The sequence below is a fragment of the Macrosteles quadrilineatus genome, unplaced genomic scaffold (genome assembly GCF_028750875.1).
Source record: "Macrosteles quadrilineatus isolate MER2022 unplaced genomic scaffold, UCM_ALF_1.0 Scaffold_3__2_contigs__length_128488019, whole genome shotgun sequence".
Lineage (NCBI taxonomy): Eukaryota > Metazoa > Arthropoda > Insecta > Hemiptera > Cicadellidae > Macrosteles > Macrosteles quadrilineatus.
In genome coordinates this window covers 81386822-81458910 of record NW_026542596.1, presented here as the reverse complement: position 1 = coordinate 81458910, position 72089 = coordinate 81386822, and the positions used below count along the sequence as shown (strand labels likewise).

The following is a 72089-nucleotide window of genomic DNA, read 5'->3' as shown; positions in this document are numbered from 1 at the left end:
GCTGCACTCGACAAACTTTCCACACTCGCCTACGGCTCGTGCGTAAACATTTCTCTCATGTGTAGGAGGATAATTAATCTTTATGCAAATTTATAGTTTTTTTATAAACATTCAAAACTAGGCCCCTACTTAAAATGCATTTGGATTACATCTCGAAACATGTTGTTTGGAAATGTCTTAATTAGGCTAGAGCTTGCATTTTTGCAAATTGGGAAATAACAAAGAATTAATGTTGAACACGTTCGATACCGAGCGACGCTCATATGCGTCGGTCCGGTCACTCATACAGACCAAAAGGAATGATCATGACGTTGCTTACAGACCAAGTGATATAGGAATAACATTGCCAACAGACCAAAAGAGAAATATCGTTTAAATGGACTAATTGACTTCATATTGACCTTAAGTGAATTAGTAAGCAATAAATATTGTTTTTATTTATCGTTTTGAGCAAATTTTAAAACGCCGCATATATGCGTCTCGATCAGTCTATTTAATAAAATCCAGATAAAAAGATTACCTACATTTTCGTTTCAATAGACCAGGCGACGCACGTTTAAGCGTCGTTGTAAATTTGGTTGTTTCAAGCTTTTACTCAAACAAATAAAGAAACTCCAAACACTCGCCAAAACTGCAAAGGTTATAACGTTTACATCTGTTCTGAGATGTCGCGGAATGCACAATGTAAACAACAATGTTGCCAACTGTTGTGTGACGTAACCAATCGTCATATCCACAGACCAAGCCACGCACATTCGCGGCAGATATCCCTCTAGACTGATACGATAAAATCAGGGCTTTAAAATAGACCGTTGCTAAGAAATACGCTGATTAATAACATTGAACACCGACGCAAGTGTGTGTCGTTAGTCTATTTCAATATGATCAGCTGACGCAAATATGCGTCGGTGGTCTATTGTGAGAAACGAGTCGACGCACAATTGCGTCGCTGGTCTATGCGAACGTAAATTTTATATAATTGTGGTAGCGAACGTGTTAAACCAATTTATTTTGTCTAAACCAAATTATTGTTACAAATTATAATATTTGTACTAACTTGACCCAGATTTGCTCAAACATTTTCCTATTAGCTGTACCTATTTGAATATCACAAATATAGAAAGGAGTGTACAGACTTGTATTATTTGTTGGACTCAAAGTATTTGTATAACACTATTTTTTGCAATATTTCTGTACAGAACTGAAGCCTACCAGTAAAATGGGGGCGTTGTAATTAATATCCTCCGACATTGGAGAATACAGGGGAGAGGTGTCAGAGGAAGAGGAGATGGAGGATGGGGCGAAGTAAAGACTAAGATTGAAGAGAACTAACTAATGGTAAGTTTTGCCATTTACTTAAATTTAATACTTATAAATCCAGGGCCGTGTCCCCAAGCCTATGTCGCATAACCCTCCTGAATTACTAGTATTTAACCAGCATTTTAACTGGAGATGTGCCCAAAAATTTGCTTTTGTTTTTTAGGAAATGTAGGCTATATTTTACGACTACCCACTGGTAGTCGTAAATTTCGATCACGCAATCTTTGCAGATGCTTTCGGCTATCATGAGAATACAAGACAAACTTGGATTATTGTACCCCCTAATTCTAACAGATTGTGGGAAAATTTTCCAAGAGAAAAAGCATTCTTTTGAGGCCCCAAGTGAGTCCCCTTCCCAGGCCGAAGCCCTTGGCAATCGCAGTGTCCACCGTTAGGGGAATACGGCCCTGATTTGGAGGCCTATGTTGGTGTGGGGCCTGGTGCAAACCCCCCCCCCCTCAGTAGGCCACTGAGTACATTAAATAATGATAGAAGTATGCATAAAAAGATTCTTGTTCTGTTCAGAATACTGTTTTTAATATTAATTTTTGTTCTGTTATATCCAGGCCTGATGACAGGGTGGATGGCGATGGAGGCATGGAGGTTGGGGGAGAGGAGGCTGAAGAAGTGGAGACAAATCAGTTTAGATCCATTATGTTGATTAGTTTAACATTTATTTTAAACATCAGTATTTAATTTTTTTTTCTCATTTAGATTATTAAATTAAGATAATTTTATTGTTTTTATGAAGATGTTTTCTTACATTTTTAATATTTGTTTGTACTTCTGCCTGGTAAAAAAATACTGTTTTCCTACAGTTACCTAACAATGTACATGTTCTCTCACTGATTTGAGAAAGCAAAGTGGCCAATTCGCTCATCAGTGTCATTTTAATTACTTTGTCTCACTCCAGATTTGCAACGTGAAGGCACAAAATAGTGAGCGCTTAACATGCAGACAAGGTCGTATGTGCGCGAAATACGTTGGCAGCACTGGCTGTAAATCAGCTGGTCAGCTGTTTTACTGTTGTATCATTAAATGTCATATTAAAAGTTCACTTCTGTGTAAAAATATGTTACGTTTCTTTACCAATTTATTTGTTTTATGGTAACTGTAGGAAAAATATAATGTGCAGCTCGAGTGCAAAGTGCAATTGCCTCACTCGAGAAAACATTCCTCACTCGCCTACAGCTCGTGAGTAAGTATTTCTCTCGAGTGAGTCAATTTATCACTTTGCTCACTAGTTGCACAAATAACTATTATTATCTTTGTTAAAATGATTACTTTCACTAACTGACCTTGTCTTGGGTAAAAAGAGATATCTTGATATTTAACTAGCAGGGTGCCTGTTCTATGGACGGGGATTGTATAAGTCAGTAGAAACCTTCTTATATTTCGATACTTGGTAAATTAATCATTTCCAACTTTATATAGTATAGATCGCTATTCCTGTATTGATGTACTGAAATGAATAAAATTATATGAAATGAAATGTTGTTTTTTTTATATATTTTGATGACACACTATTAAAAAGGCATAGCAATATTCTAAAGTTTATAACAGCTTATGTTTGTGTTTTTATTAATGATTTATTGTGACTTTTGAGTGATTGAAGGATTTGTGATTTGGTTTTAAGGAGATTGATGTACCTAATTTTGTATCTATACTTATTAAATATTAAGCAAGCAGGTTTTTGTGACAATTACTTCTCCGAAATTACTGAACCGATTGACATCTTTTTGGTGTCATTGGAAAGAGCATAACGTGAAGTTGTGCAAGAAACTTTCTTTTTAGGGAAATAATTAGAGAGTGAGGACCTGGGGCCCTTTAAAGTTTTGTATTTCTCCATAAGATTAACATGGGAAACAAATATTGTTATGAAACTCCAGCTGTTGTCAGAAATTTAAAGTGAGAAGAAAAACATATGTTAATTGTAAAATTGTGACAGAGAGGTTATGCAGAAAATCAGGTAGTTAATGGTTATTTGGTGCTATTAAAATAAAGACTGAAATTTGTAAACGTACTGGCGACAATGGGTGATACAAACTACATTATCATTGACAAAGACCAACATGGACAACCTATTGTGGCTATAAGTGGGAAACATTTCTACAACACACTAAAAGCCTATGGTGGAAGGAAAAAACATAGGTGTGCTATTCCCGTCATATTCTGAAGTCACTTGGATTGCAAACAAAAGATCACCTGATTGTAACTGTCAAATTAGTATGTAATTGTTTTGATTTGATTGTTAATGTTTTTTTATAAAAACAATAACAACCAAATCAAAACAAATACATATACTAATTTGACAGTTATAATCAGGTGATCTTTTGTTTGCAATCCAAGTGACATCAGAATATGACGGGAATAGCACACCTAGGTTTTTTTCCTTCCACCATGCTAAAGCCAGATCAGCTTTTGAAACATGATAAATTATTTACAAGAAATGTTGATTATGTTGAACTGGTAAGTTACATTGTGAGTATTATCATTAGTTACGTAATCTTTGAGTTGACTCTTTTAGACTCATCGGAATTTATAAATTATATTTGTTTTTAAACAAGTTATTTGTTTTTAAATAACTCCTTTATGTACTTCTTTGCGATTGCTCGATTTCAAGCAACATATACCTAGTTCAATTTATGGGTAAACTTTTTTTTATAAGAACCGGATTTCGTTATTCATGTAACTATTGGAACACTTTTTATTATAGTATCCATAATAGGAGTAAAAAAATTAAACATAACTAGAAAACACCAGGTAGGATTCGAATCAGCTGCTTGATATTGACATTTTGTGGACATTGTGTGACTATTTTTATATATATTTCAATCTACTGATGAGGGAATTAAATTAACAACAATTTATTTAGTATAAAAAGTATAGTTGACTTCCAATTGAAAGGTTTATTATAATAAAATAACTGGATTTGTAATAAAACAACTATTATTATAATAAAAAGCTAGTGACATCATTTTTTATGTTTATGAACCATACTGTTTCTGTTCTAATATCGGTGATAACAGTAATTCCTTTTACCTACGACCTTTTAAAGTAGCCGTTTCAGTTAAGTCCTTTAATAAGTCAACAGCTGATCTTGTGTCTTTGTTTTTGTGTCAAATACTGCGTCCATAAAGATTACATACAAATTTTTAGAGCCAGTGGGGGGGATTCCTTAGAGAGTTTTTTTAACGCCATATAGTTGTTAGCACTCACCGATATATGGTCTTTATCACCATGCAAAATTTGAAAATGATTACTTCAGCCGTCTAGGAGGAGATTGCATATTACGAAATGAAATGCATAAGAGTCGACGTATAAGAGCTTCGCTCAATGAGTTATAAGATTTTAGATTTTTTTAACATAGGGTAGGTAAGGTGTTTATATATTTCCAGCACAAAGAACCATTTTGAACAATATTTTTGAAGATTTTCAGTGTTTGTTCTTGTGTCTGATTAACATGGATATGGATGTCACTGAAATAGCCACCCTGGAAAATACATCACACAAACTGACCTTGTGAAAATAGGGTCAGGAAAGAAAAAAACCTGTCATTGTTAGTGTCAGCCCGGTTTTCTGGCTAGTCAAACTAGCCTATAACTGAATAAGTTACACACACTTACCATGGTTGGAATATGCAGGCAACCTTGTGTTTGCATTGAACAGTGTGACAGAACAAAAACCAATAACTTTGTGGTAATGCAAACATCTATACAGTAATGAGAATTGAATTGAGAATCAAAGATTCATAATTATAATTAATAATTCAGTAATAGAGTAAACAAACAAACAATAAATGTGCATAAATAAAATTAGAGTTTTGTCTGTAAATTGCTCAGAATTATATATTAAAACCTTTATATTAGCTCGCTTTCTTGTCTGGTACAAATTTTGCAATCAATTTTATACTAAGTTCCCAATGAGCTATAGAGACTTGAAACTTGAAACATAGCTCACAAATGGATGACAATGCAATATTATTTAATTTTCATATTTCCCTTGTGCTACGCCCCATGGGCATGGGCTTGTTTTTATTAGCTCGGTAGTCGCTTTCCTACAAATTTTGATATTAATTTTAAACAAAGTTCCCGATGAGCTAGAGACTTTAAATTTGAAACATAGCTCCCCAAATGGATGACAATGCAATATTATATCATTTAATTTCACATTTCCCTTGGGCTACGCCCCATGGCCTTCCAAATTTTCCATGTTTACATTTTGAAAGAATGTAAATATATCAATTAATTTATGTCATATGTATTTTTTTTTTTTATACTAAATAATATAATTCACAATTTTGATATGGAAAAATAATAAAACATTTGCTATTTAAATTAATAAATAACTGGTACTCCAGCCCCATCTTCAAACTCTCTAAGGGTCCTCCACTTCTTCCTTGTCCTCCTTAGACACATGCTGCTGGCCCTTAACGTGCACAAAAAGGTTTCTTCCATTTTTCTGTTAGGCGTTCTGCCATTGCTCTGAGCAAGGTCTGAAACTCTTTGCCCAGCATTACGTCCACAGACGTGACTAGTGGGGTAGAAGATGCATTTCTGGTTTCTGTTATTGTTAAATATTATTTGCTCTTCTCTCTTTCTGCATTCTTCAACACTTTTTTGTATGGGAGGTTCAAGTACGATGGAGCATCAGTGTCAACGACACGTACATCGAATAATGCTTCCGTCTGAACCTCCCATACACCCCTACAAGCCAAGTCTGCTTTTAGTGCTGCAGTATCAAATGACCCTTGCTCAGAGATCATTGGTTCTCGAACACAGTTTCCCCATGCTAGCTCCATCAAGCTTCCAAGGGTATCCCTTACCTCATTATGTCTTCTTATTATCAAACCACCTGTACAACATTTAAGGGGATGTTCCATATTGAAGTTTTTGCCACAGCCATCACATGAAGAGTGGATAGGTGTATAGGAGTTTTCCCATATCTTAATGCAAGAGCATCTCTGAACTCCAGTGGAGAAAGATCTAAGTTAAGTTTTTTCAGAGGAATGCATGACAGCCATCCACTGTGTTTCGCTTTAGTATTTGCTCATCGCAAGATAATTTTTTGTTGTTTTAGAGGAAAATTTTGAATAGTCGATTTCAAAATGTTTTCTTCTCCTAATCTTCTCTCCTCTTTCAAGTCCTTTTTTGTGATAATCAAATGTTCTTCATGTTCTTGCATTCTTATTTTCCTCTTAGTTTTTAGGGAGTCTATGATGAATTTACAACATCTCTGTGAAGCTCGGAACAATGCTTTTCCCTGAGCGGTAGGGTCCACTAAACCAATTCCTCCATTTTTTACTTGCAGATGTAATATTTTTTGTTCATCTTGGTTTAGGTGAGAGCCAAATAAAGCAGGAAATAGGTTTTGTTCTATTGAGTTTTTTACTGGATGAAAATTAATGTCTTCACTTTCAACAACTCTTTGAAAAAAAAATCCATTTAGCTTGTATTGATTTTGTGGCAACAGTGTGTTCAGATTGTGGGTATATTTTTCAGCTACATTCGCCAGACTTACCAAATGACTATTCCACTTTTCTACCTTCTTTTTAATAAAGACATCTTTTTCAGTTTTGTCACATCCAATAAATCCTCCTAAATAACTACTCCCAGTAACAATCTTTAATCCTGATATGTTGGATAGGTCTAATGTTGATGGTTCAGATCCAACAATCAAACAGGTTTTGTGAGCTTGTGGGTAGTAACCATATTTAGGCCCAATTTCTTGTAATTTCTCTCACCATTTCATCACATTATAAAGTTTTTCTTGACATGATGAGTCATCCGCATGCCATACTTGGTTTGCATCTGTGATGGTTTTTAATTCATTAATTAACGGCAAAGTGGCTAATCCATATAATATCATATGGATAATGGGTAATGGGATAATGGAAACTTTTGAGATTTTACCTATTAAATAGGCCTACCACTATCATCGCTTACCTATGATAAAGGTTGTTGACAAGCTAATGGGAGAAAGTATGTGTCAAATTGCTGATACCGTTTATTTTGCATTTATGAGAACAGCTCATTTGAACTAAGCAGCAAAAAAAACTGTGATAGTAATGAGAAATGTCAAAGTAGGATTGTGTTGTCTTTGCGTTTCTAATTTCATGAATAATTTGTGATATTTTGTGGATTTTTATAATTTTTTTTCTCTATTGTTTAGGTGAAGTGGTAGAACATAATGGCTATGTTTATGTAAACTGTAAATTTAAAGAAGCAAATTTTATCAAACTGTGTCCTCCCCATTGCATACGCAAAGCTTGAGTATAACTCTTGATTATAGTCTATACTCCTTTTATCTATGGTATAACTACAATAAGCATTTTATACTTATATGCCAACCCCATAAGAAGGACGGGTACTCTGCTAGTAGATTGGTATATTTATAGTTAGTAGGTAGGCCATATATTCAATCTAATACATAATTATATGAAAAGAAACTCAAATAAACCTTAGATTTCCCATCACATGCCTCTGTCTTAATCTGATATAGATGCTTAATAGATTTAACATCCAAACACATTAAAAACTAGAAAATAAATTATAAATATGTGGAGAGTATAAATACTTAAGATTTAAAACGAAAAACGTTGGGTGCATGCAATTGATAATAATACATTAGTTCAATAGGTGGAGGTAATTGAAAATTTGTGTATTTTTACATTTCATACATTAAAGAAGCCGAAACAAATCAAACAAGTCTTATCTCAATTGCTGTCTATCTCTCCAGCAGTATACAATGCCCGAGCGGAAATGCCGGAAATGCCATTGATATCATAAAGGCTCGTCCAACGATGTGAGCCTCCCAACGGCTACAGCTCCCAGCGGTCAACCTAGTACTGTACTTTTATGATTCAAATTGTCTAGGTATAGGTCAATGCGGAACTTTCGCACGTTATTAAAATAATACTTGTACTGTAATAATCATTTCAAATATGTATAAATAACAAATCAAAAATTATTTGATATTTTACTTTACTTCAAACAGAGACATATATTAATAACGTAATTAATTATTGATTTCCAACAGAAATATTAATTTAGGCCTAAACAACCTTAGGACGTTGACCCCCCCCCCTTTCGAGGGTGCGTTTTAACTGCGAGGCGCAGTTCGTATGAAAAGTGTTTCCCGATTTTTGTGAACAGAACTCCTCCCTCATTTTTGGACCGATTTGTATGATTAAAGTGTCAAAAGAATGGCCCTTATCTGTAGTTTTACAAAGTGTTTTTATTTTTTTGAAATCTTTATTAGTTCGGGCTGGATCTTCCATCAAAGTTGGGTTTTCTCCCATAAGATTAACATGGGGGAATCTAAATATTTAATTGGAAACTTTGTCTCCACTAATTTGAGAGAACGGCTGGGCGTAGAAACTAGGTACTAGGTAGAGGTGTCCTAAGAAAGGTCTTTGTCTGTAGATGAGTTATCAAAAGAAAAACGAAGTAAATTAGCTTAGGGCTCTGCCCCAGAAACCTTTTAAGATCCCTCCACAGATTTGTTTACATTTTGGCCATGTGAATAATACTTTTTCCTACAGTCACCCAACAAAGTTGGCTTCCTTGTACTGTTTATAGTACAGAAAGCTGCTAATTGCTGCATATTTATACTTTGCCGTACGGTTTATACTTTGCCGTACGGTTTATACTTTGCCGCACATCAGGATTCCAACGAAACAACACAAAACAGCGTGGTTCTATTATGCACGTAATCCGTGTACGCTTAGAAATAGGTTGGCAACACTTAAAGATAATAATACTATGAGCAGCTGATTGACTATTATAACTACGATTTAACCTGTCATTTCGTGTTTATAGTTTCGGTATTTCTGAACTTTCTGGACTTTTCTTTTAAACGTTTTTAAAACATTCCTACGATCTTAATAGACAAGAAAATACCCTTAAAGCTTTTTTTTAGGTGCGGAAACACACTTCAAATTACAAAAACATACGGAACTATATTCTCAAAACGCGGAGCACATTTCTTGCCGAGGAAAAATAGCGGAGTGATACGGACCGCGGGTACTACTTTCTCTAGGGCACCATTTGTGTTGCCAGCTGAACCTAAAAACGTGTTGTATAGTGTTTGGAAGACTAATTATTTATATGCTTTATAGTGACTGTAGGGAAAATATAATGTGTAACACGAGTGAAAAAGGCCTTTGCTGCACTCGAGATCATTCCGCACTCGCCTGCGGCTCGTGCGTAAACATTGCTCTCGTGTGCAGCAAAGTGCCCCTTTCACCACTAGTTACACAAATAACTATTTCATGAAACAGCTGTTAATTTTTAAATTGATTGTATTTTAAACAACACACGTTTATTTATTGGGAGTTACTGAACTGTCCAAAAGAAGTATTTGCAATATTATTTTCTGATTTTAAAATTGATTTTATTCTGTATCATGTCATGTTTTGCAATATAACGTTTCATTATGAAATCTGTTGAGAATCATTTTATCACTTTTGAGCCGTGTCCATATTTTGTTAAAATAATAGTAGTTTACAGCAACTGGATAAAACATTTTACAATATTTATGTAGAAACTAGTGGCTTGTAGAGACATAAGTCCCTAAAATGCTCAATAATATAAAACAAATTATTCTAATATTTAAACAAACAAAGAAATATATTATCTATGTGTCAGAATAGATATCCCTGTATATATGCCATATCTTTTGTGTAAAAAACAGTTTGTTGTTTGTCTTTGTTGATGTTATTTTCAATAAATCATTCGAATCACTACATAGATTTAACTCTGCTAAAGCAAGGCCACACTATAAAGGCAGCAAACATATAATTGGTTGTGAGTAAATACTTGTTTATTAAGGTAGCTCGTTAATTATTTATTCAATGTGGTTATTTCTTGTTAAACACAAGTTTGAAAAGTTTCACAGTAAAATAATATATTTCCATATTCTATATAACGTAACTAAAAAGTCTTAATTATTATAGGTAACGTTATCCCTGGTTTTATATAGTACATTGCTGAACTTACTGGCAAATAAGTATAATCCAAATGTTAACATTGCGTACTGGCTTGATGATAAATCACGATCAGCTGTATGAAGTAAACAAAAATTAGCAGAAAATGGCTTCTAATGCTATTCTTATGGAGAACATTTTACGTTATATCTCGTTTTCTGGTAACTTTATGGAAATTCTACTATTTTTCCCGAGTCCCTGGGTTCAAGACCTTTAATTTTAAACCCCTCCCACTTTTCTGCGACTTACCAGACGTCCAAAATTTTCTGGTAAAGATTTTGTCTTACAGAATTACACAGGGTGAATTTTAAATGAGTCCCCCCCCCCTACTTTTTTCTACATTTCTTAAGATATCAACTTCGGACCACGTCAGATCATTGTAGTGTAGTAAGTACTTCATTTTGACTGAATAAACATTTTTGGCCGCCATCTTGGATCCGCCATAATGGATACAATTTTTTTTTCAAATGTAAAGGTAGGGTTGTGACCCATTGTTTCAAACTAGAATTTTACGCTGATTACAATGCCGCAATTAGTTAAAAAAAATCTTGATCCGTTCTAAAGTTATGAGGACTTTTTATAACTTTATTTTTGACCCATTTTAACATTGTGCATTTACAAACTAAGACCATAATCTCAAAATAGTGCTAGATAAAGATAAGTATACACCACCATTCATTGTCGACCTATTATCACTTGGTTATGGCGGATTAATTTTTTTCGACCGCCATCTTGGATCTGCCATTTTGAAATGTGATAAATTAATTTAAATATGAAGGTGGTGTTGTGACCCATCATTTTGAACTACTTTTTTATGCAGAACTCAATGCCGCAATCCGTTTTTGTTTCTCAGGCTTTCTTGATGAAATATTAAAATTATCTTACTTAAATTTCCAATATTTCAAAAAACAAATATGAAAATGCAAATCGGATTGCGGCATTAAATTCAACATAAAAAAGTAGTCTGAAATGATGGGTCACAACACCACCTTCATATTTAAATTAATTTATCACATTTCAAAATGGCAGATCCAAGATGGCGGCCAAAAAAATACATCCGTCATAACTAAGTGATAATAGGTCGACAATGAATGGTGGTGTATACTTATCTTTATCTAGCACTATTTTGAGATTATGGTCTTAGTTTGTAAATGCACAATGTTAAAATGGGTCAAAAATAAAGTTATAAAAAGTCCTCATAACTTTAGAACGGATCAGGATTTTTTAAAACTAATTGTGGCAGTGTGATCAGCGTAAAATTCTAGTTTGAAACAATGGGTCACAACCCTACCTTTACATTTGAAAAAAAATTTTGTATCCAATATGGCGGATCCAAGATGGCGCCCAAAAATGTTTATCTAGTCAAAATGAAGTACTTACTACATTACAATGATCTGACGTGGTCCGAAGTTGATATCTTAAGAAATGTAAAAAAAAGTAGGGGGGAACTCATTTAAAATTCACCCTGTATATAAGGATATGTGCATGATTTAGAAAGTCATTAAGCTAAAACTGCAATATATTGCAGACTTTTCAGAGAGGTTACTTCGATGTATTCATTTACTAACGAAAAGGGTTATGCATGTTTACTAGCGCTACTCAGCAACAAAAACCATTTAATTTATCTCTAAAATATATTCTTAAGGTGCACTGAGCAGCAGCCTAAAAATTCGATGTAACTTACCCATATAATATAGTTACAAAATGCTGACATTGTGACATTTATAATTCGGCTTATAATTCTCCAATAGAAAATTCATCTGCAGAAGAATTGTATTGTACTCTTACCGTTTCTAATAACATCCAAACACAGAAACCTTGCCTAAAATGGCACCTGTCTTGACAAATTATTTTCAGTGGCCTATATTACGGACCGTGGCCCACTGGGTTGGTAACATTATTGAAAATAACACGTCGATTTTGGCTGTAAAATAGCCTATTGAGTAAATACTATTCAAGCAGCTATTGTCATGACAGAAAGGTCATATTCCTTTTAAACTAGATCACACCATCCTTTATAAGATACGTTGATTAACAATGCATGTAAACGTAAATATTTACGTAACAGCCAATTATCATTATTTTTGCTTTTTGGAAATGCCACATTACTGTGTCATTCGCATTATTTGTTGCCAATGAAGCTGCACGACCATATAAATGAGGAGGCTCCTAACAGTCCGTAGAGAGATTATATTGACAACTTTATGTAACTGATAAGGCTGAGACAACTAACTATGACATCCCCCATGTCAAGGAATTCCAGCTTTAACAGTAACCTCACAACCAATTTCTCAAAACTATGCTAGAGGGTTATTCATTGGCACAGAAGTACGATATGAACTGACGCGACGTGACAAAGGAAAAATCAAACTTAACACTGTAACGGATATACCTCCATTTTGGAGTTAGAAAGTGTCTTCCCAACAAACAGATATTTTTTCAAATAAAATCGTAGATTAATCTGCATTATACTGAAATCACGGAAGTGTTTGAAAAGAAAAGATTCACCAATACGATTTTAATACTATTTAAACGTTCTTCCAAAGGAAGAGATACCAGATAGCTTAATAACAACTCTGATGACGTAATGTATGGGAAATAATTTATTCATTAAATGATCGACCATATCTAACGCAATTAATATCATTATTGTTTTTACACTTACTAATCTTTAAACAATGCTAAATGCTCGAAATATGTATAATTTCACTCAATTTTTCGCAGTTAGATAAATAGCGTAAGCCTTGAAAGTAAGTAACCGTCGATTTCGACGGGTTTCACCTAGTTTATAATATTAGTAAGATATACTGTATTTAATGATAAATGTCCTTGCCGTACCAGTTTAATTCAGACTTAGAGGGGTTTCCTTTGCCAATCATCATAAAGTTAAGTCCATGTTTCCTACAAAATAGTAGCACTTCGTCTAACATTCTTGTTCATTGTTTGTGGAAATCTTCATATTGGTGCTGTAGGTGTTCCTCATTATATAGGTTGATAACGATAGTACTTTTTTATCTCTGTGTCTTCTACTTTGTGGCGTTCTATGATTTTGCTATGTTTCCATGGTTAACAAGTCGGTTCTTTCAATGATTTCTCAAGAAATGCAGTAGTATGTCATTTCATTTTTCTTATTTGGTAAAATAAATCAAATTGTCCAGGCTTTCTCGGTTTTTTACATTGTAATATGTACGAATGTAAATTTAAATAGTAAATACTTCCCCACCTGAAAAGCGAGTTTCCCTTCTTAAGTCCAAAAAAGAGCTAATTAAACTACCAAGTAACTCAACTGATGTATTCAAAAAAAGTGTCATAGATCACTATGCCCAGAGACCAGAGGAACTTAATGGCGTATGCCTTGCTGAATTTGCAGCTTTCTACACTATGTCAACTTGCAAAAAAACCATAGACATTTCAGAGGACAATGAATCAGACAACAATGTTCTTAGTGAAACAGAATCAGTGGAGAATGAGCCAACATCTGAAACAAAATCTTTCAGTAGACGAAAAAAACCAAAAATCTTAAGATATGTAAGATACAATGTTGAAAATGATGAGTGTAACTATTATCGAGAGCAGTTAATGCTATTTCTACCATGGAGAAATGAAGATGAAGAACTTATTAATGTAAACCACAAAAACAAATTTTCTAGTTTCAAGGACACTATTTTAAACAATAGATCTAAATTTATTTATGAAGACTCTGGAGATGATGTCCCAAATGATCCTATTGACACAGCAGTAATTGACCATGGTGCTGGTAATGAAAGTAGTGAAGATGAAAATGATATGAATGCCAATGGTGACAATGAATTTGCAGTTTTAGATGGTGGAAATAATGAAGGTGACATCTTCTTTGATACAGGTATTGATGCAAATAAAAAGAAAACTGCAGATGAAATTTCTTTTCCAGTTCCACATTTAGTTAATGATGAGGATTATGAACAAATGGTCCAATCATTGAATAAAGAGCAAAAGAAATATATGTTACACATTTTGAATTCTAATAAACTGCAAAAAGGCCCTGTATATGAATGCGTACTAGGAGGGGCAGGAGTTGGAAAGTCAAGACTGATAGAAACAATTCATCAAACACTTTTAAGACATTACAATAGTAAGGAGGGGACCGATCTAGAATCATTAAAAATTCTTATATGTGCTCCTACTGGTAAAGCAGCTTTTAATATCAAAGGTGTAACATTACACTCTGCATTTGTTCTACCTTTGAATCAATTTGGATCAGAAATGCCTCCCCTAAGTAGTAGTGTTAGTAATTCTATACTGTCTAAACTACATGATTTAAAACTCATCATCATTGACGAAATCAGTATGGTTGGTAGTAAAGTTCTTGGCCAAATAAACACCAGACTCCAACAAATTTATAGATCAAGTGAACCTTTTGCTGGCAAATCAATTATAATGTTTGGAGATTTTAATCAACTAGCACCAGTTGGTGATAAATATATTTTCAAACCAGACTCAAGCAATGCATACAGTGAACTTGTTGGAAATCCACTTTGGGATAAATTTTCCTTCTTCCAACTAACAGAAATAATGAGACAAAAGGAAGATGCAAAATTTGCAATAGCACTCAACAACTTGGCAGAAGGCACATTAACAGATGAAGAAGTTGCTATGTTTAATTCTAGAGTTAATGTCGCAGAACCTTCTGATGTGATAAGACTCTACAGAAGTAATGCTGAAGTAGATAGATTCAATGAGTCTGCATTTCAGAAGCAAACTGAAGTTGTGACTGTTAATGCAAGTGACAAAGTTATTGGAAAGGTTCATGAAAATGTGAAAAAAGGCCTTCTTAAAGCAATTAAAGAATTTAAAGTGTCTGCTACGTATGGTTTGCCAAAATATCTCAAGATCAGCATTGGGATACATTATATGCTGACTAATAATATAAAAACTGATGATGGATTAGTAAATGGAGCTGTTGGGGTATTGAAGTATATTGAAACCAATGAAGCAGGAAATGTGAAAAGACTGTGGTTATATTTCAGCGACCCAATTGTTGGTAAGAAAACTCGAACTGAACTCAAGCATGTTTCAATCGCTAAGAATATTGATTCGACTTTGACACCGATTGGAATGGTATCAAAAAATATTAAACCAAGACAAAATACATTAGCATTGGTAACGAGGAGACAGTTTCCTATGGTACCAGCAGAAGCCATAACTATATACAAAAGTCAAGGTGGAACATACGAATCTGCTGTAGTAAATTTAAAGCCTGGTATGAAACGAAATGAAATATATGTAGCCTTCAGTAGAGTAACTTCATTAAATGGCCTCTTTATTCGAGGAAATTTTGTGAAGCCTCAAAAAAGTAATGATGAAGTAAGCAGAGTAATCAAAAATGCTCTTAAAGAGAAACCAGTTAAAATGGAATTGGTGTTTTTGGATACAATCTCATCTGATTTTTCTGTTGTCTTTCATAATATCCAATCATTAAGAAAGCACCACAAAGATTTAATAACTGATCACTTCTTAACTTGCGCAAGTGTAATAGCACTGGTTGAAACCTGGACATTGCCAAGTGATTGCATTGATATCAATGGCTACAAAGAAGTTTACCGAGTAGATGTAAACAAATCTGTTCGTCATGCTTATGGTTTAGCAGTATATTGTAAAACTGAACTTGAGAATCATGCAGATGTACTATTTGAACATAATTGTGAAGAAAAAGGAAAAGCTTGCAACATGGTAACACTAGGAATTGGAGCATATAGTATTTGCATTACCTACAAACCACCTTCAACTACTTTTAAGACAATAAAATCAAAAGTTGAAGCAATGATTGATTCTGCCCTTGAAAACAGTGACAAAACAATAGTACTGGGAGATTTTAACATAAATTTAATGGATAAAAATGGAATGCACTTGGATAGATACCTAAATTTAAAATGTCTTCATAATAAAATTAATAAGCAGCCATCTACAAATGGAATGACTCAAATAGACATTTGCTATTCTAACATAGAGTCTCTTTCCGCATCATATTTTGAGTCATACTTTAGCTACCATAAACCAATAATTGGTTTCATCAGTAAGGAAAAAGATACCAATCCAACAGAAAGTGATGTTGTTATCGGTGGTTTAAATACTTGCAGTTCTGAAGATATTGGAACAGAAATTAATGAAACTGAAAATGCTATGATTGAACCAGTCGACAAAACAAATAAAGAAACTGTTAATGTTGTTGGTTTTAAGAATGTTGATGGTGTATCATGCTATGCAAATACTGTGTGTCAATGTATTCTTTTTATCCCAGTACTGCGAGAAGCAGTGGTAGCTCAACAAAATGATGTAATGATGGAATTATGTGAATCATATTTAAATCCCACTGGAAACCTCCTAAGTTCTTTGATGGTAAGACAATTAGTAGATACGATCAATGATATTGAACATTTTACCTTACCTGAACAACAAGATGTTCCTGAATTTATTGCTTACCTAATGAACTGTCTCCCAGAACTTGAAAAAATAGTAAAACATGAATTGACAATAGAATACAAATGTTTAAATTGCTCACATAATTACAAAGATGACAATGTTAATAAAAACTTGATTTTGCCAATTTATACATCACACAATACGAATTCTTTAAATAAATTATTTAAAAAATCTTATGGAAACTGGGAAAACATTACTAAAACATGTGGTATGTGTGGTTCCAACAACTCAATGACAAAAAGTACCGTTTCTCTAACTGAGCAATGCTCTGTTATTTTTGTACAACTAATGATTTTTGAAGTTAATGGAGGTAATTGGGTCAAAAATCTTAAAACCCTTACCAATCTACACAGTGAAATTGTTAAAATAGATGATGCTAATTTTAAAATATCTGGTATAATAGATCACCATGGAACAAATATTACTAGTGGCCACTACACATGTAAGCTTAGGTGTGGTAATACATGGTATCAAGCTGATGATAACAAAGTCACAAAATGTAACAAACCTGAAGTTGAAACTAACACATATGTAATAGTACTGGAAAAATGTTAAAGAAAAAACAAGAAAATATTTCTAGACAGTGTCACCTCACAAGTTTGACCTGATAAAGGCAATGTCCTCTCAACTGTTCTTCACAAAATACAGTTAATTGAACCTTTAAATAATAGTGCAGAGGTCAAGATTACCCACATATTCTAAATTAAATAACAATACACATTTTGCTATGATTTCTTTAATTTTCTACTATGTACAAAACTTAAAAATAATTTAGGAAATCATACACAATTTTAACAAATTTACTCATATATCAGACACAAAAATAAACATAAAAATTTCACTTTCTACAAATTAAGTAAATGCGTATCAAAAATGTAGACGGTAAAAAACACTACTGCTCGTCTCAGAGATGAGGTGCTTGGGCGCTCTACTACCATAACGAAATTTAACACTAATTTAATTGAAAATGTAATACACCTTGTGCAATACTTTAGGGTAGGAAAAACAATTTACAGCATAGATAACATAGATGCCTTACCATAGATTGGGTAGGTGAATCAATTGTTCCGACTGTTCTTCACGAAAGACTGTTCATTATAAAAAAATGTACGGCAATGTCATCTCACAAGGTAGAGGTGACAAAGGCTACGTGCCCAACTGTTCTTTACGAAAGACAGTTCATAAAAAAGATGCTATAGCAATGTCATCTCACAAGGTGGAGGTGATTAAAGGCTACGTGCCCAACTGTTCTTTACGAAAGACAGTTCATAAAAAAATATGCTAAGGCAATGTCATCTCACAAGGTGGAGGTGATTAAAGGCTACGTGCCCAACTGTTCTTTACGAAAGACAGTTAACAAAAAAAATATGCTACGGCAATGTCATCTCACAAGGTGGAGGTGATTAAAGGCTACGTGCCCAACTGTTCTTTACGAAAGACAGTTAATGAAAAAACAAAAAAAAATTATGATTGTGATTCAACAGTATAAGTGTAAATATATTATTACTAGTATTATTAGACATATAAATTGTTTGTTTTTTCAGATAAAAAAAGATGCTACGGCAATGTCATCTCACAAGGTGGAGGTGATTAAAGGCTACGGTGCCCAACTGTTCTTTACGAAAGACAGTTCATAAAAAAGGTGCTACGGCAATGTCATCTCACAAGGTGGAGGTGATTAAAGGCTACGGTGCCCAACTGTTCTTTACGAAAGACAGTTAATAAAAAAATATGCTAAGGCAATGTCATCTCACAAGGTGGAGGTGATTAAGGGGAGACTGTACCTTTTCTGGTCCAATGCTTTTTAAATGGATATTCTCTACAAGTTCAAGTACCTACATATAGCACAAAAACTACTAAACCTATCATACTGATTTTTTGAACACTTAATTATCACATTCATATCATTATGTTAAACCACTTAAAAAAAAAATATATATATATATCAATATAAAAATTATTTTCAATAATTTAAAAAATACAAATTTTTATGAGACATTCTAAAAATAAAAATAATTATTTTTAAAATGAAAATTTATAACTAATCAATATATGATTGGTTTAATGTACTCACCAAGTACCCAGACTAATGCATGCAAATTTTTAAGTCTCTATGTATTACAGATTTTGAAATATATGTACCTAAAGATAAAAAAACAAACTTTCGGAAAAACACACTTAAAGCTTTGCAGCACACACTCAAAGCCATAAGAATAGTGGGGCCGAAACCTCCGTAGAGTCAGCTTTGTTTATTTATTGTTATCATAAGAAGCTTTCTAATATTCTAAGTATTATATATTTTCTTAATCAGGAAGAAACGGAGATTAATTTTAGACGAAAAACAAAAATTAAATTTTTTAAGACATAAAAGGTTTAGTCTCCCCTTAAAGGCTACGTGCCCAACTGTTCTTTAAGAAAGACAGTTAAGATGCTACGGCAATGTCATCTCACAAGGTGGAGGTGACTAAAGGCTACGTGCCCAACTGTTCTTTACGAAAGACAGTTAATAAAAAAAGATTGTGATTTTGATTCAACAGTATAAGTGTAAATATATTATTAATAGTGTTATTAGACGTATAATTTGTTTGTTTTCTCAGGTTAAAAAATATGCTACGGCAATGTCATCTCACAAGGTGGAGGTGATTAAAGGCTACGTGCCCGACTGTTCTTTACGAAAGACAGTTAAGATGCTACGGCAATGTCATCTCACAAGGTGGAGGTGACCAAAGGCTACGTGCCCAACACTGTTCTTTACGAAAGGCAGTTACGTGAACTGTCTTTTTTAAGACAGTTCTGCAGAAGGGTTTCTCCATACCACAGTCCTTGCTTGTGTCACCAAGGCTGTGGGAACCTCTTACCCTACAGTGGTTCTCAACGTTACACTTAAGAATAATTTGTAGTACAGTATATACAAATTTAAAAAATGCACAAATCTCTAAAACATAAAAACCTACCTTATCCACTAAAGTAACTTTATTCTTTTTTATAAACTTTGATTTTTACAACATACAATTTTATTTTACTTTTAAAAGATAACACATTAACTTAACAGTTTTAAATAACAAAATAACAAGTTGACTCAAAAAAAATGTTTAGGTATTGCTAAAATATAAGAGTATTGGCTAGGGAAAGGGTCATGAATGTAATAAATATCATAACTAACAAATATCACAACTAATTCAAATCACTAAATACAAATCTAATGTAATATTATGGAATTTATTATTTTGGGTATTAATTAATTATTTTGTCAATTCAAAATATATTCTCTGGGTTAAAAATTTATTGGGAACCACTGTATTAAAAAAAGAGTGACCTCCAAGGTGGTGGAGAGGTTGACGTTTCTTTGGAGGCTTTTTTACTAACATCCACTAGTGACATATTAATCTAAGTTATATACATGTTGAAAGATATGCAAAATTATTTCTCTCAACAAAATCAAACAACAAATTTAAACTCAAATTTAATAGTTATCAATTTTGATTTAAAATAGTCGTAATTTTAATTAAATTTGAAAAATTAATCAGTTAACACCATGATAAAGCTACCCATCGACACCTTGATTTTATCATCTCCTTCTGAGCACTCCGGGAATGAAATTAGAGCATGGCTGGATTTAGGGTTAGGTCTTACCTGTAGGCTACAATGAATACAAGTTTAATCTCCCTTTTAGAGTTTACACTACACACATTTCTGGCAATCCCTTAAAATTTACCTCACAACAAGGTTTTATGGAGTACGAGTGGGGTTTTTTCACCTTCAAAACTTAGAATTTACTAATACTTAATACTTTAATACTTTTTGATGAAATGGCGACCATACAAAGTAGGTATTTTAAGACAAATATGAATGGAGATTAGTGTAGGATGAGTGGCGCGATCTTGTAGTCTTGTTAGTGACTAAGGCCGACATTCCTTAGACACAGCTGTTAATTAATAGCCAGCTAATGGCAACTAAGTGACCTACAGTTTATAGTGGAATCCGAACCACATTTTCCTTGTAATTAACAATTGGTCTATTTATCAAGATAGTACTGCGGGTAGTCGTAGTACTCACTAGTGCGGACGTTAATCCACACCAGGGAGCATCGCATCTACAGTGCATACCTATATCCACAATTTGTGACCTCCTAGTAGCTGGATTACAGGACGACGCCACCGTCCCAGTCAATCTTTACTACTTATCAATCTCTACCCAAAGCATTTTTTAGAGCTTAAAAAACAAATAGTCTAGTGTATATATATGAAGTGTTTTTCTGCGGTAATTGGTTACAAAGAAAATTTTATAATTGTAAATTTCAAAATCACAGAATAAGTAATCTGTTGTAACTTGGTTTTAGTTGATCAAACATTGCAAATTTATTTATTTTATACTAAGCTATTAACATTTTCCTAAAAGAGAAACTAAAAAAAAATAATTGACCACCCTGTACTAGAAAATTCAATATAATTTTATATAAATAGGGATAAACTGGACACGTAGAAGAAAGCATGTTTAAGTAAAAACCAATCAGGCAGATGGAAATTCGCTTAGTCTGCAGGTTTGCTGCGGCGGGGGTATTTTAAGCTCTACAACACGGTTTAAAAATAAATTGCAAACTTTTTGTTTTAGGGGAAAAAACTGAAAACCCCCATTTTTTACCCATAAAACCCTCCGTAAACCCCTGTTCCCATGGCCCGATTATGCTGGTTCGCGAACTCGTTAGAATAAACGTAGGTTTACACGTTTTTACAAAATTTCATCAAAATGGGATCATTTTTGCTCGAGTTATCGCGCCAACGGATACACATATACAGGGTGATCAACTCAAGTAGGCCACCATTGGGATATCGGAAACGGTGAATTAGTGAAAACTTTAAATGGGGGACATTCCTTTATTTTTTGTGGCAGTTCAAAATATGAGTTAATATTTTGAAAATGGCGGGCAACTTTGAAATTTCTTATGGAACACCCTATATTTTATCATGTTTTCGGATAGAACAAGCAATTTAAAAACTTTTTTACTATTGATATTTTTTCGATAAACCCACTCGTTTAAGAGTTACAGCCTACGGAAAAAAGACTTCCGGTGTACATTTTACATCATATAGCTCCTAAACAAGTAGGCTTATGCCTTATGCCTCTTTAGCGAGAATGCGAAGAGTAAATAAGTCAAATAAGTCTTAAAATTGCATCCACATTCCAAAAAGACCATAAAATTAGTTAAAAATATTAATTCTATTATTTCAAAAATGGCGGCCATTTTCCAAAATGGCGACAAACTTGAAAAGTGGAAAACTGTGCATTTTATGGTCTTTATGGAATGTGGATGCAACTTTTTATTCTGTGTTCGCTGGTATTAACAGGAAAAAGTTGGATCAACAATTAAAATTGTCAACTGATCAGCTGATTAGTTGACGTTCGAAGCATTACAATTTTACTTCTTTTCTCTCAATCCTTGAACCTCATTGGTCCGTTGCCTGTGTTGTTATGAGAAAAACTATGCTGTTGTGAAATGAAACTATGCTGTTATGAAAGTAAACAGCTGTTAAGTGAAACTTTTCAATTCTAAGAACTAAACTAAAATGGCTACTTTAAAAAACTGTCGTATTTAAAACGGTAGTAGGTAATAGTATATTTCATTACTAGGACCGAAAGTGGCATTTTCCGTCGCGCGCTCAAGTTTTTGTGTGAGGCGAAGCCGAACACAGGGAACCCCAATTTCACCTGCGAGGCGAAGCCGAGTATGTGAGAGCTATTTTCACGTACGAGGCGAAGCCGAGGTCGGGAATAATGGAGCAAGTGCCGGATAATAACTTTCGGTACGAGTTATGAACGATACTTTTCATCACGACGCAAAAATACACAAACACAGATTAGCAGACCTCAGTAATATTACAACTATTCTATTTCTCAATTAATTTGATTGAACATCAAAATAAAATAAAATCTTCTAAAAGAAAACCTACGTATATTTCTCAATAAATTTTGTTTAAACATGAAAATAAAAGAATAAAACATCTTTTAACAATACATACAGCTGATTCAAATCATTAAATACCGTAACAAAACACTAGCGCGCGTAGTGAATAAATGGAGAACTAATTGAGAGCGTGGGAAAGTAAATTTAGAGCGAGGGAAAATCAGCTGATCGATTTTACCTCGCCCTAAATTTGAGCTTGCGAAATGATTACTTTCATTGATGTCAGCCGTTATCGAAAATAGTTACTTTCGTTACGGAGTGACGAAAAAACATTTTGGTGAATGTTCCATATAGGTAATACGCGTATGCGAAAAAATCTCTCATGGCCTAATGGCAAAAATAATACGATCCTGATGAAATTTGTAAAAACGTGTCGTGTAAACCTACAACGAATGAGTCCGCGAACCAACACAATTGGAATACGCGAAAATGAGTTTATGAGGGTAATAAGAATAAGGTAAAGATTTTTACATGGGCATAATGAGTGAATTTCCAAATAAAATTTAAAATGTTAACCAATTGCAAATAGCTTATGTATGGCATGCAGGATAAGGAATTTTGTATATATTTTATGTATTTCTGTAATTGACGTAACCAATGCATAACTTATGTAAATCTAGATAAATAAATGACTTATGACTTTAGAGTAAAATACTCCTGCCGCAGTAAACCTGCAGACTAAGCGAATTTCCATTTGCCTAACTGGATTTACACTAAAATGTCTCCTTTAAAATATTTCATTTATTCCCTATTTAAATAACATTAGTTTAACGAGTACTTAAGTTTGCTGCAACAGGGAGGGTAAAAAGGTATTTGTTGTAAAATGTAATTGTTTAGTATGAAATGAATGCATTTTCCAAATTTGATCAAAATATGTTCATAAACAAGCAAACTACAACAGTTTACTTATTCTCCATAAGAATAACATAGGAATTTAAAATTTACAGATTTTTGGAGTTTTCTCTGTAACCATTAGGCACATAATAACGCTTCAATATACTAAATTATTTGTTTTTTTAAGCTCTACATAATGGTTTGGAAAGAAATTGCTAAATTTTAAGTTTTTAGGGTCAACAATGGGAAAAACCTATTTTTACCCCATAAACCCCTGTTCCCATAGTCCGATCATGCTGGTTCGCAAACTCGTTCGAATAAACGTGGGTTTACACGTTTGTACCAAATTTCATCAAAATCGGATGATTTTTGCTCGAGTTATCGCGCTATTGGACACATAAATAAATATAAATATTAATATTTATATTTATATGTGTGTCCAATAGCGCGATATATATATATATATATATATATATATGAATTTGAACGGATGGTGTTTTTGGTCTCTAGGGACCTCAAAATAAAAAAGTAAATCGGTCCCGGGTCCAGGTCTTACGATGAGTACTACGGTAATAGCTTATTCCCTATATGGGAAATTCGCTAAAAAAGAAATAATTTAGTTTATTGTTGCATGCCTAACCGGTTGAGGATGTATAAGAAGTTCCCAAGTTCTTAAGGATAATAACAAAACTTTTTTAGTTTTCTTGTTCTTGGATTTTACTTAATCAAATTTGGTAATCTTTGTTTATTTCATTTTATTTAACAAAGAAATAATCTGACATTTTTAAGAAAATACGAGCTGCTATAAGCAGGTTGTTTTGTTCGTGGTATGTCTATATAGTAACCGAGCTTCACAACGGGAGGAGAACGTGGTTAGAATTGCAAGTTTACATATCTAGGCCTGTTATGGATCTAAGATTAAAAACTTAATTTTAACACCTAACCTTGTGTGTAATAAAATTCTTTACATCTTACTACACAGAAACAGGTACTTTTCCTATTCCATCCATAGGATGGGAAGTTACCCTTTGCCATGCCTAAACACGGAAAAGTAACGTAATGTACTTTTACGCCACACTACATTATTTTGACGAACTTCCCACGCAAGGATTTAGTCAAGAAAACAGCTGTTTGCCGCCAGCTTATTCAATTGGGGTTTCATTGCGTACTGTACTACTATACTGTAATGAGTGTTACCGGACACCAATCAGCTGATTATACTGTATTTAGGTGGCAATGAATGGTTATAAACAAAAACATAATGAGTAGTGATTTTTAGTCCTTTAGTTGGTGGGAATATATAAGGATTTGTACAGATTTATTAGTATGGCGTAAACTAACGTACGTAACTCGTCCAAAATGTGTGTACCGGACTCGTATGGTAATCCCGTACTCGACTTCGTCTCGCACGAGAACGACCACACTCGTCCGGTAAACACACTTATTTTCAGGACTAGTAACGTAATATACTATTACAGTGTACTTAGTCAGCTGTTGAAATAAACAGCTAATTTCAGCGGCCTATTTTATTTTCAGAAAAAAAAAATCTAATTTATGTTCTGTCCTAAATAAATTGTGTCGCACGAAAATCCCGTACTCGGCTACGCCTTCTATAAAACACCTTACCGCTTACCTGGCTAGTAACCTAATACAGTAGGCATATACTATTTTTTTATACCTACTGCATTTAGATAAGGTGTTTAAGTTTCTTAAGCAGCCATTACAGTTTACAGGTGGTTCTGATGTGTGTTTGTAAACACTGTAACAACTTTATGATTTATTTTAAATACCCCCCGCTCTCTAAGTCCGATGGAACTTGGGCAAGAAACGATATTGAAAAATCTGAAGTGTTTGCAAACCACTTGGCCGCAGTGTTTACTCCCAATCAAAATCAAAATAATAATTTTAATAATCTTGACGAAATTCTTGAGTTCATTGACTCACCAAATCAGTTATCACCTCCAATAAAGCCCTTTACTCCCTCAGAAGTCTGTAAACTTGTAAACAAATTAAAACTGTTTAAAGCCCCTGGATACGACTTAATCACGGGAAAAGTAATGAAAGAGCTTCCTAGAAAAGCATTCATATACCTGACACTCATTTTTAATTCAATTATACGGACTGAGTATTTCCCGTCACAATGGAAAGTTTCAGAAATAGTCATGATAGCAAAGCCAGGAAAACCACCTCAACAAGCAAGTTCATATCGACCTATCAGTCTACTTCCAATAACATCCCAATTGTTTGAGAGGCTCTTCTTGAATCGTCTACTTGAAGAAGTAGAGGACAGAAACTTGATTCCAAATCATCAGTTTGGGTTTCGACGGGAGCATTCCACAGTTGAACAAGTACATAGATTGGTTAATACAATTAAAGAAGACCTTGAGAAAAAGAACTATTGTACAGCTGTCTTTATCGATGTAAGTCAAGCCTTTGACAAAGTTTGGCACACAGGCCTACTTTATAAACTCAAACTGAATCTTCCTCATACATTTTATATGACAATTAAATCATACCTAACCGACAGATATTTCAGAGTTAAATTTGGAGATAGCATTACAAAATTGTACCCAATTCAAGCTGGCGTTCCCCAAGGAAGTGTTCTCGGACCTGTACTATATACTCTGTTTACAGCCGATCTACCTGAAAATGTGAATACTTCTGTGGCCACTTTTGCTGACGATACAGCTATTTTAGCGTCCCATCCTGATCCAGTGGTAGCTTCACTTAATCTTCAAAATTCCCTAGATGACTTAGAAGAATGGTTGCAAACATGGAAAATAAAAGTGAATGAGAGCAAATCTACTCATGTGACCTTCACTACCAGATTAGGTACTTGTCCTCCTGTAACCTTAAATAATGTCCAAATTCCGCAATCCCACGAAGTGAAATATCTCGGCATGACGATTGACAAAAGATTAACCTGGAAAACCCATATCTGGAATAAAAGAATGTTCCTAAATTTAAAATTTAAAAATCTTTCCTGGCTCCTAAATAGTAAATCAAAATTGACCATTGCAAATAAATTATTACTATACAAAGTAATACTGAAGCCAATTTGGACTTATGGAATCCAACTGTGGGGAACGTCCAGTATGTCGAACATAAACATTATCCAACGATTTCAGTCAAAAGTTTTAAGGTTCATTCTGCAAGCCCCGTGGTATGTTAATAACAATATCCTTCACAAGGACAGTGGAATTCCTACGGTTGAAGAGGAAATAACCAAATTTAGTGCAAAATATCTAAAGAAACTTGAAAATCACCCTAATCACCTGGCTCTAAACCTCTTGGACAACAGCACCAGTATATACAGGCTAAAAAGGATTCATGTTTGCGTATACCTCGTCATGTGACCACCGCTTATGACAGGGCTTTTGTTGTTACCGCTTGCCGTCTTTGGAACAACCTACCCCTACACATTAAATCCCTTGATAAACGTTCCCAGTTTGTGGCGGCACTAAAAAATCTCTACTTTGAGCAAATGGTCTCGGCTGGCGTGTCCTAGGGCTTCTGCGTCTTTGCGCGATTACTGGTGCGTATGCGTGTGAGAGTGTGAAAGTTTTTTTTCTGTTGTATATTCTACAAATTTATAAAATTACTATTTTTTTTTAATTAGTTAATTAGTTAAATAGATTGAATTTTTGTTAACTTGTACTTGATGTGTTAAATATGTGTTTTTATATTAGATTAAGAAATGTCATTGTATTTTTATTTATTTATATTTAAGTTTGTCAGGTTAAGTGTAAGAGAGGGCCATGTGGCCCTAACTTTGCCTGGTAAAATAAAGAATTTTTCATTTCATTTCATTTCATTTCATTTCATTTCATTTCATTTCATTTCATTTCATTTCATTTCATTTCATTTCATTTCATTTCATGTTTTGGGTCTAAGCACACGTTTTGTTTGAACAATTTAATTTTCCCTTGTTTATTTACATATTTATGTTTTCATTGAAATATTTTTAAGTTAGCTCTGTCAATGGACAGAGATTAACTAACGTTTTATTAAAATTTGTTATTGTATTTGCTAAATGTTCTAAAAATGAACAGATTGTAAATAAAATTGTGATAAAAAAAAATAAAATACCCCCCGCAGCAAACCTGCAGACTAAACGAATTTCCATTTGCTTGATTGGATTTACACTATCTCCTTAAAATATCACAATATTATTCCCTACTTCAATATAGCATTAGTTTAACAAGTACTTAGGTATGTTGTAACAGGGAGGGTTTTAAAGGTTTTTTTTAATATTATTACATGTAGGTAGTTTAGTATGAAATAAATGCATTTTCAAATTTTGATCAAAAGATGTTCATAAACAAGCTAACTAAAACAGTTTACTTATTCTCCATAAGAATATCATTGGGATTTTAAATTTAAAACGGTTTGAGTTTTCTCCGTAACTATTAGGTGCATAATAATGCTTCAATATACTAAATAATTTGTTATTAAGCTCTACAAAATAGTTTGGAAAGAAATTATTGCTAAATTTTATGTTGTCATTGCTTTTTATGGATCGCCATATTGGCAATGGAAAGGTTAACAGAAGAATCAAAGCATCTGCAGTTTGTTTAGGCAAATTAACGCAGTTTTTTAATTTCCTCATTTCCTGTGTAAGTTGCTGATACAAATGTACTACAACTCATTTAATATTTCAAAGTGTAACAATGAACAACGTAAATTTGTTATTTGGATTAATCTGTTTTAACATTAAGCTAGCAAGTTAAATGAAAAACTATGTACACCCCTACTATGTCATTATATAAACATATATTTCAAATAAATGTATGATTGAAAAAACTTTGATGGATACCATAATCATCCTCTAGCAAAGTTTGGCCTAGGTAGCAAGTTTTAACTACCTTCTTACACGAAAAAAAAACAGTTAATAAATCATAATACAAGTGCGACAAATAAATGTCAAATTATTTTAAGCCTTCAAACGGCAGAACACATATTATATACACAAGATAGTTGAGATAGCATTGACAAATTTGAAGGAGACTGCAAGTTGCGAGCGCCGTGAATAGAAGTCGTTCGGAGTTAAAAAAAGAACGACTCTCATTATACTCAACCGATCTGTTCAGCAAGAGCTGTTCACCTTCAATTTGAATCTCCCGCTCTTTGTCGATCTGTTTTGCTTGTCGACATTTTGCGTGTCGATAAAGTGGGAAAATTTACACAACCGTCCCACATAACAGACATCCCACATAACCGACATCCCACTTTACAGACATCCCATATTACCGACACTGTCGACATTTTGAGTTGTCGACATAGTGGGACTATTTCAGTGTCGATCTTTTGGGATGTCGATAAACTGGGACCCCACGATAAATTCAACTCTGAAATCTGATCGTTTTGAATTAGCTGTAAACATAAATGAATCTGAATCCGATCCGAATCTGACCGCCGGCGCCGACTAAACTCCTGTCCTGTCCTGTGATTATAAAGTTCAGCTCGCTCGCTCCGCTCAGTCAGCAATGGCTGACAGAATTATTATTGAAAATGTAAATGTTTGATGCTATGGTATATTTTGAAGTGCAGTGTTTATCGTGATGTTATATTGTAATTGTGTTCAAGAATTGTTGCCATCACTATTATGATATGATTCTGAGATTTTTTACTGGACCGTTTTGACCATTAATAGGAAACAAAAATTTCCGTGAATAATATCGCATCCTATTCCTAGGCCTACATTGAAAATGGCGTCTGAAAAGGAATCTCCCTGTCAGGATTACTGTGCTAATGATCCGAATTTTGCCATAATTTGTTCATTTTTCGACCGTTTTGCCATCACTTGTGGTATTACGTATCCTACATTTGCTGAACTTCAAGAAATGATTGAAAACACCCAAGATGGTATGTAAAAACGTAATAGTTTAATGCAGGCCTAAGTTACTCTGCCCTTTTTTTTATTTATCCAAAGCAATTAATTAATTAGGGGTGGCTGAGTAAAGTTCGCACTTCTATGCTTAAGTTAGTAAACAGGTCAAGGACTTGTTTTGTTTTTTTAGCTTGGTGTCCTTATAAGTTGGGCTTAGGCTAAGTTAAATGAGTGATTTGTTTAATATAGGCTAAACTTAAGTTAGACCTTAAGTTACTTCAACAGGATAATAGGGATCAAGGGGGGTTTAAGCCGCGTTTACACCGGAGTTTGAAACACGAGTTGCAAAAAGAAATTGCAAACATCTCTATAAACGCACATTTTTAGACAAAACATTTCGCTGTTGCAAACAGTTTTTCAGTGTTTGCAACAGAAATTTCTGTTTCCACTTGAAGTCGGTAAAGATCAAAGGAGTTGCAAACTCTTTGTTTGCAACACTAGTATCGGTCAATATGAGCCGTTGAAACACGAATCAGAAACATTTCTCCGCCATCCCCTACGCTACCACCTCCACTCTCACTCACGTGATCACTCGCACCACCCTGTGTTTCGACTCAGTGTTAAATTAATCGGAAAAATGCTGTTTGACTGTCAATGAATTAACACTAACCTCTAATGACAAGGTCGTCTAATTTAAAAATAACAGTAACGTCTCATGTGAATTACCTAAGTAAAAGGGTTATAATTGAGTCCTTATAATCTTTAAAAATGAATAATAATTTTAATTTGATGATTTATACATTTACCGATGTTCACCCAGCATCGTCTCGGCCTACGTTACTTTGACAACACGACACACGCCACCAGGGCTAACATCCTCGACACTTGACATCCTCGGAAGGACTGATCCGAGGAACCAGAACGAGGCAAGTCATAATCAAGGTCAAAATTATTTCAAACAATTTCATGAAACATGGAAACAAATCATGAAATAAAATTGAAAACATTTATTTGAAACTAAGTAGGTAGGCCTACTGTTGTTTGCAATAAAAGTTTGCCACTTTTTGTTTGAAACTTCGGTGTAAACGCGGCTTTATCAAGGAATGCCTAGCCACCTAGCCTATGCCTAGGCCTATAGTGCATTTTTTTTAAAATTAACTTTATGCTTAATAGGCCGTCCACATATTACGTAACGCTTAAGGACGGAGAGAGGATTTTGGCTTAGCACAGCTTAGCTTACAGATGAGGTGGAGGGGGTTTTCAAGATCATTTGGTAGGCCCAACGCATTTAAAATCTTTTTTCAAAAAACCAAAATGATCAAGTTATATTTTATAAACAGTCTTTTTAGTAAAAATGTTCATAAGTTATGCCTATTTTAATATCATTTAAGTTAGGCTTCTGGAACTGACGTTCCTTCTAGTTCCTAACTTAAACGTCTTACCAACTCCTAGCTCTGATAAGGTAAACAGCCCGGTAATTATTTGATATTTCTACAATATCGTGTAATTTTTAGATGTCTACTTACAGTATTTTTCACGCTGAATCCAAAAATCGGAGGGATTCCTAAGTGGCCGTACAGTTAAATAATTAACATTAAGCTTCAGTTTTGTTGATTTATTAACATATTTATGGTATGGACGAGTCTAAGTTCTAGTGGCGCCTAACACTAAAAGGGGTGGAAGGTTTGTTTAGTGGAAACAGCTGTCAGTTGTTTACATTCGATACTAAACAGACAAAACCACACATGACGCCATGAGAGAAAAATCAGAGTTACAATATGCAATAACTAGATTTTTAAAAGAAAATGGACTTTGGTGCTGTTTAGAAAATAAAATAAATCAACTACGATACATAAACTATTAATCACATCAACATAAATTATAAAACGAAATAGAATTTATTCACGTAAAATATCAGTAGACCGTAAACCGGGGCTACTTTGACTCGCGGGGCTACAATGATAAAACTTTTGTTTTTACCTAAAATATTTTTTTAAATTTTAGTTTTAGTAGTAACCATGGTAACTTAGGCCTATATATTAAAATCTTCCTTATAACATTGGTAATCATATTTTCACACTCACTCAAAAATATATATAAGTTTATTCTTTGTTATCATAAAAAATATTTAAACATGAATCGATTTTTTCGCGAAAAAAAAAAACGTCCCCGAACTTCTGTATGCACAACCTACCCACTTTTATCAATTTTTTTTTGGAATATATTAATGAATAGTTCATCTATCTGGGATGATAAAAATACATATTAATATATAAATTGTTAAGTACCCTAAGGGAAAAAAATTTTTTTTTTAATTGTCCAAGATTTTTACTTCCAGGGGCTACTTTGACACTCTTTATTTTATTGGTTTATGTTCACTAACATGGTTAGTGGTGAAGTATATAAAAAAGGCACGTCAACTTCACTTTGTTAGCCAGATAATAGGCCTAAGTATTGATTATCATAATAAGGTTTGTGAGGTCCGATTTATTAGAAAAGTAACCGACACAGAACAAGTTTTTAAGTGGCCGGATTAGGCCTACGTTGATGAAGATCATGTTCCATATGATGACATCATAAACATTTTAAGTGAGCCTTCCCTGAACAGAAGAGGACATGTTGTGTTCAAACACAAGTTCCAGGGACTAAACATCCAATAAAATCACGAGCATCGTTCAGCAGACCAGACGTCTGAAAGGGAGTTGCGACCCTTGCTTCTGGAGCACTATTTCACGGCTACGACAAAATACAATACAAGACGTACTTACATACTATTACTAATTTTTTCCTTAAATTCTAGCCTTTTTTACACTAAAAACTGGTTTTGTTGGCACATTAATCCTTTGTTTTAGGTTGGATATGATTTTTTTTAAAAACCTTTGTAAAGTTCGGAAATCTCAGAACGGCATTTTAAAAAACCTGTCGTAGATCAAAAACTATAAAAAGTAGAATAACCAGAGTCATGCCAAAATAATCATAATAAACCCAGCTTTCAATAGAAGTATCAAAGTAACCCCTTTAACCAGTGGTTACATTGTGACAAGGCATTAAAGTTCATCATACAAAGTAGCCCCTTTTTGCCAAAGTATTTAATATAGATTTTTTTCAAATGTAGCACTCAAAAGAACTAACTGAAATGCACAATTTGGAATTTTTCTCATGGTCCTATCTCTTAAAACAAAAAAGTTACAGCCAAAAATCAAAAAAGTTTTATAAAGTAGCCCCGTTTGACGGTAATAGAAGCTAGGCCACTGCCGACACGATCGTCCTCATTCCAATCCTCAACGTCTGTTAATGAACGTGCCATAGTGCATAATCCCATAGTATACGATCCCATTGTGCCTAATTTGTGAAAACGTGCCACAGTGCATAATTTCCTGTATCATCAACTAAGTTAATAAATGATGTTACATAATTTAATCTAATCTAACCTAACCCAACCCAACCTTAATATTAATGTTTAAATCACATTTTATGTCAGAAATGGCATGTGAGGAAGATAGGTCGGACTTTATGCGGATTCGTGACTGTATTGTCCTTTGAAGTGAGGTTAGATTAGGTAAGTTAAAGGTTAGGTTATAATGAACCGACTCATTAATTTATGCAAAAACAGTCTGGAAGTAGGCCTAGCATAAATTAATGAGTCGGTTCATTATAAAACCTAACACCTTCCTAACCTAACCTCACTTCAAAACACTTAATACAGTCACGAATCCGCATAAAACCCGACCTACCTTCCTCACATGCCTAAATAAGAACTGATTATTTGGTTTCAAAACAAATTGATTTCATTTCACATTAAGTCTAGCATAAACAGCTGTTTGCTCACTAAACCTTGCTCACTCAGTCTACAGTCCACGATATATCAAATATTTGCCAAATACTGGCAGGTTAAGGATAAATCTTCAATAAATTCTTTTTGAATGGGAGAAGGCAATTACTTATCATTATGGGACTGATTTTATCTAAACATAGGCCTACACATTTCTAGAATAAAAAGAAAACACATAACCTTCCGAGCGTCACTCGTCGCGACACACTTTGTGCACGCGTCGATTTTTCGACGCGCGAACATCGTTTACGGCAAAGGCTCTATGACTGACTGAATCGGATTGAACTGGATCGAGTTAGGTATCGTTCTTTTCGTTATATTCTAAGCTTTCTCCAGAGGTCTGTCTCAGCGCTGTATGTTCTCCGAGCCGATCGTAATTGTAGCAGACAGCTGACGTGCGTATTTGTAAATAGCTAGGTTACCCTCGGACCGATGACTGATGTGTTTTATTACGTTTATCATTGTTTTAGTGTTAAAAATCAAAAGTAGTGATATACGTGGTGCATTATAAGAAGATTTAAGTGATTTTGAAGGGCTGGTTGATGATCCCGAAGAAGTAGGTAGTGATATTGATGTAAATTATCAGCCAGATTCCTAGCTATGGTTAGGCTATGCATTCTTAGCTAAACGCTATGTACTGAAATCTGTTTTTTGCCCATAACTTATTTATTTGCAAATCTACTTCCTTATATTATTATATATTTGTAATCCTCATAAAATTTAGAACAAAGTGGCTATTTTCAAATTAGGCCTATAATTTATACAATTTCATTGAGCGCAAACTTATTTTTTTTTTTAATTTTCCAAAATATTTGTTTTTACCTAAAAATTTTTTTTGAAACAAATGTTCCTTATGTTTTATGTATAATATTGAAGCCCATGATTTTCCAAACAAAATGGTATATAGAACAGTAGAATTAACATTGTTTTAAGCTTCTCAGATCGGTTTTAATAAAACTTTGCAAATGCGCCAAAAATAGGCGGACATTAAGGCCTAAACTATGGACACTCGGAGGGTTAATCAAAATATTCCTCAAAATAAATTTTATATAGGCCTAGGCTTAAGAAATATATTTTAAAGGTATTCCTTTTCCTAATTCCGGCACGACATAACCCTAATTCCGTTATCCGCCATCCTAATACCGGCACCCTGAAGGCCTATAGACCTTGTAAGCTAAGTGTAAAAAGCATATATTGGCCAAATAAATTATATTGACAAGATTTGATCAGATACAACACAAAACAAGTTTTAAAGTTTCTTTACAAAATTTCATGTAATGCAAACCTCATCATGCAGACATTCCACCTGATCCCAGCTTAGGGTGGATGCCATTCCTAATCATTAGTGGGAATGCAATTACCTCATCCAAAGATTCCACCTTACCCCAGCTTAGGGTGCAATCCATTCCTAAGTTAGTCATTAATGGTACCTAATGCAATGACCTCATGCAAAAATTCCACCAAAATATCATTAATTACTCAGTAAGTACGGTATAATATCACAATGCTTTTGTCCCGTTTTTGGAGATTTTCTCTATTCGAGCCATATTACTAAGACTCTGGTTATTGATCCAGGCACTGCTGCTACCTTTGGGTGTTTCAGTGAACTACGTCCACTATTGGGGTAACGCAGAACAATCACCACTGGCTGCTCTTTTGTGATTCGTCTTACTGAGATATTTCAATGCCAATAGCAATCGCTGATTCAGTCGGGGTTCGCCCGGGCCTCGCCGCCATTGGCGAGCGCCTGTTTAAAGGTTTTCAGCGCTCAATGTGTTAAGAACATAAATATAAATAAAGACCTTTGGTTTACATAAGTTAGTGCCTATAATTTTTAGAAATATTTTTCAACACTGTGTTATTTTTCTAAAAATTAAACCAGAATTACAGTTTGATGGGATACTGAATGAAACATAGCCTAAAATAAAAATCCCCATAGACCCTACCTAAACATATTTTTCCTTAATTCTACAAGATTTCCTGAAAATTTTAGTTAAAGTTCCATTATGATATTATAAATACTTACTGAGTAATGATTTTTTTGCCAAAACATAAAATAAAAAATAAAAAACCAAGTATAGCTGATGAACAAGGAGCCGAGAGGTACAAAGTCCACCGTCCGACTGCCTCTCGCATCGCAGTCATGACCTTCATCTGTAACTGTGCGGTCGGACATTTAAGTTTTTGTCGGTAGGCCTACTCGGTTTTATTCATAAAACGTCCACGTTTGTATATAATATGTGTCCATGTTTTGTATTTAAACTCGTGACGACCTTTTCAAAGTAATGTTCTTGTACAAGATCTGATGATGAAGACTTAGTCTTCAAAACGCGTTATCCGTAAGGACTACAGTAACAGAATCACTCTGGCTGTACTCAGGTAAATTTATACCTTTTATAGAAGGTCTAAATCCCGGAAGGTCTAAAAGTATACAGTCAATGCAGAAAACGCACCCACTGATACTGTTTTAGACCTTGCGGGATTTAGACCTTGGGCACACAACCTATATTTTGTAAATAGGCCCTAAATGTTTATAAAATGAGAGTTGCCAAAGGTCTAAGTCCCGGATGGTCTAAAAATTTCTGAAGGTCCAAGTCCCAGAAGGTCTAAAATGCGAGTCCTGGAAGATCTAAAAATGTGGGCATTGCGTCGCCAGAGTTGAAGGCTATACACACAGTCAATAACAGAACAGCTTGTAGAGTTGTAATTATTCTCAGTGATAGTTTTACTAACCCTCACGTCTATTATTTTGCTAGCTCGTTATTACGACTATGATGGAGATTTTAAAATTAAAATAATCTCCATTTATATTATACAGAATATAATAATTGATATAACAAGAAACAAACTATTGACGTAATTAATAATAAATGTGTTATATTATTTTCAGTTCCACCGGAACTCATTGATTTGCATGTCAAACTGTTGAGAAAGATCCGAAGATCTGTTGCAACAGAAAAATGGGAGAAAGCATTAATCAAGTTTTGCCATTCATATCTATGTAATGAAGAAGGCTGGGAACTAGAGCGTTGTGGTTACAAAAAATGCAAAGTCTCAATCAGACTAAAAATACTAAAGGTAAGAACTTAGTAGAAAATTATTGAATCATTTACAGTAGGCCTACTGTAGGCCTACAGCTGCTTTTAGCCCAGTCAATGAATGCAATAAAAAACCCTTTTTCGCAACTAAATGGTGGAAAGCTGGATTTTTTATATCTGATAGAACCACATGAGAGGTGTATTTTCCCAAAAGTCCCCACTTCTACCCCTTGAGCTTTCCCCCCACCACCCTCCAAACCTAGAAATTGCAGTGTTTTACTTAATTGGTCATAATTTGAATACTATGTAAGCTATCGAGCTGCAATTTGTTTTGTTTTATTTCTGATTAGTTTTTCTACAACTTTTTTTTTATAGCATTTTTCTAAAACCAATACTTAGGGAGATATAAAATTTAAACTTCGTTAAAAGCTTTGTTTCAGAGTGCAAAATATAGTTTTTCTCTATGTATACTTTTAAATAGAAATAATACGCAAATATGGTCTGTACAAAAGTTTTAGTACGTTTTTCAAGGTTTACAAATATATTATTGGTTAGTCATCTACGTGACCGGGTGAAAAGCTGGGCGTCGGCAAAGAGAGCGCGTGCGGGCTAGTTGAACACCTCTGCGCTGCGTCATCGCATCTAGCCCATCCAATAAACGCACAAACTGCCTTTTTTCGTAGCTAAATAGTGGAAAGCTGAGTTTGTTATATGTGATGGAACCACTTAAGATGTGTATTTTCAAAAGGTTGCCGATTCTCCCCCTTGAGCTTTTCCCCCCAACACCCTCCAAACCTGGTAATTACAGTCGTTCACTTTACTGGATATAATTCAAATTCTATACATGCCATCGTAGTGAAATTCAATTTGTATTATTTATAATTAGTTTATCTACAACTTTTGTACTATAGATTTTTTTATAAAACTATATCTAAAGAGATATAACATTTTAACTTTTTTATAATGTTTATGTTTTAGAGTACACAATTTTGTTTTACCCTCTATATATTTTTTCCAAATAAAATACGCAAAATGTGTCAGAAACAAAATTTTAGTATGTTTCTTAAGGTTTATAAATATATTTGGTCAGTCCTCTGAACAAACTGATGTAGTGTGGGCGTCGGCAAAGAGAGCGCGTGCAGGCTTCTTCAAAGCATCCGCACAGCGCAGCACCGCCAGTCGATGCATCATAAGGACCGGCACTGCTAAGTTCTCAACTCTTTCCTTCCTACTTTTTAGGAACAACCATAACAATCCTTTACTACCAAAACAATCTGTTTCCAAGCTAAACCGTGACTAAATGAAGCACTTCGCGGTCAGTAAAAAGTTTTCGTCGACCCACTAATCCTTGATCAGGGTGTCTAGTAGTCGGGAAAATCGGGAAAGTCGGGAATTAGTATTGAATTTCAAAATGGTCTTGAAAAGTCGGGATTTAGTCTTAAATTTGATTTCAAAGTCGGGAATTTTCATGATTTTGCCGCGATCGTCGTCTTGCGTTGACGGTGATGTCTACACGGCCTCGGGAAATGTTCACGATTTTGCCGCGATAGTGGACGACGACGATGACGTTTCTGTGACCGCGGGAGACGACGATGATGTCTACACGGCCGCGAGAAATGTTCATGATTTTGCCGTGATCGCGGACGACGACGATTTAACGTTTCCGTGACCGCGGGAGATGACGGTGATGTCTAAACAGCCACGGGAAATGTTCATGATTTTGCCGCGATCGCGGACGACGACGATGACGTTTCCGTGACCGCGGGAGGCGACACGATGATATCTGCTCGGCCGCGGGAAATGTTCATGAGTTTGTCGCGATCGCGGGAGATGACGGTGACGTTTCTGTGACCGCGGGAGACGACGATGACGTTTCCGAGACCGCGGGAGACGACGATGATATCTGCTTGGCCGCGAGAAAAGATCATGATTTTGTCGCGATCGCGGACGACGACGCTGACGTTTCCGTGACCGCGGGAGACGACGATGACGTTTCCGTAACCGCGGGAGATGACGATGACGTTTCCGTGACCGCGGGAGATGACGATGACGTTTCCGTGACCGCGGGAGACGACGATGACGTTTCCGTGACCGCGGGAGACGACGATGACGTTTCCGTGACCGCGGGAGACGACGATGATATCTGCTTGGCCACGAGAAAAGATCATGATTTTGTCGCGATCGCGGACAACGACGAGACGTTTCCGTGACCGCGGGAGATGACGATGACGTTTCCGTGACCGCGGGAGACGACGATGACGTTTCCGTGAACGCGGGAGATGACGATGACGTTTCCGTGACCGCGGGAGACGACGATGATGTCTACACGGGCGCGGGAAATGTTCATGATTTTGCCGTGATTACGGACGTCGACGATAACGTTTCCGTGACCGCGGGAAATGACGGTGATATCTTAACAGCCGCGGGAAATGTTCATGATCTAGCCGCGATCGCAGACGATGACGATGACGTTTCTGACACCGCGGGAGACAATGGTGATGTCATTGATGGCAACAAGGCCGCGGGAAATGTTCATGATTTTACCGTGATCGCGGACGACGACAATCACGTTTCTGTAACCGCTGCAGTCAATGATGATGTCTAAACGTACGGTATGCGGAAGATTTCATGATAAAAATAAAACCAAATTTGCTAGTTAGAATTTTTTATTGCTGCATTATTTCTTTACTTGAAAACACCACATTATCATAATACTACTTTATGACAAAGACAGGGGTTGGTGTGGTATTATTTAGAAAATTTGGTTAAGCTATAAAAATTAGTATCGGTATCAAGAATCGAGAATCGATACATTTTGGTATCAATACCCACTAATTGTTGTAAAAACTAGTCTTGAAAAATCTGGAATTAGTCTTGAAAAGTCTGGAATTAGTCTTGAATTTTATAATGGAAATAAACTAGACACCCTGCTTGATACAAACTGCGTACTATCATTGATATGTCCCTCTCTTCACCCTTCCCGCTAGCAAGGGTTAGATTTCTGCTCTGCCACGAGTTGTAAGCGTGTGTTAAAATAATATCACGAACAACGTAGAAAACGGTCGGTAATATTTATAAGCCATTTTTAATCATGTTAAGGAATACAAATTAAAACCAGTCAATGTTAAAACTAACTTTTTTATTAAGTCTACATAAAGGAGATTTTAAAACAAGTAATAAGCGCCTTCATCTTTATTAGCGATGTTAAACGTTTGCATAATGTCTACCACAAACCAATAAAGAACTATTATGCTCACTCATTTTTAAGATAACATGAAAACAATCAAACATTAGAGAACAGAATGTCACCAAGATTCAGAGTATAGAGTCTCTAAAAATGATTGATCTCGACCACGTATTAGTGCCGTAAATCAGATTCGTAATACATTGCTGTTAACTATTACGACAAAACACAATTTGATTGACACATCTACACAATATGATGAGAAAGGAAATTTGAATAATCTGCCTGTATGTATCCCGTAAATAGTCTTGCCTGCATGTATGGGGACACAAATATAGTTTTATTTTTATTTTATTTTTTTTACTTATTTATAACTTTTGGATATATGCCTTATTACATTAATTAATTGGAAAGTAAATAAAAGAAAATGCGTCTAACCGCCTAACATTTAAAACATAAATTTGCACTTACAATGTTACTCACAAGACTGTAAATATACATAAAAGATGGCAAGTGGTGGTAGATTTCGATTCGACACTACAATCATCCCCAGACCCATAGGCGAATTGGGTCATCTCATCATTGGGTTCAGTATGATTCTTACCCAGCTTCATGTAATGTAAAATATGTATCCATGTAGATTATTGTCAATAGGTGTAGTCGTTGACAGATATAATTAAATAAATTATTATATAAAACATCCATTCGTCAAAGATGAAGAAATTAAGTATTACGAGTATTGCAAGTTTAAGTAATTAGGTATAGATTAATTTACCTGAACCAAAACTGGTTATAAAAAAGTAAATGATTGGGTTCCATCTAAATAATAATTGTTTTTGCAGTTCACGGTTAAGCTTGGATACAGATTGGTTTGGTAGTAAAGTACAAAGTCTTAGGATTTGTATACAACCTTTGAGAACTTATCGATGTCGGTGCCTAAGACGCGATGTATCGACGGGCGGTGCTGCGCTGTGCGGATGCTTTGAAGAAGCCTGCACGCGCTCTCTTTGCCAACGCCCCACACATCAGTTCGTTCAGATGTCTAACCAAGTATATATTCATAAACCTTAAAAAACATACTAAAATTTTTGTTTCAAACATTTTGCGTATTTTAATTGGGAAAAATATATAGAGGGTAAAACAAAACGTTTACTCTAAAACATAAACATTATAAAAAAAGTTAAAATGTTATATCTCTTTTGATATAGTTTTATAAAAAAATCTATAGTACAAAAAATGTATTTAAACTAATTATAAATAATACTAATCGAATTTCACTACGATGGCATGTATAGAATTTGAATTATATCCAGTAAAGTGAACGACTGTAATTACCAGGTTTGGAGGGTGTTGGGGGGAAAAGCTCAAGGGGGAGAATCGGCTACTTTTTGAAAATACACGTCTTAAGTGGTTCCATCACATATAACAAACTCAGCTTTCCACTATTTATCTACGAAAAAAGGCAGTTTGTGCGTTTATTGGCTGGGCTAGATGCGATGACGCAGCGCAGAGGTGTTCAACTAGCCCGCACGCGCTCTCTTTGCCGACGCCCAGCTCTTCACCCGGTCACGCAGATGACTAACCAATAATATATTTATAAACCTTGAAAAACGTACTAAAACTTTTGTCTGAACCATATTTGCGTATTATTTCTATTTAAAAGTATACATCGAGGAAAACAATATTTTGCACTCTGAAACAAAGCTTTTAACGAAGTTTAAATTTTATATCTCCCTAAGTATTGGTTTTAGAAAAATGTTATAACTACCAAAGTTGTAGGAAAACCAATTAGAAATAAAACAAAACAAATTGCAGCTCAATAGCTAACATAGTATTCGAAATATGATCAATTAAGTAAAACACTGCAATTTCTAGGTTTGGAGGGGGGTGGGGGGGGGGGGAAAGCTCAAGGGGTAGAAGTGGGGACTTTTGGGAAAATACACCTCTCATGTAGTTCTATCACATATAAAAAATCCAGCTTTCCACCATTTAGTTGCGATGAAAAACATTTATTGACTGGGCTATTTTGCCAAATATTAAAGGTTTTTAGTAACTAACTGTAGTTTTAATCATAAAAAGTGTACTACCGTACACCTATTGTCAAAGAAGTCAAACTTGGTTTTGTACTTTATAATGTTAATGCAGTTTTTGCTGCACTTTAGTTAAAAAATAAAAATAATCTATAACATAGATTTTACAAACTTTGTTGTGTATAGAGCTCTAGTTTAGTTTTAACATTTTCTGAAAAATAATCTATAACATAGATTTTACAAACTTTGTTGTGTATAGAGCTCTAGTTTAGTTTTAACATTTTCTGAAACTTATTGTTATTGAGTTTCAAAATTTCAGCATATAGGTTGCTAATACAATTCTCTGAAAAACTTAATTTAGGCCTAAATACAATGCTAATATAAACGTTTGTAACAGTTTAATATAGTCTAGGCTAACTATTTTAAAGACCGGTGATGGGTGGTTATGTTATAAAAGAAGCAGTCTTCATTCAGATGTAGTTTTATTTTGCATGGTATGCATGTAATTTAAAAGGAAAAATAATAAACAATGTTATTTTAATTAATAAAAAGCCGGTACTCTAGCCCCATCTTCAAATTCACTAAGGGTCCTCCACTTCTTTCTTGTCCTCCTTAGACACATGCTGCTGGCCCTTATTGTCGCACATATGGTTTTTACTCTTATCCAGTTCACCACTAAACTGTAAGGTTTCTTCCATTTTTCTGTTAGTCGTTCTGCCATTTCATCCACAGAAGTGATGAGTGGGGTGAAAGAAGCATTTCTTGTTTCTGTTAGTGTTAAGTATTTTCTCTTCTTCTCTATTTCTGCATTCCCCAATACTTGTATGTATGGGAGGTTCAAGTACTATGGAGCATCAGTGTCAACGACACATACATCAAATAATGCTTCCATCTGAACCTCCCAAACACCCCTACAAGCCAAGTCTGCTTTCAGTGCAGCATCTAATGACCCTTGCTCAGAGTTCTGTGGTTCTCGAACACAGTTTCCCCATGCATCCAAGAGTATCGCTTACTTCGTTCATGTCTTCTTATGGTAACACACCTGTGCTACATTTAGGGGCATGTTTCATACTGAAGTTTTTACCACAGCCTTAAAGGGGAGGTGTATTATACTGGTAATTGGTTGTTCTAATGTTGGATTTTTTTTAACAAAAAAACTTGCCTCTTCCCCGCTTTCTATTATTTTTATGCATTTTTTTGCAAGTTAGTGGATCAGTGGATTTAAAAAACTCCAGCATAGTCTACCAGTAATTTGCGTATTGGTAGGAACTCGCCCAAGACTGCTAGGTTGCTAATGTTTGTCTCCAATTAAGCAGTAGTCTCCTTTACTGCCTGGACCTTTTTTTATCTTCCATCTTTTGTAAACTGGGCTTACCGGATGTTTATGAGGCAGATACATTTAAAGTAGTGGGTTTTAAGTGCATCAGCCTGCAAATTGCAACAATCTTCTATGTTTAGAACCTCGTGTGAATAATTTAATCATGTTTCAGACTCTCTTAGACGCACAGTTTGATCTAAACAGCAAGTTTAAGAATGACATAAACAAGTTGACGCCAGAAGAGCTAAGGTTAGAGCCGCTGGGCAGAGACAAGGTGGGTCAGTCGTACTGGTGTCAGTTTGACTCTGCTGCTAACGTCAGGGTTTACAAAGAGGACCAGGACGAGGAAACTTGGGCTTTGGTGGCAAAGTAAGTAACACAATACCATAGAAAACATTTAAAATATTTTATCCTGTGTATTTAAAGAGCGTTTCAGCATTTGCAGTCTGAATAAACAATACAATACACAATACAAAATAGTCTGAGAACTCTACAAACACAAATGTAGACCATATTTTTGTATTACAGTAAACATTTACAATATTTTACAGCGTCAATATGCTTATCTGAATAAGGTAAAATTTAGATTTTAGTAAAATTAATAATTTGCAATAAAAGTGGACATCTTTTCACTTGTGTTTTTATATTTTTCAGAGATCGGGAAGGGCTGGTTGGTCTCATTACACAATTGTCTTCTGGTGAAGAACTGCTTGAACTGGAACTGATAAACGAAGACAGTAATAGCCAGGAGGTTGAAAAACCTATCATCGATACTGGACAAGTTGAACAATCAACGAGTGAGGAGAACACGGTTGACAGTGTTGCCTCCAAAAATGAACTTCCAGTCAAGGAAGAAAGTAGTTGTATCAATGGAATTTCCAAAAGTGATGTTTCAAATGTTGCTAATCCACAGAAAGAAGTTTTAGAAGACACGAAGAGTGAAACCAAAGTTAAAATTGACAATGGTGAACTTTCAGATCAAACAAACAAGTGCACTGCTAATCCACAGAAAGAAGTTTTAGAAGACACAAAGTGTGAAATCAAAGTTAAAGTCGACAATGATGAAGTTTCAGATCAAACAATCAGGTGCACAGATGTCTCTCTTGATAATAATCATGAAGTGACAACCATTAATGGAAATGATCACAAAGATGAAGTAGAGCCGGAAAAGATAATAGATAAAGGTTGTCTTTTAGAAAATAAAAAAGATATAAACCAAGCTGATTCAATATCTGCCTTAAAGACTGAAAATTATGTTGGCAATGAAAATAATATAAGTCAGCTGCCCACTAAAACTTCTGATGAAGTAAAAAATGTTGCAGAGGAAATCAAACAGAGATCCCTTTTCAAATCTACCAGTTCTCCGTTATTCAAAGGTAAAATTGGAAAATCTTCAGGTTCAAAGTTGGATCAAATTTTCAGTCGTAAATTGGAGCAGAGTAGCTTAAATTCTATCGGTAAAGTTGGCAATGTTGAAGATGGTAAAGAAACAAGTTTACATCTCAAAACTTTAGTTGATGACGATTCATGTAGTCAAAGTTCGGTTTTGAGTAATGTTAATGAGCAAGAAAGCAACTCTATCAGCAAAGAATTACAAGTTAAAAGAAAAGCGGATGAACTCTGTGAGGAGCCTAGTAAAAAACAATGTTTAGAAGAATTTAAACCTGAATTGGAACCTGAAGTTGGGGAAGAAATTGAAGAACCTGTAATGATAATAAAAGGTGAAGGTTCAGGTCAGGAATGTGATACAGGGAATCCGGGCAAAGATAGCGAAGAAGAAGTCGGCACACAAAATATGAATAAAACTGCCTCCAATAAAAGTGAAATAACACAAAAAAATGAACCTAGTGATAATAGATTTACTGAAGATATTTTACTTGAAAAGAGTTTGAACAATGGCATATCTAGTGATAATGGCAAGTTGGATGAATTCTCACAGATTAAAGTTACAGATAGTACTCATAACAATCTAGAGATCACAAAAAAGGATGGTAATCTGTGTGATATATCTAAACCCATTCATGGTGAAAATACATTAGAAAATTTTGAATTAACAAATACTGATAAATCAGAGCTTGAGATGAACAAGTCCATAGAAGAACAGATGTCTGACCTTACGGGTGAAGGTCTTTCTCCCAAGGGAGTACCTGAGTGCCAGAGAAATACAGATAATAAGAAGGAAACTGACATTGAAGTCAATTCTAAAACATCTGAAAAATTAACAAGGAGAAAGTCATTAGACTCAACTGATGATGTAGACACTGAATCAATTCCTCCGGAAGCTAAAAAAACAAAAGTAGAAAAAGACTGCAACGATATTTTTGGTACGGATGACAGCATGCCTTACTCAACTGAAGAAAAAAAGTTGGATGACAAAAAAGGTAATTTAAATGATAGAGTGCCTGAGCTAAAGGTTACCAATGATTTTGTAGACAAAGAAACACAAGATACAAGTAAATCAAGTGAAAACGATGATCCTGAGGACCTGTTAACAAAGTCAAACATTAAAGGAAATGTTTTTGAAAGTCAAAAGGAAGCTAATAGTAAACCTGTTGATGACGTTAAAGCGTCTGTAGGAAAGGAAATCACTAGTGTTGAAAACAAGAGTTTGCCAAAGAAGGATGAAGATAGTTTAGAACCTAATGAAAAAATCAATACTTATGATCCAGATGGCAAAGTAGAGTCCAATGAAAATTGTTCTGTTGAAGACAATTTAAAGAAAATTGACCGGTCTAAAGAGAAAGATGCAGAAAGTAATGTTGATGAAACTACTTCAAAATCAAAAATTAAAGAAAGTAAAATTAAGTTGGAAAGTGAGGTGAAATCTAATAGCACAATATCTAGTAACCCTACTAAAGAAAGGATTAATGATGAGGGGAGTTCCTCAATAAATCCTTTGAGTGAACAATCTGAGGTTCTGGAGAAAGATGAAAAAGTTTCTAGTGATAATAAAGCTCCAAAATGTGCGTCTGAGTCTGTAAAGAAAGATGAAAATAAAGATTGTGATATTAAGAGTGAAAATGAAGCTCAAAGCGATTCCTCAACAAAAGACAATGATGGAACTGCTAAAAAAAAAAAGACTCCAGTAAAAAAATCTCCCAAACCAAGAAGAAAAGTATTTACCCCAAAATCAAGAAAAAGGGCGAATAAAAATAAACCAACAAAAGATGAATCTGAAAATAGTTCTGTTCCTGGAGATAAAAATAGTCCACAGAAACTTGATTTGGAAGAAAAGGGTAATCAAAAAGAAAAATCGAATGACGAAGGGGATCTTTCTGAAAAGAAAGAAACCAAAGCAAAACCAATTTCAGGGAGGAAGAGAAGGAATAGCCACAAAAATGTCAACACAGAAAAAGAATCTGAAGAAGATCTAGCCTCTGACAAGAAAGCTAATACTGAAGAGGATAATGAAGAAATCGGAGGAAAACGTAGAAAAGTCAAAGGTGTGTATTACCATTGACTATTATATACTGAAGTAGTCACGCCGTAGTCATATGAAGTAGTCATATGGACCAGCTGTCGCCAATTTTTATTAAAAAAGAACAAAGTTGTGTGAGCCAGTCACAGAATGTGCTTGGGTCTAAAATTATATTTTCTACCATATATTTGTTGCTGACTAAGTTGATGGGTCACAACAGTTGCTTTAGCTCACAATAAGTCACGCTATTTGTTTAAATTGGTACTAAAGTTTGTGTATTCAACGAATATTAGTAATTTAGATCAGCACTATCTGTCGGTGGCTCACTTCAACTGCTACGATTTTGATTTTAAAACTGGTGACAACTTTAACATGTGGAATGACTAGATTACTTGATGTAAACTGATTAGTTAGGATTTTTTGAAAAGTGATATAGTTCAGCTAGAGCTTATATAGTAAAATTAAAGTACAGGGGCCAACAGATACACAATAAAATAACACAAAACATAACACTGATATTTTGTCCTGAAGTTTCTTCAGTAGAGAAGATAGGTTGAAGAGAAATGACTAATGAACAACTGATAAATTAGTAATAGTAGTCTTACTTTTTCATCACAGAAAAGCATCTTCATTAGACTCAGAGCTACTATTTAGAAAGCAATATAATTTATTTTTTCAATTAATGCAATTTAACATAGTTACATACATTTTTTGTTACCAGTTTTTGTATTATTTTTAACTTATAAACATGAGCTAAAGTTGTTGGTATTTATAATACATAGTATTTATTTAATGTGTTGATAAAGTGTTGTAAGTGTGCTTTGCCTTAAATTTCACAGCCCTAATCTAGTGCAATCTGTTCTAGGCAATGTGATTTGTTTTTTTACCTGTGACTACATTTATTTTATTTTATTTTTTTTTTAGGAAAGAGAGCTCCAAATAAAAGTTTGCGTAAGGGTGTAGAAGAGAAAAGAAATTGCAAATCCAGTAGTGAAGAAGAGAACCACAGTGATGATAATAAAGACACAGAACTCAATAAATCGTTTAAAGAATCTAAAACTTCACCTGCTGCTAAGAACAATCTAACAGCAAAAAGTGCAAAAACTGCCAAAAGTAACCAAGGGAAAGGAAAACAAAATGTTAAATCTAATTTGAAATCAAAGAAAGATGATGCCAGTAAAATTACAGATGAAGATGTCAATGACGAGGATGATGACAAGTCTGATGAATCTACTGAAAAGAAACCGAAGAAGTCAAAGGGACGAAACAGTAAGTTTTATGTTTTTTACTACTAGGCCTACTTTTTCTTCTTATCAGTATGTTCCTCGTGCATTCTTTTATTTTGCAGCTACTTACACAAGTAATTTAACTGCATTAAAAACTATAAAACGCAACACAATTCAATGAAAACAGATGAAGCTCCTACAAACCATTTTTTCACTATCCTTGCTGTATCTTGTTTGCTTTTTCACTCTGAGATCTTCTAGTGTGGCTTTCGCAGTTACTTTTGGCTCTTTCTATATAAGAATCATAAATCTTTATTCATCTTAAGATTACATTGAATATTATTGACAATAGAAGTGATATCTTTCTCCTTTCAGAGAATTGGTCACTTGTGTCCAAATAGATGCCTGAAACACTCGATCCCGCATTTATATTTTTATCTTGTTTGTTGGGCACTTAGTGCGGTTTGTTACAAACATGAAAACAGTTTTTGGATTTCGTATAACAATACAGTCTACTCTTGGTAATTAAAACATTCGATAAATCAAAACGTTTGATAATTCAAAATAAAAGCTCAGTCCCTAGAGAGCTTTGTTATTCCAAAGTTTTACCATGCATTTTGATACACTCTGTATCTCAAAGTCCAGGCAGAGGGCAGGTTGATTTGGAACATGCAGTAATACAAAGTTTAATCGGCAGAACTCTCTATAATTCGAAGGGACGGAGGTGAATGGTTTATTCCAGTCACCATAATAAGAAACTAAACATCCTGTCATGCACAGTAGCTTTGTTGTGTTCAGTAGGAGCAGTATTCGTCTGGTTGGCAGTGTTTGCTCGCCCAGGTGTTATAATGGGGCATCCAGTCATATCTTGTAACTAATCGGTCAAACAAAAAAAGGCTTGAATTACAACTTAATCATTCAATGAGTGGCTAGTAGCATTAAATAAGCATACCAAATAAAAATATTAAAAATATCTTGTTCCTTGACAGTTATTTAGTACACAACAACCTCATTTGTCAAACAGGAAATTTCAAAATTGTCCACCAAAAATGACCTCAAAGCTGCAGCTGCTTAACCAAGGCATCATACAAAATTACAAAATGAACCTTAAATAAAAAATAAATGATTTTTTTGTCATTTGAATGGTTTCTTTTCCTCCCAATAAATCGAACCTCTTGATAATTCAAATTTATTTGCTTGACCCTCCTATTTCGATTTACCACGAGTCTACTGTATAAAAAAATCTGTTGGATAAAACTATAAAATAAAAAAATCCCAATTATTCTATTATGCATAACAACCTTAGGTTACAGTAAATAAAATAATAAGACAAAATTGCTAATACAAAATCTGTGTTGCAGGTAGAGCATTTTCAGGTATCAATTTAGATATTGATCTGAATGATACAAGCCGTTCTGTCAGACAGTCAAGTCGCATCGCACAAATTAAAATTAAAGAACAAGCAGATCACAAACATGGGGACGACCACCATCAGAATGCTGATAAACCAGGGAAGAAAAATAAAAAGAAAAAGGTAGGCCTACTGTTAAGTTGTTGGTAATTATTTGTGTAAAGCTCTTAATGATGGGGCTCGGGAATGGACATTTATAGATACTGTAGCTCTGTTAAAACTTTTTATCTAATAACCCAGCCAAGCTTGTTTTTTTTACTTATTTTCCTATTCATCTCAATGAACAAATTTAGTAGGCTAATTTATTGGTTCTCATTGTTGTATCTTTATCATGTTTTTTTTCTCATTTCATTCTGTTAGGGATCCTACTCTTTGTGTAACATTAAAATATTTCTTGACAACAGCCAACAAATGACAATTTTATATACCTGTTCAATAAAAAAACTAACCTAAGTTAATTCAATTTCTGTTTTACTTTCTTCTGTTATTTTGGGAAATTTTTGAAAGATGTGAAACATAGATTGCAGCTTGTTAAGGTATCCTAAAAGAATATGTTTAGGTTATATTAATCCCTAAACAGAATTTAGTAGTATAAATAAGAAATATTAATAATTTAATTTTTTTAGGATGACAACGAAGAGGCAATCAAGGGAACTCCCAAAAAGAAGAAGAAAACTAAGGTAATTTTTTTATTGTTTTGTTGTATGTTGCTGTTTACTACTTGATATCTTTTACATTTTAAGCCGTAGCAACAGAAATTACCAAACGTCTACAAGATGGGATTTGCATGTATGTTGATTGTTGATATTCATAGCTAAAATTTGTACTATGCTACATAATTACTACCTTAGGTATTTAATTTGGAGTTCAGTGCTTTAGCTCGGGGATCCATGTTTATATTCATTCAGCAGAAAACAATTTTAAGTCAAGCTAAATAAACAAAAGTTTTTATTCTTTAAAACATACACTCTAAATGGTCTAAAATAACCATTGCTAAGCATGTGGTATTTATTGTACGTGACGGGAATAGGTGAATAGCAACAACTACTGTTGATTGCTGTAAGTAGAAAATGAATAGCAGACAGTAACTTAGTATTTAGTAAAAGTGCTTATGGACATAAAAGCAGTGAGACAATTTGAAAAGGATTAAGATTTAAATTTTTCCTACAGTTACCTAACAATGTACATGTTCTCTCACTGATTTGAGAAAGCAAAGTGGCCAATTCGCTCATCAGTGAGACAATGTTAACATTGTCTCACTCTAATTACTTTGTCTCACTCCAGATTTGCAACGTGAAGCCACGAAATAGTGAGCGCGTAACATGCAGGCAACGTCGTATGCGCGCGAAATACATTGGCAGCACTGGCTGTAAATCAGCTGGTCAGCTGTTGTACTGTTGTATTTGTCACTTCAAATTAAATGTTATATTAAAAGTTCACTTCTGTGTAAAAATAGGTTATGTTTCTTCACAAATTTATTTGTCTTATGGTAACTGTAGGAAAAGTATAATGTGCAACTCGAGTTCAAAGTCCAATTGCCTCACTCGAGAAACCATTCCTCACTCGCCTACGGCTCGTGAGTAAGGATTTCTCTCGAGTGAGTCAATTGCTCACTTTTCTCACTAGTTGCACAAATAACTATTCTCTTTGAGTCTTTCTTATAACCAGATCTTCAATTATTGTGGAATTTTAAAAGACGTTTGACTTTTCATTCTCAGCCATTAGTTTACTTATTTTTTTTATTTTTTTAGCCTGCTTATTTATTTCAAAGTACATGTTTCAGAAAGAAAGTGATGACGATGTTCCTGAGGACGAACCCTTATCTGAGAGGAAGAAAAGGAGGAGGAAGAAGAGAAAGCATCCAGTAAAAGCATTTAATGAACGTGATCCCTGGAAATCTTCTTCTGGATCAAGGTGGGATGCAATCTGTTAGTTTTAGTTTAATATTGTTGTCATAACACATTTTTGGAAGATGGGTAGTGACAAAACCAACTCATAACGATATTTGGTTTCGAAGGTTGATGCCTGTAAAATATGTATTTTTGATTTCACAGCTACCATGATTTGTTCTGGTTCATCATTTCAGGATTTAGACATAAATTAGCATACATTCTTTTAGCTAGCCTATAGCAACATATTGTGCATACCACTCTTGAATATTCTTTAGCATAACAAATATTTATATTTTCTTATTGAAAATATTTACATTAATCGTAATGTCAAAATGACTTGCTTTGCTGCTGTGTTGAAGGAAATACTGTAGCAGGAAGAAGAGGAATTAATATAATTAAAAGAGAAGGGAATCTGAAAATATTTTTTTCAACTGGTGGTGGACATAACTGAATATTTTGTTAAATATAATCTACTTTAATAAGTTTACAAAGGGCACAAGGGTCTATACTCTAAACATTGCTAAAGACATTCCTTCCAACCCCAACCTTCCTGGGTTAAAAATACTGTCAGTTTCAGTTAAAAATTACAATTTTATGTTAAGCGAACAATTTTAATATTTGTTGTGCCAGGATGTCCACAGGATGTCTCTCTCCCATCCAGGTAAGCCTCGCTACCAAACCCCTTAATTACTATTATGTATGTAACAGTTCTGCTGAAGAAGAAGAAGAGGACCATTTTGATGACATTGTGGAGGAGGATGAAGAGCTTCCTTTGCCAGTGAAGTCTGATCACGAATTTTCTCCTGAGTCGGATTTGGAAGCAGACGAAGAGTGGAAACCAGTTCGAAGGGCAAGAACAGCTCAGAAAGGTATTTATTTGAAATATTAATTTAAAATAGTTTTAGGTTGGAAGTGTTAGTTGACAATTTTTTATAGATATAACAAGTTTATACTAAGCTACTGTAGAAATATTGCGGTCATCTCCCACATACGTGTAGAATACTGATTCAGGGTGTCCACATTCTGGAAAGTCAGGGATAGTCATGGAAAGTCATGGAAAAAAATTCTGGTCATTGAAAGTCATGGAAATAGGCAAAAAGTCATGGAAAGTCATGGAAATAACCAATGATGGATGGATTTCAGGGGTCCTTTCAATGATCTAGTTGGCCGTAACCCCGACTATTGTAGCATTTTTCCGAATTGTTCACAAATATACGATAATTCAATTTATACAGTTGTCTTAGTTTATGGGTTTGTATTTAGTTCATTGTTGTACCTGTTGTACGCCATTGTTATCTGTTAATACGTATTTCAATATTTTCTGTCTAGGCAGTATTATTTAAGTGTTTGCGGTATATTATAATTTTCGAGTAAAGTTCGTAAGTCATGGAAATCAATGGTTAATGCTCATGGATAGTCATGGAAAGTCAGGGAAATTAATGACAAAATTTTTGTGGACACCCTGCTGATTATTTTTGAGATTTTTTAGAGTAATTGAAAATTTAATGGAGACACAGTCAAGACAAAAGACTCTGAGGGATTTAAAATGATAAACTTTACGTGTAGAATACTGATTATTTTTTAGATTTTTTAGAGTAATTGAAAATTTAATGGAGACACAGTCAAGACAAAAGACTCTGAGGGATTTAAAATGATAAACTTTAAAAACACCCTTTTACAGGTGTTAACCACCGTGTCAGTCCAGTCTAGTGTATTGTGTATCGTCAAACCAAGACTTTTAACTTTGTCTTGGTATGGCAATACAGTACCGTTCACAGTAATGTTGGGTAAAATGTTTTGGTCAAGTCTGTTTATTTGTCGTGCGTGGCCAATGATTGTGATAAGATAAGATAAGTGTGGCCAATGTGCATGATAAGTTTGAGGGCAGACAAATTCTAAAGCGAACTAGCCTTGGTTTTTGCATATTTTAAAGGACAGTTTAGTTTAATATAATTTCTTGCAGTCAAAGAGCCAACTGAGGAGACGGAGGAGAGTTCTAAGGACTTGGATGACTTTGCGTGTGAGAAGTGTGGCAAGAAGGATCACCCTGAGTGGATATTGTTGTGTGACACTTGTAACCTCGGCTGGCATGCGTCCTGTCTACGGCCTTCACTCATGTTGGTGCCAGAAGGAGACTGGCACTGCCCTCCCTGTCAACATGTAAGTAGGCCGATGTTACGAAGGATGGGTAATTTTCTTTGTCGGTAATTTTGTCCTAAATATCCATTTGCAATGGTACAGACTATTTGTGCTGTAGTTTAGTTGTAGACTGCAATGCAACAAGTATAGTAGAAAAAGAAACATAAAAACTTTTTACTAGGGGTGTGCGAATAGTGATTTTCAACCTCGAGCCGAGCCGAGCCGAGCTTTTTAAAAAATGTTCGAGCTCGAGCTTTTTCGAGCCGAGCTTTTCCTAGCGTAACCTTATCTTAATTATTAAACTTTTTTTCTTAAAAAAGTGCATAATAATAATAATGTTCAGTCAATTTTTAAATAAACACAATGTTATTTTAATATGTTTAAAAACATTGAGAATTGTCAAGACATCAAATAGTAGATAATCACGATAAGAACTGAACTGAACTAAATGAAGATGCAAGAAATAAAAGGATATCGATTGAAGGCCTGAAGAGATATGCAGTGCAGACTGAGACAATTAGATTGTCTTTCATAACAGAACAGCAACGCGACCTTGAATGACGACAAAACAACTAGCAAGTCGATTACATATGTATATTGTAACTACTATGAATATACTATGTTTGTATAAATAAATACAAAATAAATTTAAAAACACGTGATTATTCTTGTTGTTTTCCATGCACAAAATATTTTTGTTTTATGAATCCTATTAATCAAAAAAGAACATGGTTGGTTTGGATCCAAAAAGGTGGAGAGACAAGTTTTACTTATATATTAAAAAATATATAATTGACATATAGAGGAAATAGACCAAAGCACTAGAATTAATAGAATAACACACAAAGTAAACAAGAAATGAAATGCAGAACACGATGATTTAACACTGTCACTCAATTTTGTTATCTAGAAGGGTCGGCGAACTAATCAATAAATAGCCAAAACCAGTTTCCTCCCCTTCACACAGTCTCACCGCCCCCCTCCCCCCAATCCGGGTGGCCCAACACTTTGTCCTTGAAACACCCTTGCGTCTGAAACAATAAACCCTTACACCCTCGTTGCTGTTTTGACAACAGGTTTATGAATGCGATCACTATTTTTCATTTCAAGAATTAACTATCAATTATTATTTATTTGCAAGATACAAATGGGTGTAGGCACATGCACCAGGCTTAATCCTCTTAATCACGGTCGGTTGACCTGTCAGTTCTAGGTTGGTGTCGAACGCTTCCGCATCATACCGTGCATAGCCGAACTGTTCGCTTCAAATTGTTAGCTCTATTACTGTCGCTGTCAAAACGTATCGTTTGTCGGTTAAATTTAAATTTAATTTAACTGTCATAACCTAACCAAACTAACCAAACTTGCTGATAATTAAAAATCGAATGAAGGTTTAGTAAAAAAAAATAGTTCTGTTCATAAAATAAAACTACAAATGCCTAAAATTCATTTTTACAATTTTTAAATTATTGTAAAATTAAACTGTCATAACCTAACCAAACCAACCAAACTTGCTGATAATGGAAAAATCGTACAAAGGTTTACTAATCGAAAAATATTTCTGATCATAAAATTATAAACGCCTTAAATTCTAACAAAAGATGTACAGTTAAGAAGTAATCGCATTCCAAGCGAAATCTTTGACAAAAAGTTAACGCCTCCGGTGGGATTCAGAATTCTCGATTCCCCACCCCTCCTCCGGTGACCACTACCCTCAGGCCACAAATCAGGGGATTAACCCAAACAAAGGTCTGGGACGCTGTCCGTCTCCCGATACAAATAGGAAACTACATCACATTATGGTATTCAATGACCCATGTACTATCAAAAATTAATAACTCATTACTTATTTTGATAATAAAAAGCACTCATTACAGCATGCGCCACTTATTGATATATATATATATAATCCTCAAAGTAACTGTTACTTTATACAAAATAAAATAGGTACAAAATTGTGTGGCCAGTCAAACTTTATAGGCCTAAACAAACATTTTATTCTATAAAATACAGATGGTAAATAAGGGTTGGTTTAAAGGAAATAAAATACAAAACATATTAATTAATTATTTTGATAAACATTAGAAAGGTTATGGGATTGATTGAACTAAAATAACCGCAGGGAAACTTATAAGTAGAAAAGTCGTCAAACACAATCTGTTTAATCAGTACATTGTTAGAGAGAGAGAGAGAGAGAAAGAGAGATAGCAGATAAGGAATTTTGATAAGGAAGTTTGATGATAAGGAGTTTGATAAGGAATCTGAAAAAGTAAACAAACAAGGAACGACACGACGAGTGATACTCGTTTACAGCCTTATTGTCTCGCCCACTACATTTGCACACGTGACCACTTTTTGTTTCTTCCTTATCTTTCATCCGTCCCAAAATAGAATTCCTGAAATAGTTTGTTGGTATAATCTCCCCTCCCACACAAGGCGCAGTGCTCAGTGCGCACTGTAGGTTGCCACGGCAACCGTGTGTCGTCATAGCGACTTAGCCAATCACGCACTCGCACTGCGTTGTATATTACGATACGAATAGTTGTGTTAGAAAGACAACGCGATAGGTGGTAGTTTCCTCAAAATTACGATCAATAATCATTGCGTCTTGACTGAGCTGAGGTTCGTGCTTATTCCGTGCTTATAGTTCCTTATTTATTAATTTAATTTTTATTTGCTAGTTCAATAAGTATTCGGCTCGAACATTTCGAACTTTTTGAAAATCACGAGCCGAGCCGAATAGCGTCCTATTCGGCTCGAAAAAGCTCGATGTTCGAATACTCGCACACCCCTACTTTTTACCGTCCCTTACTTTTTAGATCAATTATAATTGGATGTGTCGTTTAGTCTCTTTAACAAATCTTGACCACCTCAGTCAACTTTCTTTCCCCTATATCTGATATCGCTTCTTTTCACCACCTCCTCTGCAGAGTTGCTTCCGTTCCATGTTGCCACTCAGTATTTATCTCAGTTGGCATTCTCCTATTCAATACCACCTGATTGTACAACTATTCCACCTATTATCTCTGTACGGTTGTACAATTTTCTGAACTTTTTTTCTTACATAACATCTAAATATTTAATTAACATTACTGGTATCTGACTTTGAAATACTTAAGACACTGAAAAAACATCACACATTTAATTAATCTAAATTTTAAAATTCAATTCCACTTTTTAAGATAAATTATTTTCTAATCCGATGGTTTTGCACAGGCAACGTTGGTGAAGAAGTTGCAAGAAACATTGAGAATCTATGACAAAGATACCAAGCGGAGGGAGAACGAGGAGTTGAGACGGAAGCGGCTGGCGTATGTGGGCATCAGTCTGGACAACGTGTTACCTGGTAACGCTCACCCACCCAAGGAGAAGCCCAGTGGTAGTGAGAGTTCCGAGAGCTCGGCGTCTCGGTCTGATTCAGAGTCAGAGTACTCAGATGAGCCTGTTTACCAGCTGCGACAGCGACGCTCAGGCACCACCAGCTACCGCTTCAATGAGTACGATGAACTCATCAACTCTGCAATACGGGTCAGTGTAGTATTTGTAAATTGTATAGTTATTTCTCGCCGTGTATTTAGTATATCAAGTGTAGATTCATTTGTTTGTCAGTAGTATTGTGAGGTCAAAGTAGATTTAACACATATTGAGTGCGGGGCGGTCACCGAGGACCGGCCTCCGAACTCGCTCCCAGGCCGGCCCGGTCACCTGTGCCCGGCCAGGTCGCTCTTAAATGAATCACTCTGTGTGGCGCAACCTGTGGAAAGGACCGGAGTTATTACGTGTGCGTTGCTAGCATTACATAACCTATACTGTGTGTGTTTTCCCGAGACCGGTAAATTCCCACTTGCATAATTTATTGATTTAGGACATTTATTGACCTATTTCTTTTGTGTTTTTGTTTCTTATACGTCACAACAATATATTTTAAGGTTTATTATTTTAGTTTATGTGCTTTTTAATAAAGATGGACTCCCCAATACCAAATTGTTATGAGGAGTTCCATGATTCACTGTTATTGAAATAAACAATGGTTGGAAAGGAGGAAGGGGTAGTATATATTAGTTATAGTGCTAATCAACATTTTTTGTTTGAAAAACAGTGTTTTTGAGACCAAAAACGGAATATTTCCATCATGATGCCCACAAACGTCATTGCGTGGGTCGGCCCAGTCCCCAGTGACCGGCGATTTTGGACACCATTTTTATTGGGAAAAACTGCTCAACACTATTTCAGACCTAGATCCTCACTTCTGGCAAAAAAAAAGATTTTATGTAAGAAATAATTTCAGGCCCTTGGGAAGGATCCATGGATATATTTACTGCACTCAATGTGTTAAATAAAAAAATTAAGTATATACCTGCATTTACGCAATCCAGATTGTTACAATAGAGCAACTAGTTTTGACTCATGAAAGTAGTCATCTTCAGGCCAGTACTGGATGTCTTGTTGTTTGTTTTGAAAATCGTCAACATGAACAATAATTAGGTACTCACGTAGATACATTATAGAGACACATATTTAAAAAAACAAAAGACTGAGTCATGGCCTATGATTGTAGGCTAGGCACAACTTGATCCGGTAGAAGCTATGTCTAGACTACTTTTTTTTCCTGTTCATTCAATACATTGCAAACCTACCTTGGTGAGTTTAAGGTGAAAGTAGAGTAGAACAGTGAGATGGACCTTTAGACAGCAATATACTAATGGACATGTAGATTAATACTCATTGAAAGCTGGTTCCCATTTCAACCATTCCAAAAGCTACAACATGAGTCCTCATGATTGCAGGCAAACACTGTTTATTATGTCTTCTATTAAGATCAATACATTTGAAATCAATTGTATTTTGACGCAGGAAGAGGTGGAGGGTAGTGGTGGTGTTTTACCAGCTCCTGTTGCTACAACTGACGCAGTGTTGCCGAAGGAGGGAGAAGGAACGCCACAGACCAATCAGAGTAGCGCTGAAATCAATGGCGAGGAGGTTAAGGCAAATGCTACAACCGATGTAAGTTTATGAACTAATTTAGTATCTTGGTCTTGGAGTTTGGCCTCTAGGGTGCAGAGCAATTATTTTAGGTGTATAATGGTTGCGCTTAAAATGAAATCTAGTAACTTGTGATGGTATGCTTTTTATTTTATTCTTGGTATTGAAAATTTGACCTTCTGTATAGCCACAGTAATCTCTTTGATCAGCTGTCTAAACGTTTCTTCTTTATTTTCTTACGTTTTTATAAAAAAGTTTAAATAATTACTTTTACATTGTTCCTCCAAGGGATTATATTTTATTTTAGACAAATGTCATTCCTTTAGCAAAAATGAAACAGAACTGCATTTAGTTGGTTGTTGTTCGTAATGTGGTTTAAAGATTTATTGTTATTATTTTTCGTCAGTGGTTAGTTAAATGTAAGTTTCAAGGCATTTCGGAATCTTGACTCATGCATCATCTTGGTGGAGAAAATAGAACATTATAAAGTGGATAGCATCAGGAAACTCAATAGCTGAGAGAAATTAATATTTAGGGCAGTGAGAATTTAATGACACTAGCTGGCGTACTGTCCTTGGTTCTGATCAAGTTAAGATGACAAAGTGGTTCGATCTCCTCTCTTTTATTGCGATTTGTTTTTTTCTTCTTATTTACGGTTTAAATTTGGACTGATATCTAAACATTTATTGTTTCCAGTTATTGTGTTATCCAGCGCCATCTGGTTGTGTTCTAAACATGTAGTTTACCACGTTCTTTCTCCACTTAAATACACGGTTAGATTCCATAAATTGTAACTTCTATTTTGCTTATCAATGATGGAAAATGTCCTCAACAATCTTTCAACATGTACTCACAGTAAAAATGATCTTCCCCAGACTACTATGTTACTGATTTTACAGATTAAAGAAAAAGAGGAGAAACCAAAAAAGAAAAGAGAGGAAAGTGATGAGGAGTCGTCTGATGATGATGACAGCAAGAATGAAGATGATGAAGACGAATTTCCAAGAGTGGTGCCCAAAAGAACAACTCTGTCCCGGCCGGGCCGCAAGAAACACCGCAAACTCAATAGTCTGGACGATCCTAGTGATGATGATGACGACGACGAGGACTTCAAAGGCTCCAGGTAGGAATTGGAATTTTTCATTTTACTTGATAAAGGTAACTTGTTACTTGGAATTTAAACAAGTATCACTTAATGCACAGTAACATTGAAATGTTACTTTTTAATATTCAGCTGATACTTTTCAACCATTAAAGTAAACATAAACATTTTTTTTCCTACAGTCACCCGACAAAGTGGGCTTCCTTGTACTGTTTATAGTACAGAAAGCTGCTAATTGCTGCATATTTATACTTTGCCGTACGGTTTATACTTTGTCGTACGGTTTATACTTTGCCGCACATCAGGATTCCAACGAAACAACACAAAACAGCGTGGTTCTATTATGCACGTAATCCGTGTACGCTTGGAAATAGGTTGGCAACACTTCAAGATAATAATACTATGAGCAGCTGATTGACTATTATAACTACGATTTAACCTGTCATTTCGTGTTTATAGTTTCGGTATTTCTGAACTTTCTGGACTTTTCTTTTAAACGTTTTTAAAACATTCCTACGATCTTAATAAACAAGAAAATACCTTTAAAGCATTTTTTTAGGCGCGGAAACCACTTCAAATTACTAAAACATACAGAACTATATTCTCAAAACGCGGAGCACATTTCTTGCCGAGGAAAAATAGCGGAGTGATACGGACCGCGGGTACTACTTTCTCTAGGGCACCATTTGTGTTGCCAGCTGAACCTAAAATTGTGTTGTAAAGTGTTTGAAAGACTAATTATTTATATGCTTAATAGTGACTGTAGGAAAAATATAATGTGTAACACGAGTGAAAAAGGCCTTTGCTGCACTCGAGATCATTCCGCACGAGCCGCAGGCTCGTGCGTAAACATTGCTCTCGTGTGCAGCAAAGTGCCACTTTCACCACTAGTTACACAAATAACTATTGTTTTCTTGCTTAAAAATTGCTATTTAGAAATTTTGACAGTTCAGAGATTCAGTTAATGTACAATCAGCTAGTTGGTGCAAGAATGTAATTACAGTGCAACCTCGATGGAACGACCTCGATTCCAAATGGACCAAAAGTAGAATTTGTTATTTTGATTAATTTGTTAGAGGTTAGGTGAGCTGAAAATTAGCTAAATCAAGATTCACAGACTATTTTGTTTACATTTAACCTTGTTAAATCACGTGAAATCGTATACAGTATTCTACACACAAAGTAAGTAAAGTTAAAAGCTAACTTTACAACCAGTCAATAAATTGAAATTTCTGGGTACCAAAAGTAGATATGGCAACACCTGTTTTTCTTAATCCCCACTCAAGGCGTAATATAAACTTTCCGCGGGCACTGATTATACTTGTCTACTCATATACTGATCATAGTATTGTTGAATGCAACTGAATAAAGCCACAAGGGTGGACTTTGTTGCAGCAAAGGACACAGCTAGAGAAGAGTTTCTGTTAAATACCAAATATTTGAAGGGTGATTGCTGTTAAAGGCCTGAAAGATCATCTACAATAGATCAATCAATTATTTTAATATAGATGAGAATTCCATCCATATATTCATAGATCAACTAAAAGCACTTCAAGTGGTAGATTAACACTACGTTTCTCACTAGTTCAAATTTGTTTTAAGCTAATTTTAATCGCTGTCTACAGTTCGGAAGAGGAAGAAGAAGAAGATGAGGATGATGACAGTGATGAGTCTGGTGGCGGAAGACGAAAGTCTAGGAGAGGTAACATGGAGCCTGTCAGACGATCCTCGAGAGCACGGAAATCCCGCTTTGACAAGGAATTCAGTAAGTTGACGGTGGCTTTATATAATAACATAACGTTAGAAAATTATGATATTTTTGTAGAATATACAAAATACTCCCTAATTATGTTCATAATAACTTTTAATACACACCAGTCTAGGCTCCAATTAACAGACAATAAGTGTACTGTTCTTAGTCATTGTAAATGAGTCTCTCCCTCCTAACTCCTATTCATTTGATTAGATCCTATCTTTTTCGTGTTCTATGGTTTTGTCCTTCACCCAATCAGTTTTGTCAACCCTCATAAAATGACGTCACTAATCATCATATCCACAGAAAAAGTGACGCACATATGCGACAGACATCCCTGTAGACCACTGCAGAAAATGCAGGGCTTTCAAATAGACCGTTACGATGACACAAGCTTTTTAATTACATTGGACACCGACGCATATATGCGATGTCAGTCTATTTTAATGTGACGAGCTGTTGCGACAGTCTGTGGGTAGAAAACGGTCGTCGCATAAGTGCGTCGCTGGTCCATATGAATAAAAAATGTAATATTGCAGTAGCGAACGTGTAAAAAAAAATTACAATTAGATTCAATATTTGGGTCTCAATTTTCTGGGATTTGGATTAGACTATTTGTATTGTCTAGGCCTATATAGGTACATGCAAAATAACAACTTGTAACTTAAGTTTCACATGTAATTCTAGGCATTTCTCTTGTCTAACCTACGCTGATCCACATTTCCACATTTACCTACAAAAATCTAGGTGTTTTTTATTAAATTGTTTGATTTACAGTTAGTTGTGAGTTCAATTTAATTTTAGGGGAAAAAATAATAGATGATGCATTTTGTTGTTGATTTAGTAATCAATTGATTAAAATAGCTCATTACATTTTTTTTACAGTTAACGATGACAGTGAAGAGAGTGATGCTCCGAGAAGCAAGAAAAGTAAGAAGCTATGGAGTGACTCTGGAAGTGAATCAGACGACTCGACCTGGGGTAGACGGAAGAAAAAGTAAATATATTTTTTAACAAGATAAGCCTAAACGACTCTCTTGATAAGTTTCTCCCAATTTGACACCCACCTTCCAAAGGTTGCTGTGGTTTGAAATATCCTTTTCTTACATTAAACTCACAATTAATTGTGCTTTAAAAAGTGTAAAAATGTAGACATGAAGTTTTTCTGATATGAAATGAAAATTTTAACAGTTGTGTCATCAACAGCACTGAAAAATATTTCTCTAACAGTTGCCCAAGATGTTTAGTTAGAGATTGCAGATTTCCAACTTTCTTCTGACGTTGTTTAATGACCGAGACATTTGCCAGACTCACAATAAAAGCTTTAGATCACTTCTAACTTGAAGTGTTAATTTAAGATTTTACCCATTATAATAGGCCTAACCAAAAAGTGAAGTAAGTACTTTTTAGTAGTTTTGATGCCACCCAACAGTTTATCGGTAGTTAATTGGTTGTAAGTCTGCAACAAATTAATTTAAAACGATTCACCAGTTCAAGCCCACTTCTTTTTTCAAAAATGTATAAAAGCTATTTCACTACAATCGTGATATGGTGTTTTCCAGGAAAGGTTTTAATTCATCGCGAGGGAGGAAATTCCAAAAAAGTAAAAAATTTACAATTGAGGATGAGTTGTCTGATATAGAATCTTCCAAAACGCCAAAAAAGAAACGCCAGAGAAAAGTAAGTATTCATCACAGATAACTGTTTTTGTTTTGAATGTGCAGTACAATATTTTAATGTCCTTTATAACAAAACAAATAAGACTTATCTGAAGGAATATTTGATTTCACTACAATTGAATATAACAGTTGATTTTTTGAGGCCGCTGTAACGGATATACCTCCCTTTGAAGTTAGAATATGTCTTCCCAAAAAATATTTTCTTTTCAAATAAAATCATATTACACTGACGAAATCACGGAAGACGGAAGTGTTTAACTACAAAAGATCCACCAATACGATTTTAATACTATTTAAAGGTTCTTCCAAAGGAAGGGATACCATATTACATACTAATAATAACTGCGATGACGTACATTATAGGAAATATTTTAATCATTGAATGATCAACCCAATTTTGCAACTAACGCAATTAATATCATTATTGTTTTTACACTTATTACTCTTTAAACAATGCTAAATGCTCAAAATATGTATATATTTCACCCAATTTATCGTAAGCCTTGAAAGTAACCGTCGATTTCGACGGGTTTCACCTAGTACTATATAAAAGGCTATATATTATATTATACTTTAAATATCTTAACACGTCCAATATCAAGCCCTAGAAGTGAAGTTGTTGATCCTAGATTGTACATTACTAATAGTTACTAATATGTACGTTACTAATATGTCAGCTTGAATGCAAAACATTTGTAATAGTAAAAATCTGTTTATTCACAGATAAAATATGGAGGATTAGATGACTTGGCAGTTGAGGAATTACCTTCCAGAAGAACTCGTGGGAAAAAAATTAACTACGTAGAAGTTTTAGGAACAGATTCTGATGAGGTAGGTATCCAAAATAAAATCCTACATTGACATTTTTGAGTTGTACCAAGATCTATATTTCACCTTATTTTTATGACTTGTTTTTTTCTTAACCTTATTATTTGCATAAGTAAATTTTATCAGTTTGCAAACATTCAGTCAATTGTAAAAAGCAACCAACATATTGAAATGTAGAAACAGTTTACAATGCATAAAATAGATTTGTTCTTCATAAAAGTGTAATAAAGTACTATTGATGGCATTAGTAACTGAACACCCTGTGAATTTTTCTTAGTTGTGAAGAGAGTATAGATTAGGTCTAAAAATTTTGTAACTTAAACAAAATGGAAAAGTGTTTGCCTGGTTGATTTACTTGGTTTATGCAAGTGATCCATCTTTTGGTTCGTGATGGAGTGGTCTCTAGATCATCTGAATAAACTAATATAGGTTTAAACTAGCAGAGTACCCGTCCTTGTACGGGATTGGCATATATGTATAAAATGCTTATTGCATTTATACTCAAGCATTGCGTTTACAATAGGAGAGGACACAGTTTGATCAAATTTCCTTCTTTAAATTTACGGTTTACTATAGTATTACACATCTACCATAGCCATAATGTTCTACCACTTCAGCTAAACCATTAGAGAAAGATAAATTATTAAAGATTTGCAAAATATCACAAATTATTCATGAAATAAAAGACATAAATATAACTGTAAACAATCCAACTTTGACAGTTCTCATTGCGTATCACGGTTTTTTTGTTGCTGCTTGGTTCAAATTAGCTGTTTTCATAAATAAAAAAATAATAGTGCTGCACCCTGTTGATAAATCTTATAACTTTTAATGCTTTTGCATATCATAGAACCAACTTTTTTAGTTGAAACAGCTGATTAAATTCTTTAATTCCTTTTGAATATGAATACTCATAAGGTTAACATGGGAAACTACAGAGCCACTGGGGCGGAGCCCGAAAGGATTTTTGAGATAAGAGTATGCCTATATGTTAATCGGGAATAAGAGCTATCATCATGCCAAATTTCAGCCGAATCCGTCCAGTAGTTAATGCGTGATTGAACTTCAAACAATAAACACACAAACTTTCACATTTATAATATTAGTAAGATAACCTGTTTTCTGTCAAAATGATCAGTTTGGTAGTATGATGACTACACAGCTGTTTCATGCTTTTTTTAAATAGCACATCTTCAGGTCCTTTGTTTATATTTTTGACGAACTCCACATGAGGGAAGAGCAAGACATTCTGGACCTGAAGATGTGCTATTTTTAAAAAGCATGAAACAGCTGTAGTCATCATACTACCAAACTGATCGTTTTGACAGAAAACAGGTAATTTAAACCTATATTACTTTTGGTTCAATTCTGCTTACCGTCTTAAGTTAAGACGGTAAGCAGAATTGAACGCTTAATCGTCTTAACCTACGATCAGTTTTGGTGTCAGTTTGAAAGAGTGATAATTCAGTTAGCAGTTAATTTCCAGAACCCAAGCATACTGAATATCTGTTACTTAATTTTAAATTGTTTTGTTTTGAACAGGATATTCAGAAGACCAAGAGTTTTAAGAAAGCTGTTATTGAGGATGATGATGAGTTTGATGCTGAAAAAGAAAAACAAGAAACTTCAGGTAAATGTTTGCTAAGTGATGATATTGTGTTGTAACATAACATATTGTAACTCCTAATGTCCCGTCAGTACACTATTTTTTTGTTATTTAACAGCAGTGCACTATTTTTGGTTATTTAACAGCAGTACACATTTTTTTTTAATTGAAAACCACATGTTAGTTGATGTAGGTTTGTCAAAAACATAAATGTATTGTACTCTGCATTTATCTAATAATTTACTGAGTGATCAACTTGTGTTTTTTTTTCATAGAATTTTGCTTTTACTTTACAAAATATATTAGTTTTCTATCCTTAATCGTTTAGGTAGTACCATTGAGTAGTATACCAAGTCTTAACAATCTTGACTGTGTAGGTTTCTTTTTTAAAATTTTTAATGAGATTTCAGGATTTCTTCCTTTCTATTTTTACATACATAACCTGTTCAATGTAAATTATTCAGTACACAAAGAATAGGATACGCTTCTCTCCATGCACAACTTTAAAAAATTTAATAAAAGATTTACTAGGCTTAACAATTTTAAAAAATCTAAACTATTATGCATGCCGTTTTCTGTGATACTTTAAAATTATAGAACGTTTGCCTGGCTTGGATAAAGTAGCCTAAAACAGTTAATTAATAATTACTGTTGTTGTAACTTGTGTTGGATGTAATTTGTTTGTACTTAAATGCTTATTCTGACTTAGTAGTTTTATTCAATTTTTTGTTATTAGCTGGCAGAAGAAAAAGATTTGGTAAGTTTAGAAAAGTAAAGTTAAAAACCATACAAACTGACAGTTTGGCTAACCGATTAACGGTCCTTCCAAAAAGTTATAATTATTGTTAAACTATATAATTCCTTTTCTAAATAAATATCATTGTTTTAAACTTTCACATTTCTATTAGATTTATTTGAGATGTTTTGAACAAAACTCATTGCCTGTAACAATTTATTTTTAATGTAAAACTAGCCGACCCGTGCAAACTGCCCTTGACCATCTGCTAAAATTCCGCTCATCGTTTGGTTAAGTGCATTTTGTTAATAGAATCACAGTGTCAAAGGTTTTTTATTTGAAATATGTAGCTTGCAATTTTTTGTTTTAATGTGATTTTAGTTTGACTGTCAATTTAGTTTTTGTCATTGTAAATTAAATAATTGGTTCCTGTCCTGATCATTTTTTTCCTCTTTCAACTTTGACATGGTCACACCTATGGATAAAGGATGATAGGTAACAGTTCAAATTATTACAATTTTACCTTTTAGGCATCATATAAATATTAATTTGAAGATAATTTGCTAATAATTTTTAGGTGAAGAAGAAGAGTCAGCAAATGAAGAAAAGAGTTCAGAAGAAGACAATGATGAATCAGAAGAGGATGACAAGGAAGTTAAAAACCAAGATAAAATCATTCAAAATAAAGAGAGTGAGAACCACCTGAAAACAGACGAAAAGGAGGTGGCAAAACCACTGAATATACCTTCAAATAATGTGTCGCCTCCCAAAGTAACTCCTCCTAAAGTTGCTCCTGCGAAAGTTGCTCCTGCGAAAGCGGTAAATAAAGGTAAACCACCTGGCAGGAGGGGAAGACCTCCTAAAGCCATGATAGCTCCTCCCCCTGAACGTCTGATCTCTGAGGATGAGCAATACAAAGCTGTAGTGAGCAAAGTTGCAACAATCGGACACAACATGAGTGACATCAGCGTAGCCAAAGCCGTCAATGTCAGCGATTACCCTCAGAAGTTTTCGGAAACAAAAGACTTTATGGAACCACCTCAACCTGTAACTCCCATCAAGATTCCAAATAGTTCTTTTGATCCTAAATTGGTGAAACGTAATCCTCCCATAAAAATACGTTCTGGAGTTCCAGTAAATGCGGGAGTAAAGAGTCCCACGTTAGGAAGTCCTACAAGTGATATGTCGATGTTCTCAGTTAAATCTCCAAACTCTGGATCTCTGTCTTCCCCCCCAGATGGTTCTCAGCTTCAAATGCAACGAAATATAATGCCCTTGAATTCCACAACTGCGAGGAAATCCATTAATGTTCCACTCAAAAATGTGAAGACTGAAGTTCGAGGTGACGAGGAAGATTTAGACGATGAAGATCTAATGGATGAGATTGAAGAGGAAGAAGAGGAGGAAGATGAAGATGACTCGGAGGATGATGTTTTAGAAGAAGGTGAAATACCTAAGAAAGTGGCAAGGCGAATGGCTCGAATGGAAGAAAAACTGGAGAAGAGGAAGTTGGCAAAGCAGATGGAGAAGTTAACATCTGTACAGACAGGAGCAGTGACGATACAGTCAGTCAGTCCAGGAGCTGCTCAGCCTGCCACAGACCAGAAGCCCACCCCTACAACACAACCTACACAACCTCTGTTAAGGTAAATTCAGTACAGATTTGTTACCATCAGCATAGAATAAAGTAAACAAATATTTTGTGATTTCTTAAATGTGTTAGGTTATCATGAAGGTACAGCTCGTGATATCTAAGCTGGCACTTGGCCGATCGCTACTAGTATCTAGTTCAAAAACATTATGTCCCGTCATGCGGGTTGCATCAACTGTCCTCACGACCCATATGAAGGCGCTCAAGTACATGATACAGGGGGGTCAACCTCGTGAGGCAGCTGAAATGTTTGCAGTCTGGTCTTTTTCCTACCTCCACCCTCCTCCCACCTACACTGCCCGAGCTGTACTAAGAACATGAGAATACAAACTTTTTAGTTATTTTGCAGAGGGGGGTGGGTGGATTCAAATGTTTTTGCAAAAATTTAGTGAGACTCACCTCTAAAAAGCAGTGAACTAATATTTTGGTACTCAAATTTGTTTAGCAACCTAAATTAAAGCTAACCGGTTTAATATAAAAATTCTATTCAATTCATGGGGGAATAAGTCCAAAACAAGTCACTCCAAAATCATTCTAATAATAACACAAGTCTTAAAAATTGTAACTTGATACTAAACTAGTAAGACTGGTGTTTTAGACTGATAAATTTGGTATTTGTTTAGGTCTGAAGCTATGTATACCCTGTAGTTTGTAGGTCTGATTCTATCCTCTCATTTTAAAACGTTTTTATTAGCTCGCTTTCTTGTCCGGTACAAATTTTGCAATCCCGATGAGCTAGAGACTTGAAACTTGAAACATAGCTCACAAATGGAAGACAATGCAATACTAGATCATTTAATTTTCATATTTCCCTTGGGCTACGCCCCATGGGCTTGTTTTTATTAATTCGCTTTCTTGCAAATTTTGATACTTCCCAAAGAGCTAGAGACTTGAAACTTGAAACATAGCTCACAAATGGATGACAATGCAATATTATATCATTTAATTTTCATATTTCCCTTGGACTACGCCCCATGGGCTTCCAAATTTTTCTTGTTTACATTTTGAAAGATTAAATATATCAACAAATTTAAGTCAGCTGTAAATACTAAAATTTGACAGTTCGAAGAACAGACGTTAAGAGGTACAGGTTATGCTCCCAAGAGATTCTTTATACAAACAAACATTCCAAATAAAGATAAACAATCTGATTGCAGATATAAATGTGTTTGCTAATAATATCAATTTTTATTTATTTAGTATTCAATAAATAAACAATAAATTAAATAGATTGATATATTTATAGTTAGTAGGTACTTACTTACTTGATAGTTGATACTTATGTCCTTAATCCTTGACCGACAATGTCGGATAGACTGCGTCAGTGGCATATTATCATACTATTTACACATTATTTAAAAACTAATATTTACAAACTTCTTGCATAAAATACACTTTAAAAATACATTCAAAATACATCGTAGGCCATACATTCAATCTAATACATAATTATACGAAAATAAACGCAAATAAACCTTAGATTTCCCACATGCCTCCTGTCTTAATCTCATATAGATGCTTGAAATAGATTTAACATCCACACATTAAAAACTAAAAAGTAGAAAATAATTTATAAATAAAAAAACTTTTTTAAATCAAAATGTTTTTAAACGCACTAAAAAGTAGAAAATAATTTATAAATATTTGGAGGGTATAAATACTTGTAAGATTTAAAACGAAAAACGTGGGGTGCATGCAATAGATAATTTACAATTACCTCCACCTATTTGAACTAATGTATAATCATCAATTGCATGCACCCCACGTTTTTCGTTTTAAATCTTACAAGTATTTATACCCTCCACATATATTTATAAATTATTTTCTACTTTTTAGTGCGTTTAAAAACGTTTTGATTTAAAAAAGTTTTTTTATTTATAAATTATTATCAATGTAAACTAATTTAAAGTTTCAGTATAAATATTTGAATGTTTGTATTTGTTTGCACCAAAACACATCTTTATTTATAAAATCAATGTTATAAAATAGGTAACATATGACAATATGATTCTGCTGGCAAAAATTATGAAATAGGCAAGTAAAGCAGCACACTGACATTTCCAGCAATATAGGTTCTTCTAATGTATGATTGAAAATAACTATTTTTTCACAAAAAAATCATGTCATATGTTTGAATAGGTTTAATACCATGTCAACAAAAATTTGCATTGTGTGGTAAATATTAATTATTGTAACTCCATTGACAAGTATGAATAGAAAAATGTTGTATTACTTTGAATCGAGTTGCATTGATTCGAATCGAAAATCTTTTGAATCGACTTGTTGATGATAAATGTGTAAAATCTTATTTGTAACAAGCCGACTTGCAATAACAACTTATTTTCAACAATCCAATGTATTTCAGAGTGGTGTCTCCTCTGAAGCTGATGGCTAACCCTCCTGGACCACTCCAGTCAACTTTTATGAACCCTGGATTGGGTCCCAGAATGCCAATAGGATCACCACCTCCCTCCGCTCGAATGCCTATGGGGATGAGGCCACCACAGCCTAGTAATATGCCTACTGGTGGGGAGGTGGCCTCGAGGAAGGGCCGTGGGAGAGGGAAGAAAGGAGAGAAGGAGGAGATGATGGTGCCTTCAGGAGGAAGCGTCATCCGAGGAATGCTTCAGCAGCCCCAGTCCTACCCTCCGTCTCACTACCAACAGCAGTACCCACCGAGGATACCATACAATCCCCAACAGAGGATGCCGAGGCCTCCCTTCCACCCGGGTCACCCGCACCCTATGGACCCGTCACCCTCTGGTGGGGGTCCCATCAATGTAAAACAAGAACCTGGAGCCCACCCGGTCAGCAGTCCCATGCACATACCGAACAAACCACCGTCGTCTGCACCACCGCAGCCGTATCATCCGCAGCACAGGTTCGACACCAGGCCGCCAGGTTACCCTCCTCGACCACAGTACGGCAGCTATCCTCCCCCGCCTGTGTCCAGTAGCGGGTACGGACATTACGGCAGCTATCCCCCACCACCTCCTGCAAGAGAAGACTATGTCGCTCCTCCACAGCCGCAACCACAGTACAATGAACAGTTCAGCGAACAACCGACTCCCCCTCCTACCACCCCTCAGACTAGTAAACCCTACAATGAGGAGGAAGGCAGTGGAGAGTTCGGTGGCCTCGTCTCGTACTTCTCCAGCCAGCGAGAGGAGGACATCGACACATAGTTTTAAGTGGCACCGGCCCTTTAGAGGGCATCAGACTGACTACAGTTAATATAAAATAAGACGCAACTCATTTCTAAAATATATTTTTTTGAATCAAAATTCATTTTCTTAGTTAAGTTGTTAATTTTTTCCTTCAAATTGCTTGTAAATAACTATCGATAGTCTTGGTCAGTATTTAACCATTTGGTAAGACTCTACAGCTTAAAGCGTCCATCTATTGTAATTTATATTTGTGAACACTGGGTGCTCGACCAGTTTTTATTCTGGGAAGTTGATCTATGTATTATGTGATGATAATTAAATATTTATGGTAGACTTAGTGTTAGGTGTTTTGTATTATGTTTTGTATAGAGATCACATGTACATAGATGTATATAGATACTTGTAGGTAATATATAAATTTTCAGTGAATGCTTTATTGTAAAACTAAAATAAAAATATTTATAGGTAAAACGCTGTAGGTGTAAACCTGTTTTGTTTTTTATCACAATATGTTTGCTTATTTTATTTTCTTGTTTAAATTTTTGTATGATTATTGATTATTTATATTTTTGATTTTGTTATATTTGTATATAAACTTTGATTTTAAATGTTTTTTTTTTTTATATTACAAATACATGACGGAATAAAAAATAAACAATCTATGTTGTTTAAAATAATAATATTGCCAGATTTTTATCACAATTAAATGCATGTTCTGATTTAATATAACACTCATAATTTTGGGTCTAATTTAGTAAAATTCATATTAGGATCAGAAAACTGCTAAAAGAAGATTACACAATAATAATAATAAAGTTTAAATAATCAAACTATTCTCAATCTTTTCCTTTAAGTGGTGAAAAAAACTTTTTCTTCCCACCTGTACTTTTTTACTGTCTGACAAACCCCTTTGACTCATCAGAGTCATTTATTTACTGATAAATCTGTGATTAATTAATAAATTACATTCATATGTTAAATTTAAAAAGTAAAAACCAAATGAAAGAAAATAATTAAGCTAATGTCTTCAGGCAAAAGTTCTTGAGCTTATGTATTTTCAGGTTGGTGCTAACAGACTTACTCTTTAAAGTCTCTTAACCATGTCATGTGCAACACGGAAATTAGTCCATACAAACTTAGCATTTTTCACCACTCAGTACAGAAAGTAGTTGTTTTCAATGACTGCCGATACTAAACAATTCCTTCCTGAGCTCTTATTATAGCGAGAGAAAAACTATCATCTTATTTTCCCTTGCTTCTCAACCAGTCATCTGTTTTTGCTCTATGCACACTAGTGTTTCTTTACAATCTATATTTATGAGTAGTTTTTACTGTTTGACGATATAAATGTAAACAGAAATAGGCGTAAACTGGTATTGTGTTTTGATGAAAAGTATAGTTTGTTACTTGTACCGAAAGTGATTTTCCAGCACTTGATCCTATTATTCTTGTCCTCGGATCACCTCGCATGTGAAATTTGGTGTTTCAGTGTTCGGTTTTGCCTCAAAGTGGCTCCAGGCATGCGCCATTCGCCAAGCACCGAACAGCGACTCGCCGAATCGCGAGTAGTGTGGATAGGTGTTTGTCTATTTGGCAAGCAGCAAACATTCGTGCTCGTGTTTTCCCATTCATTGTCGATATTTTTGCACACAACAAAGTGAACGAATATTTTTGCTATTCCCGAAACAACAGTTGCTCGGAAAAC

General features: G+C 34.7%; 1 protein-coding gene and 1 long non-coding RNA gene across 5 annotated transcripts in view; both read left to right on the top strand.

Moving 5' to 3' along the window:
- LOC128990470 (uncharacterized) overlaps positions 1-2199 on the top strand; it is a 3795-nt gene extending 1596 nt beyond the window's left edge. For both annotated transcript variants that reach the window (XR_008490529.1, XR_008490530.1), the window contains exons 3-4: positions 1200-1338; positions 1887-2199. This is a non-coding gene — a long non-coding RNA (uncharacterized LOC128990470). The remainder of the gene's footprint in view (positions 1-1199; positions 1339-1886) is intronic.
- A 26856-nt stretch (positions 2200-29055) lies between these two features.
- LOC128988847 (remodeling and spacing factor 1-like) lies at positions 29056-70948 on the top strand. 3 transcript variants are annotated; one of them, XM_054410548.1, is made up of 21 exons: positions 29056-29426; positions 36114-36301; positions 42966-43162; positions 43448-46236; positions 47136-47480; positions 48799-48971; positions 49475-49528; positions 50632-50762; positions 51449-51609; positions 52704-52900; positions 56096-56407; positions 57734-57883; positions 58762-58985; positions 60590-60729; positions 61603-61714; positions 62280-62397; positions 63120-63227; positions 64767-64854; positions 65567-65587; positions 66144-67212; positions 69583-70948. In XM_054410548.1, exons 1-21 carry the CDS (start codon positions 29270-29272, stop codon positions 70400-70402), a joined length of 7554 nt encoding a protein of 2517 aa, XP_054266523.1. In that variant the 5' UTR covers positions 29056-29269; the 3' UTR covers positions 70403-70948. The 3 variants fall into 3 exon arrangements, with proteins under 3 accessions (XP_054266523.1, XP_054266524.1, XP_054266525.1); XM_054410549.1 differs by lacking the exon at positions 65567-65587; XM_054410550.1 differs by lacking the exon at positions 36114-36301 and having other exon boundaries at positions 29318-29426.
- The last annotated feature ends 1141 nt before the right edge of the window (positions 70949-72089 follow it).

Bases quoted from the DNA above. Each gene is read 5' to 3' on its own strand.
- LOC128988847 (XM_054410548.1), top strand. From the start codon at position 29,270: ATGGCGTCTGAAAAGGAATCTCCCTGTCAGGATTACTGTGCTAATGAT. The intron at 48,972-49,474 runs GTAGGCCTACTG...TAATTTTTTTAG, and splicing joins AGAAAAATAAAAAGAAAAAG to GATGACAACGAAGAGGCAAT. The intron at 67,213-69,582 runs GTAAATTCAGTA...AATGTATTTCAG, and splicing joins CCTACACAACCTCTGTTAAG to AGTGGTGTCTCCTCTGAAGC.